Genomic DNA, 72,089 nt, shown 5'->3' with positions numbered 1-72,089 from the left:
CTAGCCATCAACTTTGTAGTAATTTTTTATGACAACCCTAGGAAACTAATACAGATGGCTTCATTGAGGAATTTGAAACTGGAGCAGGGGCAAAAAAAGGGCCAGAAACAAGGAAGCATTCATTCATGACAGAAGTCCAGGGCCACCATGTAACATCCCAGTCTGAGTGGTGGCAGCAGCATTACCATCAACAGGCTGTCCAAGCCCTGCGATTTCACTGCCCTTCTGGTCCCTGGTCATCACGGTCACCGTCCTCACTCTCAGTCTGGTTCTTCAACCTTCCCTTTAACTGTGTGAGTCACCCAATATAATCTATTATCTGGTTTAAGTTAACTAGACTCTATTTCAGTCATCTACAACTAAGATCTGGGGACCTCTATGGCTTTGAACAATTTTCCAAAATAATATTCATTGAGTAAAATTGTGTATATTTTATACTCTTCCATATATATATATATACCAGCTTTTTAGCTCTCAAAACTTGAGGCCATACAAACAACATGTGTCTCAGAAGTACGATGCCCTTCTCAAAATAAAACACATGGTGAGTTTTCCTGTTGTTTAGGGAAAAGCAGAGAAGTGCATTTCTTCACATTGAGATTATGATTGCCACCAGCAAGCCAGGAGTGAGAAGATAAAAGCTGCCACAATAGATATGCAAATAGAGCTGAAATATTTCTTTTGGCAATCACTCAATTTTAAAATTATAAACACAGTAATCTGCAGAAATGTCATATATATTAGGATACTTATTTAACAGTGACTGTTAGTTTAAAAGCTTGTTATATTAGAGAGAAAAATCATGCTTCATACTGTAAAAATCTAGCATTCCAGTAAACTCCAAGAAGTGATACTTCACATTATTGTGGATGATTCATATATTTTAAACATATTTTTATCTTAGCTAGAATTCAGAAACCGATAGTGCTAAGTGCACATTTTCATTATTTTCCTAGTCTAATATTTTAAAATCCATTCTCATTTAAATGAGTTGATGAACTAAATTACCATGAAATATCCAAGAGAGTTATGTACATGATCCAGTTTATAGAATATAAATGAATATATAAAATACGTTTTTATTTATTGTACTGCTTTTATTTTTTTAGTATAGAATTTTCTTTTCTTTCCATATAGTTACAGCTTTGGTAATATATTAAAAGGCCTTTTAATGTATTTCTTTCCATCATACCACTTTTTTATTCCCAAAATTAAGGAACTGGAAACAGAATTTGCTTCCATCCTATCCATTTCTTGTCTGGCACGTGGCTTCTGTTCTCTATAGTTCTACAATTATTTGCATCTACCCTCCCCTGTGCAGTGATCTATAATTAGACTTGATCTGAAATGATGGGGGATGTTAAATTTAGTATTCACAACTGTAGGGTGCGGACTTCTTTTTCTTGTTTTATTCTATGTGTATGATTTTGTCACGGTGAAATGATCTTGTTTTTATCTCACTATGGTGTGGTCACAGAATGATCTCATCTGATGTTGGTGTTTTATGAAATCGTCTGTTTTACGTATGAAACACCTTGGTCCAGCTATAAGTGCCACACAACCGCCAGCTGAGAGCTGCCAGGATTACTTTATCTTTCTTTCTATTTCCTTTTCTTCCATTAGCAACATATTTTGCAAGGGGAAGAATGCTCATATGTGAAGGTTGCCATGGAAATGTCCACCTGTTTTTTACACTTATTGCACTGAGATAATATCTTCCATGAAATGTACATGCCACCTGCTATAGTCGTGGCCATTCTCTATTTCTGGGGTCGAGGGTGGAGGCTCCGACATACAACACCAGGCAATATCACACAAGGGGACGTATTTCTTAGGCATATGTTCTGGATATCTGGGAAGGACTGAGGGGGAAGAAGCATTTTGGAATACGGGGACATTTTGGATATGTATCCATGCATTTTATTGGTGTATTTATTTATTTGCTCATTCACATACTGCTTTTTTATCAGGTGTTAGTTTTGAATTGTATTATTTTGCATATTTTATCGTAGTATTGGTAATTTCTGTTAGGACATTCCAGTAATCGTACCTCTGAATATGAGAGCTCTACCTCAGTTAGGGCACCCCACTAGAGTAAAGGGAACTCCACCGGTAGAAGGCTGTGCTATTCCAGCCCGCTCAATAACTTAGGAAAGAAATCCATGTCACCTCTCTGCCTTTATACTTCTGTCCCCACTAGATAAAAAGTACTGCTTTAGCCAAGGGAGAGCCTGGTGGGGAATTGGCGATGGGCATGTCAATGTTACCTTTTCAGTGATATAAGGAAGTTACATCTAGACTCATTCTCCATCTGCTTGAAACAGGATAATAATGATGCTGCTACTGCATTTAAAAAAAATAAAACAATGAAAATAAAAATGAAAGGCAGATAGAGCACTCAATATAAAGAAAGAAAATCAGATTTACCAGTACAATCATACCTTCTGACATTTAGATAATTCACACCCATTTAAGAAGGATAATTCTTCTAACTGGATCGTTAGACTTAGGTAAACAGTTTACCATTGAATCGTACTGAAGGCATGTTTGAGATTTTTCCCTAAAACTAGACAGATTCCCTAGAAATTATCTAAGAGAACAGTCATTTAAATTGAGAACAGAAAGAATTTAAAAGTGTTGACTCCTGCAATGACAAAATAAGTTGGGTGGATATTGAAGTTTACAAAATCAAAGGCATTGAAGTCAGAGCTGAGAACGAAAGAATAAAGCTAAACAATTAAAAAAAAGGAAAATCAGGGCAATAACACTATTTAACAAACGTTGTTACTGTCGGATTTGGGAAGGGGCTAAGCATAATCATTATGTTTGTGTGTCTAACTTTAAAAGGATTTAAAGCACTTAAGAGAATCTAATATTTGTGACATATGAAAAGCTGTACTTGCGAAAAGTTTAATTTATCAAGTATGCAATCATTTTTAAATGCTTTGGAAAATCTAATTCACCATATACATACATTTTTTAATTTATCAGTTTGTATAAATAATATTTGAATATTAAGAGGTTATGTCTAAATAGTATAACTTTAACATTAGGCAAATCATTAAAAAGAGAAAATATTTCTGTCTATTCAGGAAATTTTTTCAGAAGATGTATTTTTGACATTAAAACTTCTGATTCCTGACCTTGACTGAGGTTCCATTGATTCCAGCATTCCCTTTACTTTATAGCGCCGTAGAAAAATAGAGAACTGCCAGGAATATTCTCTCAGGCACAGGTTGATAAATTTCAGGCCATTTAAAACTCCTTCTCCTAGCTGTTGTCTCCATCATTCCTTGTCTCTCTATTACCATAAACTCTACTCCCTAAAGTGGGCAATTTCTTTACTTTTCTCGGGACTCCATCAGAAGGAAAAAGAACAAAAATTTTCTGAAAACAATTTTTTAAAATTAACCTTTCAAAGAATAAAATAAAACTTTAAAAGAAAAGAGAAGAAATTCATTGGGTAATTACTGAAGGGAAAGTTTAGGAGTTAAGTGTTAGAAAGGGGAAATTCACGACGACTAGGCTAGTGAAGCGTTCAAAAATAGCAGTTGGGATGAGACAGAATTTGTCCTGTGTACACAGCTGGCTAAAACAAAGCCCGCTGCTCTCTGGGTAGGAAAGTGTCTTCATTAGTGCAGTGAGTCTGACATCCTGAGGTTACCTAAAGTCCATGGTCCTTCTCAGCTTCAGTTTATTAGAACCTATTGTGGAGAAACATGTTGTCAGTTTTGATATCTTCTGGGCAAGAACTACTGTAATTGGAAATGTTTACTTTCTGATCCTCAGTCTTTGAAGGGCAGTAAAAGAAAAATAAAGCTGTGTTTCATCAGTTACTTGGGTGTTGTGTATATTAATTTTTAAAGGAAAAAATATCTGAGCTCTGTTTTTCAGACTCAAAAAGATGCGATGTACTTAGAGGGAGAAAAAAAATCAGCTGATTGGAAGCATATGGACATTCATGATGATGATGATGATGATGATGATGATGATGGTTTCTTTGGCACGTGCTGAGTGATAAGCACTGTTCTGAGATTTTTGCATATGTTGACTCATATTTTGTCCTTGGAGCAACCTTTTGAATTGAGTGCTGTTATTTTCTCCATTTTGTAGATAATTAGACGAAACCTAACAATGTTGGGTCGCTCCCCCAGGTGTGTACCGCTGGTGAATGGCAAAGACTATTCATTAAATCTAAGTATATCAAAACAAGAGGACAGCACCTGTATCCAGGGCTATCAGCTTATTAAGAAAAACAAAATCACCAAAATTTTTATAATAATAATGATAATCAGTAGTTTATGTATATGTAACATTAATACTGAAATGAAAATATATTTTAAACTATATTAAAATATAATACCTAGGCTAGCTCTCACACTATCACTCTTAACTGAGCATATTTTCTTTAAACTAGGTCTACTAAATATTTGTTTTATGGGCAAATCATGCCTAGAAATGTTATCATTTGTATAATCAATAAAATTAAAACAATCTTAAAAATATTTAGAGACACAGAAATGTTTCCCTACTTAAGGTAATACCCCTTCACGAGGAAAATCAACAGTATTGAGATCTGCAACTTCCACAGATGAAGAGTAGAGAAAGTAATTTCTTAAGAAAAAGAAGAAAACCCTTTATAAATATATCTATTATCTGGACTGTGTAAAGCAGGTTACTCTGAATTAAATGTGCACAAGAAATTAACACTAAATTGTCATTATTTTCAGAATGAGCTATAATCCTTAATATAACAATGTAAAATTTGGTTGTGGTAATTTAACAAATGGGTTGACTTGTTGATTTCAGGTACAGAAGTTGTTTAGGTAAAAATGATCTTCTTAACTGAAAAAAGCAAATCCAACCTTACTCTCAGTCATCACCATTTCAGCACTTAGAGGGAAAATAGTTTATATCAGTTTGGTGTCTTGCGCGGGGCCATGTGTTCTCTGCTTTCTGAACTGAGACAAGAAGCAGGTGTAGAGGACAGTGTACTGCTCCTTCTGTCTTGATAAATCAGGCTTTTAATAAACAAGAATAATTTAACAAATTTATCCAAAAGACATGAGGGATCTAGGTGAGAGGGACAAGTCCGTGAGGCTGGAGGAGACTCAGCAGAAAAAGTGAGGGGCCTGAATTCCACGAGGGGCGTGTGTTGGCTCTTCCTGCTCATCATAGCCCAGACCCAGTCAAGCCACAAAGGGGAGAAACGGGAGAAAATCTGGCGAATACGCAGCTGAAAGAGGCAATTACAGAAACAGAAAGGGACTGAGAGGGCCTGGTGAAATGAAAGTTGTGCCCTGGAAAGGGAGGGTCGCAATCAGACTTGGGAAAAATTGCTTAAAATAAGGAGTCCACAGAGGAATAGTTGAACTTCGCCCCGTAAATTTAAGGATAAGACCAAGATATTTTTGCCTTTTGCTAGGAGAGCACAGCAGCCCTTCCAGGATTAAAATGATAACGCCTCCCTAGAAATCATGGGATCACATGAGATCACATAAAGTACGCAGATGGTGCTTTCTTACCTAAAAACAGTTGCTAATTCCACAAGTAATGTGAAAACACTCGGGATTACCATGTCCCAATAAATTGTTAAACTAAAATTATTAGAAATTGCTTCGATGAAATTCCAGCCAGTTAAAATAAATTAATGGCCCCTTTTCAGGTTTTTTCTTTAAAAAATAGGGATCTTATAAAACTATGCATCATGTTTAAGGATCATATTGGATCTTATCAACTAGGTAACTCAAATAAAGTGATTCTGTGTTTCTTTTCTGGGTAAACTATGCAATCTCAACTGAATGGGAATTGGGGAGCATAATGAGTTTTAATTGATGCAAAAATGACTATTTCCTATAAACTTTCTATACCAATAGTTGTTAAAATCTGCGTTTATTTTATGTGAAAGTTAAAATGTCTGTGCAGAGACTAGATATATGAAAAAGATTTGTAAATACATTAAAAGATACCTAAACACAATTTAAACAGAAATTGAAACAAAATGTGTGAAGTTAAAATTGTTAGTTAAAATATCTTTTGGGATCTGGTCTTTTTGAAGTTGAGAAAATGGTCTAAAAATGTTGACCTTCAATATTCTTTCCCCTCCACCCTTAAGTATTTTCTGAGTTTAGTAATGGGTTTCTTTTAACACCCAATGCCAGTAAGCATGAATTTTGTAGGGTGATTTTATTTTCAGATTGTACAGGCACCTATGTCTTCATTCAAAATAATTAAATTGAAGTTAATAGGACATTTTTGAATGGCTTGATTCTCTATTACAGATTGTGTGTTTCTATTGTCATTGTCTACAGAAAACATTTCACTGTTTAGATAGTAAAACAAATTTGTAAAATGTGTTGTGTAACAGACAGTTCCTTTAATGTTTTCCTCATCCTTACAATGCTGATGCAGTTGAGCAAGGAAATAGGATTTTAAAGAACCAATTGACTGTACTTTGTGTATTAGTCAGAATTCTCCAGAGAAACAGAACCAACAGGCTGTACATATAGAAAGAGGTTTATTATAAGAAATTTGCTCACACAATTATGGAGACTGAGAAGTCATATGGTCTGCCATCTGTAAGCTAGAGACCCAAGAAAGCCAGTAGTGTGATTCAGTCCAAGTCTGAAGGCCTGAGAACCAGGGGCAGCCAGGACCTTAGAAGATCAATGTCCCAGCTCAAGTAGTCAAGCCGGAGGGAAGAGGGGCATATTCCTCCTTCCTCTGGTTTTTGCTCTATTCAGGCTCTCATCTGATTGGATGGTGCCCACAGAGGACAGCAATCTACTTGACTGAGTTCACCAATGCAAATGCTGATCTCATGCAAAACATTCTCACAGTCACACCCAGAAACAATGTTTAATTTGAGCATCCAGTGGCTAGTCAAGTTGACAGGTAAAATTAACCATCGGACTTTGTGACAATACAAATTCAAATTAGGCAAACCTCACCTTTTATCTTAATGGTGTGGGGTGGGGCACATATCACAGGGGGCAGCTTGGTGGAATTCTAACCAGTCCTCCACTCCCCCAGCCTTCTTTAATGCCAGCTTGCACAAGGACGTCTGTTCACCTCTAACACTTTCCAAAGGTTACCATGCTCTTTTGTGTCTTTACTGTAGTCAAAGAAAGTTTGGAGGACAATTTCCTTCTGCCTGAAAGATGCTTTATTATTATCTCCTAGGTTAAAGACTAGATATTTCACAACTCAGCTAAAGCTTCCTGCCTTGATGAAGCTCTTCCTGAATCCTCCGGATAGAACTAGATGCTCCATTTTCCACGGTTCTGTAACACCTATAAGTACTGGTGATAAAACATCAATTACATCTTATGGTAGCTTTTTATTTCATTTTTATCCCCACCTCCTCCCTCATGGATCTCTCAAAGATGGACTTTTTTTTTCTATTTTTGGATATTTAGCACTTAAAAAAATTATGATGTAGCGAATGTGTTGAATAGAGAAATGAAATTAATCACTAAGTTGGCACAAATGAAAACAGAATCAATCAAACAAAGGTCAATAGAGGTAAACTAGGGGAAATAGGATTGACTTTAACCAAAATGAAATATCTGAAAATCCTCATTTGAGAAAAAAAAAAAAAGGAGTAAAAGGAAACTTTGGCAAAGACGTCAAAGAAGATAAAGTCAGAAACAAAAATCACAGAACATTTATGGACCAGCATAAATAATACTAAATGCGAAAGAGCAGAGGAGGCTTCTGAGAATATAGCATTTGCTATTTGTAATGAAGGCGCTAAATGATCCTGTGTGGTAAACTGAATGGATGCTACTATCTATATTAGATGGATGAGGACAGTTTTGTAAAATGAATTCAACTGCTTCTTAATTGCTAATCAAAACTCAAAAGGATAATTTGAGATAAACCTCATCTTAGTAAGATAGTTTTAAAAGTCACGCAAATTGTAAAGGGTTGCCCTCTGCTACACTAGATCAATGTAGTAGGTCACTGGTGATTGTGAACCAGAGCAACAGACCATCTCCATCTGCTTAATAATGTTTCCCAGGAGACACTTGAGCTGCATTAAACTGAATAAACTACTTTGGGCAAGGGAAATAAGTGGAAGTCCAAAGGGAATTGTTAAAGTTAAAAATAACTAATACTAGAACATCTTCAATATATGAAAAAAAAAGAAAACCTCTCATTTGAGGAAAATTGTCCATAACAATAGACAGGCCCTCCTTGAAGAAGATGAATGACAAGTTCCTTCACACTAACATGCAGCCTCTTTGCTCATGTAATCAGATCCATCAGGTACATGAACAGACGGGCACGCACACACACACACGCACACACAATGTGGAAATATAGAGCCATATAGACCTAAATTGAATTCTGATACTTAGTCCCTGAGCAAACCAGAAAATATTCTTCAGTTTTTTATCGCATCTGTAAAAATGTAACATTGGGAAATATCTTGCATGGTTGTGGTGAAATGAAGTGAAAGACTGTAGGGAAAATGCTTACTAAACACTATGAAGTAATGTAAGTAAAATTTAGAGTAGGAGCCTAGGAAATATGAAAGCACATTAATGGAATTCTCCTGTTGCTGCCATTTTTACTGACCTGTGAGAGGGGCTAATTTGTCTCACTCATCCATGCCTCTCCACTCTTAGAAACCTGAATTGAGAGAAAGAAAAAATACGAAATTTTATAGCAATGATAGATTTTTCAATTTTAAATTCAGTTTATGATGAGGAGATGCTGGCATATTGTAAATATATATATATATATATAAAAGTAGTCATGAACATACATTACATAACATGTAAATTGCTTTCTATGAGTCCACAAACCTCATCTTAATTATTTCATGGACATTTTTGTGACAAGTAGAACATAAAAAGGAATTTATGGAATGAAAAAGGCTGGCATTATTAGTACAATAAAAGCCTCCTTTGATCAGTAAAGTTATTTAGTTTCTGAGAAGATTACAGATGAAAGAAATTTAAAGAATCTGTAAAATATGGTTAAATTTCTGAATGTTTTAATGCTGAGCTATTATTTTCACTTTACTAGACAACAGAGGAAATTTAGATATGATATACATAGCCTTCAACATTCTAATGATCCTGAAATTATTCTCATTGTTTCGATGCCATCTGTCAAACTGGCTGCAGGAAAATGGAGGAATCGCTGAAAGTTTTGTCACTTAGGGAAAACCACTGTGTTTCAAACAAAAAAAAACCAAATAGAAGCAGAAATTCCTTAGTGCATTATTAAGATAATACAAGAGTTTTTTTTATCAGCTGAATTTAATTAGATAAACTATTATAGGCTAATGTCCTAAAAGATCGGGAGAGCCTTTGGAACCAGATATTTGACTTCATTTCTTTGCTGACTGTGCTATTTTCATAATTCAGATTGGATGAAAAAGCAAATTCCCACTATATGCTGTCTACCTGAGAAAGACACAAACAACCTGCAGTTGAAGAGTTGGAACAAGATGTACCATGCAATGGGAGTCTTGGAGCTGGAAGGCCTAAATTAATATCAGGCAAAATAGACTGTAAGACAAGAGATCCTTCTAGAAACAAAGAGATATTTCATAGTTATAAAAGAGCCTAGATACTAGACAAACACATCAATTGTAAATGTCTATACATCTTATAACAGAGTTGCAAAATATATGAAGCTAAAACTGACAAAATCGAAAGGAGATTTATACAATTCTGCAATTATACTCAGAGATTTCAATATACCAATCTCAATCAGGTAGAAAATCAGTAGCTTTATAGAAGACTTGAACAACACCATCATCCACCTTGAACTGGCACTTATAAAACACTCCATCCAGCACCGCCAAATGCACATCGTTGTCAAGGATGCATAGAACAGGCTACAGGAGAGAACACATGCTAGGCCGTCAAACAAATCCCAATGAATAATATAAGGGATGAAATGGAGCAAAGTATATTACCTGATCACAAGGTAATTTAATTAGGAATCAGTAACAGAAAAATTTTAGGAACTCTTCAAATTTTGGAAAGATTTCAAATAATCCATGGGTCAAAGAAAAAATCACAAGGAAAATTAGAAAATATGATAAGTACAACATATTTGACCTTCTGTGATGCAACTAGAGTAGTTGAGGAAAATTTACAGCTTTAGATGCTTATAATGGAGTGGAAGTAGGATTTGAAATTAATAATTTAAGCCCAGAGACATCTTATTAAAGCTCCATAATGTCGAATATAAGGCAAAAATCCTCAAGGCATCTAGGCAAAAGATCAAATAAAGTGAATACAAAGGAACTAGATTAGCATCCGACTTTTGAAAACCAGCATACCTGGCAAGGCAACAATAGAGCAGTATTTACAAAAATTAACCCCCAAAAATTGGAATCAAGTATTTTATATCAAGTCAACTTTCCTTCAGACATCAAAATTATAGAAAAACAGACTTTAATATGTAAGTACTTAGAGAATTCTGCACCCACCAGAGAGCTTCATTCAACCAAATGATAACTGGGAAAAATTAAGCAAAAGAATGATGGCTACCGTTTCTGACCATATCAATGGACACTAAAGAATAATTGAGGGTGAGGATGGATGACTCACATACAAATGTGGTATAGTGAACTAAAGTATAAACAATGCAACTGAAAATGGAAGAAGAAATAAGTAGAGGAAAGCAGAAGAAAATTCATTGGTGTATGGGTAACAGATCAGTTAAAGGATACCAAATAGAATTTATAAAGCATATAGCAAAATGTTCAATGTGTGAACAGGAACTAATGGCATTAAAAAGTTATAAGTACAATGATAACCCCAGAACGACTAGAACAATAGAACCCCAATACAAATGACCTAAATTCGAAATAAGCAAATAAAACAGAATACACATCTCAGAGAAAGAAGCATAGAAAATATCACAAAATACACACAATTATAAAATATTATAATTATCATATGGAATATATAATAATATATATCATATAACATGTATAATATATATTATGTAACAATATTATATGAAATTTTTAATACTATAATCATATAACAATATGACAAGGTTGAGAGCAAACATATAAGTCTGCAGAATAAATGTCAATAGGCTTAATTCACATATTAAAAGATAAAAATTTTCAATGTGGCTTACAAAACAGAAAGTGATTCAGAAAGGCTAAAGAGGAAAAGGATAAAAAAATTCTCCCGGATACGTGAAAACAAAAAGAGAACAGAAGTTGTGATATCAATAAAAATGAAATTCAGGCCCCAAACGATTAAGCATGACAAAAAAAAAAAAAAAAAAAGCCCTTTTAAGATTGAAAACCAGAATCCACAATGAAAATATAGCACTTATCAATGTTCATGTACTAATTAACAAAGCAACCACCTTTATGAATGAAAACTGCAGAAAATGGAAAAAAAAAAAGAAACTCCCAAGTAACAAGATCTGTTTTTCTGTTTGTTTAAGGAACATTAGCCCCGAGCTAACATCCAATCCCTTCTTCCTCTACTTTACACGTGGGATGCCTACCACAGCATGCCTTGCCAAGCGGTGCCAGGTCCACACCTGGGGTCCAAACTGGCAAACCCTGGGCTGCCAAATAAGAATATGCGAACTTAACAGCTGGGCAGCCGGGCCGGCCCCAACAAGTTGTTTTAATACAACATTCTCACTACAAGACAGATCGAGTGGAAAAATTGATAAATAAGGAGACAGAAGATCTAAAAGTGTAATCAGTGAGGTTGGTCTTATTGATTTATTGTATATGAGACACTATACCTGATAATAGAGAATGCATATTCTCATCAAGGGCTTATAAAACATTCAAAGAATAGAGATATGTGCCCCATATGAGATCCAAGACCTGAAAACCTGCCAAATCAAGTCAGCGTGCAGCCAAGAAATGATTATAATAGTTTGAATTAAATAAACTGGTTTTTGCTTTTCCCGTTACACCTTCCTCCCTCTATTCCAATCAGAAACAGCTAAGTGGAGAATGAGGGAGGAATGAAAGAGTAATTCACGCCTACTACTCTCAATGGCAGGTCTTTCAAGTCACAGATTAAACTTTAGCTAGAGGGAGATTAAGGGAGTTAGTTGAAATACTAAACTAAAGTAGATTGAGCTATTATTCTTTACATATTGAGCTACTATTCTTTTCTTTTCTTTCTTCTTTTTTTGGTGAGGAAGATTGGCCCTGAGCTAACATCTGTGGCCAACCTTCCTCTTTTTGCTTGAGGAAGATTGACCCTGAGCTAACATCTGTACCAATCTTCCTCTATTTTGTAAGTGGGATGCCACCACAGCATGACTTGACGATTGGTGTGTAGGTCCACACCTAGGAGCTGAACCCGCAATCCCCAGACTGCTGAAGTAGAGTGTGCAAACTTAACCACTACACCACCAGGCTGGCCTCTGAGCTATTATTCTTAAAAAATACTGGAAATTTACAGAATATGCATGAAGTAAGTTCTAGAAATTTAAGACATAGAAGAGGGAAATTTCTAGTGGCTTGTATGAAGACAGTTATTTGAGGAGAAAAGACAAACTTGATGTGTATATCTCACTGAGTTTAGAATGTTTCATACATTGGTTACACATCAAAGAATTTCAAGTAAGGAAGTAGGAAGGTAATTTTAATTTTAGTGAGAAAATTCTTGCTTGCACGTTGGCAAATGTTGGTAATGTGAGAATTGAGACTGAAACCAAATTAAGAATCTATCACTACAGTACATCCATACTGGAGATGATGGGGTGGTAAACCAAATGATCGTATGAGTGTGGTATGAAAAGAAGACGACAGATATTTAAGAAGTAAAGTTGACTACAAATTGTGAAAATATTCACAATAAGTGAGAAATAAAACAAGTCCCTCCTGATTTAGGTGATGTGGTACGTGGTGGTACAAGGAGCTTTGTGTGTGTTAAGCTCAAGGTAACTGGGTCTCATCTAGGAGGAGATATTAAGTAGTTGAATATACATGTCTGGATGTTGGGGAAGTGTAAGCTGAAAATAAAGGTGAAGGACTCATGATCTCATAGGTCATAATTGAAATGCAGGGGTTGGATTAATTCAAACAGGAAGAGAGTAGGGAAGCAGAAGAGAAGAGGGCCAGGGAGAAAACCCAAGCAGTACTCTGTAAAGGTTCAATGCTTAATAGTAATCTGCTGAATTTTGAATAAGATAACCAAACAATCCTTCATCTTCTAAGATTTCCTCCATGATATCACGTCATCGTACAGTTCACACGTTAACAATTGTTTTGTTTTCTTTGTTTGATAATTATTTTGGCCGCATCTTTTTTGACCTCTGTAGTTACTTTAAATAAGTTTTGCACATTTCCAATGAAATTTATTTCTCAAATAATATTTCTTTGCTTTTATTTTGAACCAGCTCATGCTTTACTTTTTAAAACTATAATTAAATTTTAATTTTTCTATTTTGTTTCCTTCCTCTGTTTATAGAAACTACATCTACAGTTTACTTTGGGATCTAGTAAAATGCACACTAAAACATATTTTGCTGATGGGATTTTGGTTTTTAAATTATGGTTCCTATAACTGAATATCTACCTAGGGTCAGACACTAGGCTGGATGCTGGCACCGATACCTCAACTTGGAAGTAAGCAGAAAATGTATTTTTAAGTGAGCCAAGAGAGTCCTAAACTAGTTTCAATATATTGTTACACAAAGCTTCCATTCAAGTTAACAAATTAGATCGAGGTGCTGTAAGTAATGTAGACAATGGGAAAAAAATCATGGTCAAACTGGACCATCAAGGTAAGTTTTGGAAAGCAAGGAGACAATGTAACAACCAAGCTACTTTTCATTGGACAGTTTATCGGTGGCATGAAAATTCAAATTGAGGAGTGTCTAAATAACTAGTTGAGTCTTTTGTCCTGTGCTTTAAAGAGAAGTCCAGTAGCAAATGTTATACATCTTAGAGAAAACACAAATTTATTAATGCTTAGTTTTTTCTTGAAGTGGAGAGCAATGAGTTACTGTTGTGGGCGGAAGTGTAAAAAATTCAGGAAAGATTTCCAAACAGAGACAAAATTTGTGATAGTTTTTTATAGGTATACATCAGTTTTCCTTGCAGATGTTGAGTATGGCTGGGAGTTACAGAGTAAAAGTGTTCTAGAAAGAAATAACTCCATTCCTACTTGCAGGACTTAACTACGATTCAGAGATGAAGATCTCTTGGGTATTTGAGACTGGGAAATCCTTGGTTAACTTCTGTTAAAATACTTCTCCCAGCAAAGCTCGAGGGAAATTCCTGATGAGGCGCTCTGGTCTGCCCAGACTTTGTGATATCCAGATTCGTTTGTAACGTTAACTACTTTCATGACACCCCAAAGTCATGGACTATCAGAATTTAGAAGGCAGAACACTACCCTCTAGCCTGTTCCTAAACCCCCCCCGTTAATTCAGCTTCTTCTGACAAAGAGGGAGAAATGTAGATGCAAGGCATAGGTATACTTTGCCTTGATTTCCTTTATTTCTTCAAGACCAAATTGCAATATGCATACTCCAGATGGATAGAATATATATTATATACATAAAACGTATAGTATACATTGCTACAGATCAGCCTTTGACTTTAGTTTCCTTTCTGGATATCCTCTGTTTCTAATAATCATCAAGAGAGATAGAAAATGTGAATAAACTACAAGGGAATCAAGTAGTTAAGTGGCACTCAAACACAGAATCCAAAAGAACTGGTAAACGGTAGGAAGACAGACGAGGGAATGAAGCTGGGTCATATCTGAAGAGCTGTGTCTGACAAGCACGGAGCTTGTACTCAATCCTGCAAACTACTAAAAAGTTCTAAGTAGATTTGCATTTTATTAATTTCATTTTGTGGGAAGTATGAAGGATATATTAAGAATGAGGATGAAAGCGATTAACTTTTTGCTTCGTGCAAATTAATCTCTTAAGACTAGGCAATTTAAATATAAGAAAATCGAGATCTTATACGATAAAGAGGAACTTGCATTATTTTTATAAACAGAATAAACTAACATTAATGTGTATCTTGAAATAAAGAACATATAGAATTTTTTGCATGTTAACTTTCACATCACAAGTAAATATTTAAGTCTAGCAAGGTTTATTACTATTTAAGCTTTTAATTAAAAGACAATGTTATTATTCTTAATCAAAATAAATCAAAACGAGCCTTGGAAATCCAAGTGGTATGGCTCACTTGGGCAAATCTTTGCTAAGCAGTCTAAATTGTCCTGAAATTCTATGAAGAAAAACCAGCATACCTCACAATTTATTATTATTAAGCACAGGAATTTACATGGCATAGAAAAGAACTAATAAAACAATGACTGGGGAGTTAACTAGGAGCCCCAGATCATCTACTTGAAGTATCTTTCACTTCAAATGGGCAGTGGCATCATGCTGTGTTTATAACACAACTGAAATATCTGTCAATTTTTTAGCTCTAAACCACCCCATCACTTTTACTTAACAAGAAAAAGCTCACTTTCAAGTGAGCTCTGCTTAAAATTTTGATCCAACTAGGTGCTTTCTATGAGGTGGATTTGTGATTAGATGATTTATGGCCTTCAATTTTCAGCTACATTATCTACAATAGAAATAATTTCAATGGAATATTTTTAACAATGGAATATTTTTAAATGAAGCCAGAAAATGACTGTGTATACTGAATCTGCATAATATTGATTCTCCTAAAACATTCTTCAAAGAGTTACCAAGTTAACACTATCCTGATCATTTGCTGAATTTTACTCTTTTTTAGTGAATAGCAAGGAGAACTTTTCTACCACTGATTTATTCTTCTACTGGAAATCTATCTGTAGGTTAGTGAAAAAAAGTCATGTATTATTAAAAATTGTTTAAATAATTTAGAAAATATTAAAGAATTGTTTCCATAATTAATTGATTCAAGGAAAAGTATTTCTCAGGTCTTTCTCTTCAACACAGAGGAAACATTAGACTTCAGGCATACAGGGTACTTATACCGAGCTAGAATATAGCACAGCCTACTGCTTTGTACCTTTACCTATTACCTATCTTTCATCATCTGAACAGCCACAATAAGAACATTATGCCTCAATCTAACAATGCAAGGTTCACATAATTAAAGTCTTGCTTCTATTCTTTCCTTAAATAGCAGACAGAATCACATGTAATTGCATAATTCTGAGGAAGTTTTTCATATTTAATAGCTCAATCACAACTCCACTGTGACTTCCCCCTTTGGCATTCTGATGTTCTACACAGGTGATGTCCTTGGTGAGCATTCTCACGACACTCAAATTTACGTCCATTCTTTGCTCATTGTCCTTGGTATAATACCACATAACTTATAAAATTATAATTACATAATTTACAACCATTTTTAATACACCTTGTATTAGGATTGTATAGAAAAACAAAAATGTGATTAATATGTATTATGATATACACCTAAACATGGCAATTAGGCAAAGCTTCCCATTTCTCACTCTGTGACTGGTCATATGCTGGCTTTGATATTTACAACTTGCTTCTCCACAAACCATGTCATGCTCTCTTTGCCCTCACCCAGTACTTCAACTTATTTTGGTTATTTACCTGGACATGTGACCTGTTGTTTTATCCATGAAGGATCTGTGCGATTAGTGTGTCCTGCCTGAACTGAGTTGCTATAGACTTATGTTAAGTTTTACTTTTGGACATAGGACTACTCAAGAGTCACTCAGACAATTCTCTGATTTCAGATGTTTCCCTCACTGTGTAGTACTAGTACTCTGCATTCCCTAGATAAACTGGAGTAGTCAACCCAGCCAGTAAGACTTTCATTGTCTATTGGTTCATTGGCATAAAGAGCCCACAGTAGCATGATAACTGTCTCAACTTCAAGTAGGTGGAAGGTCATTAGCTCTCTTGGTGGTTCCTTGGGCACTAAGACACCCAATCCAGCAAAGCCAAAGGTGCTGGAATGGAACACCAATTTTTTTTAAGTGTGTTAGGGGAAATAGCAAGAAAAAACACTCTCATATTGATTGCTTGCTTCCTAGCCATATATTGATCACCTGTTCTGAGTACATATTGCAACATGTAGGAAAGTACCTCAGCCCCACAGTGTTGTCACATAGCAAGTGCTATGATTTGATTTTGAATAAGCCATCTTACCTTCTATTAGGAGAGATGCTTCAAGGCAATGAAATACAAAATAAAATCAGTGAATCCCAAGGGTATAAGTTCATTCATTCCTCACGTTTTTGCTGTGAAAATTGTTCCTAGGTAGAAGCAATGTTTTGTGGAATATCATAAGAATGACTAATTTATATGTTCACAGGTGACGCTGGCAGAAGCAAATTAATATAAAGAGTAAGTGCTCATTCCAGTGAAGAAGAAAATCATTGCTTCTGCCGCCAGGGATCCATTATAATCAGCATGCCACCAAGTGCTTGGTTATTCCTCTTCTGGGAATAGTGCCAATTTGAGACCTCAGCATTTGTTATCCCTGTTGTCAAGCTGGGAGCTCTGCAGGGGTCATAGCCCGAACAGCCTCAGTGGGGTTGGGTTCATTTCCTTGACTACATACGTAACTTCCATCCTGCAGCCATAACTTCTTTCTTCATTAGCCCACTGAACTTCACTGGGGAGCTGGCAAAAGCTGACTGACATTCATAAATCAAATTGATCTATTTATTTAGATTGTTCTATACAGGTGATGTCCTTTGTGAGCATTCTCATGACACTCAAATGTATGCACATCCTGTGCTCATTGTCCTGGGATAATACTGCACATCTTTATAACACTTAATTCATAATATCTCTTTACCTTTCTAGGTAACCTCCCTTCTGCCATACCTCAAGATCTTTTTTTTAAAAAAATTATTTATTTTATTGAGGAAGATTAGCCCTGAGCTGACATCTGCCGCCAATCCTCCTCTTTTAGCTGAGGCAGACTGGCCCTGAGCTAACAGCCATGCCCATCTTCCTCTACTTTATATGTGGGATGCCTGCTACAGCATGGCTTGACAAGCAGTGCATAGGTCCGCACCCAGGATCCGAACTGGTGAACACAGGGCTGCCGAAGCGGAATTTGCAAATTTAACTGCTGCACCACCAGCCTGGCCCCCAAGCTCTTTTCATTAGAAGAGTTTTAACCCTCAATGGCTCTTCATTTTTGCATGCAAATTTTTTAATTCCTTGGAAAACCTCAGGATTATCATCTCTTCTTTAAGAGCTATAATAGCAAATCTTTAGTGTTATTTATTTGTGTTCATTCTCAGATACTGGATGTCTGATACAATTGTCAAGTGTACCCAGTTTTGTTAGCTTTGAGCTCCTACACTATCTTTCTTATCTCCTTACAGCCCACTCACCTTTATACTTACTTCTTTTGAGGTAAACTGTCTTCAAATTTTACAAATTTTTATTTGTGATCTGATTTTTTTGGGTCTATGGCAAACACATAAAATTAACATACATAGGTTTTCCCTTTGGTAAAGTTATTAATTCCATTTACTTATTTTTAAATATTAATCAACCCTTCTACATAATTTTGATATATTATCTCTTATATACACTACTAGATTTGACTTGCTTGTATTTTGTTTGGGATTTTGTATCTATACTTATGAATATAATAGCGCTGAAATTATCCTTTTTGCAGTATAATTTCCTGCTTTTACCACTATGATTATGCTGACCTCATAGAATGAAATATTTCTTTGTCTACTGTCAAAAGAAATAAAAACTAAAAAAGACTACTTCCTTTAAATGTTATAGAACTTGTTTGTAAAATTATCTGGGATTTTTAAACTTGAGAGATAATATATTTAATCACTGTTTTAATTACTTTAATAGTTACAGTACTATTGAATTTTTAAATTTTTTCTGGAGTCATTTCTCTTGAAAATATATGTATATATTCTTGAAGTGTTTTGTTGCTTAGGTTTCAATTTTCAATTTGTTTGTTTAGCTATTCCTAGTACTATCTTAATGTTGTATTTTCTATTTTATCCACATTTATGTTCTCATTTTCATTTATACATTGTTTGTGTCTTCTCTTTTCTCTTGATTCATCATCAGTCTTCCCAAATGTCTATCTCTTTTGTTAATATTTTCAAAGAACAAATATTTGGTTTTGCTGACATTCTCCACTGACATATTTTTTTTAAAATCTCATTAACTTCTGCTTTCATTATGTGGGATTTCTCTGTTGTACATTTTTTAATTTGAAAAGAAGAGCACTTAAGTTATTACTTGTGAGTACTAATTTTTCCTGATATGCTAATTTAAGGGTAGAAATTGCTCTTGACGCACTGCTTTTGCTGTATCTCATAAATTTTATATATAATGTTTTCATCATCATTCAGTTCTTTTTACAATGCAGTTTAAATTTTATTTTATATAAATGCGATTTTAAAATTTGTATTTTATTTTTCAACTTTCCCTGTGTACTTAAAAACGTGTATTTTCTATTTGATGAATGGAGATTTCTGGATAAGTTATTTAGATTAATCCTTTTAACTATGTCTTTCAGATATTTATTTTCCTTGATTTTCATTTTCATCATCAATTTGATCACCAGTGATTAAAAGAATGTGTAAAATACACAAATTATAATTTTTAACACATAGGTCTGTCAATAAAACTGTTTAAAATTGCTATGATTTCTAATGAACATCTATATCTTTTATGATATTTCATGTCTTAAAATCTATATTTTATTTGTTATCCATCTCGCTACTCCATAAGTAGTACTGCCTCTCCAGTGGAGGCATTTATTTTTCGGTCAGAAATCAAGGGTAAGGGGCTTGTAATTTCAATTGCATCGGGAGTAGCCCTGAGCAAGGCTGGCTTGTGGCCTTAGTTTTAGTTCAACTCTGGTTTTTCATGTCTTGAGAATGAGATTTGTCCCAGGTATTACTGGTTCCTCCTATTAGAAGAACGTTGGACTAGGAGATTTAACGAAATGTCTCTACACTCCTAAGAAAAGACTGATGTTCCTGTAGCCACGGTAAGAAGTAACCACCAGTTTGAAATTCCTTTAATTAATTAACGGCAGCATCTCCCCGGTACAGTCTTTTCACCAGTACAGTTCCGTTATGACAGCCTGCCAACCAGGGACAGGCCCAGACCGCTGCACGTCAGCCCGTGAGCAAAAGTCTCACTTCAGAGGCCAAGTTTCTGAAATTCAGCCATTCAGCAACAGCCACAATCCAGGGACATTTCCATAGCCAAGGGTTAACCAATCTGTGAAACAGTCTATCCCCAAAAACCCTCAAGTCCCCAAACTCCTCCTTCCCTACGTCCCCGCTTTGCTGTGTTCAAACTTCATAGCACATCCTTGCTTAGGTAAGAATGAATTCTCCTTTTGTTTCATATGTCTCTTCCTACAACATCTGTTAATGTCTTTTCTTCCAACATTTCTCCTAAACGTCTCGAGAATAATATGATCTCTTTGCAGACCAGCCACCAGCCTCCTGAGCTGCTATGCACTTTGCAGAAGCCCTTTGAGGAAGTTTTCATGTATAAGACCTTTTCTACAGATGAGACTTCTATCAAGATACAGGAGCATCACCATACGGCTATTAATAGCTCCCTTTTTACTTGTTACTTCATCATAAGCCTTCTACGTGTGACAGACCTAATCCTCTGTCCACTCATGCCCAGATTTGGCAAGCTGGTTGCTTGGAGGAAAGCGAACATTAATCTCTGCTCCTCTAAGAGGGGCTCTTGCCTTTACAGGATTTAATTCACTTACGCTTCTTTGCCTCCTTAGATATAAAATGGTTTATCCATTTTGTCTAGCAATTACTGCAGGAGCAGTGGTCTGTATCTTAACTGTAGAGGTATCTTTGTCTTTTAACTGGTGAGGCTGGAGCATTTAACTTTTCAAAATCATTGCTAGTTTGGACCTCTTTTCCATAATAAAATTTATTATTTCAGTTTCATCTATTTTTATTGTCTTTTAAACAAATCTTTATATTTTTAAATGACATATCTCCTCTCTAATAAAAACATAATTTTAGCCTGTCCTCAGGTCTCTTGTTCTGCCACTAGAGTTCCATCCTTACCTAGACTTCATCTAAATATTAAATGGACTTTCACTCTGGGTCATTGTAGCTATATTTTCCCCTTTTTCTTTCATCTTAGGTTTTCTTGTAAAGACAATAACCATTTACCAAGGCATTGTCATCTTTATTTCGTACACATCTTACAGCATTTTCTGTCTTTGCCCTCTTCCTTAAGCATGTCTTCCAAAACAATTTTCAATGGGTTATGTTTGTGGCAAATTTCTGGAGACTTTTATGCTATATAATATTTTTAATATGCCCTTGTATTGGAACGACAGTTTGACTGAATACTCAATACCAAAGCCTATGATTTTTGTTTTTTTTCCTTAAAACTTTCTGACAACTTTTCTACTCCCCTCTAGTATAGGACTTGCTCCTTCCTCATTACTCAGCATCAGAGTACCTCCTGTTTTACATGTAGAAAAAGACCTGCACCACAATGCTTTGTAGGAATTATACAGTATGGAAAAATAAATTGGCAATGTATACATTTTACTTTTTTGTCATTTTATTTGCAAGGCTAAAAATAGTAATAGTAATTATTATTCTCATGATTAGTTATGAAATGGCTAAACTGTTAAACTTTTAGTGCAATAATATACATTTTCTAGAGTGCAGGTTTTGTATGAAATTCACAAATTTGTGATTCAGAAGTGCCCTAATGCAAACACATTTTAAAGCCTGTGGCTATGTTTTGGTAGGACTTGATCATATGAACTTCTTCTGACATTGCTTTTTTTCAATTTTATTAGCCATAAGATATCTATTTTTGTTAACTGTAGCGTGTTTCCAAACCAGTCACAGACACCAAAAGGGAACAGGAAAACAAAACAAAACAAAAAACCTCTATCATTCTAATAAAAGATAGGAAAGGAAGAGAAAATTGAAACATCAGAAAGCAGGATATAAAAAGAGCATACAGACATTGCAGAGATAAGCTAAAAATTAGTTGGTTACTTTAATTATAAATAAATCATTTTTTCCAATTAAAAGATGTCAATTATCAGAGATGTAGCGTTTGAGAAAGTAACACATAAAACATACGTGTAAGAGGGGAATGAATCTCAAGTGATGGAATAAAAATATCAGGCAAATAATCAACTGAAAGTTCTTACAGCTGTATTTCATAAACCATATAAAAATTAAGGAAGCTATTTGATGCTGAGTAGTGAATATGGCTATAGAAACAACAGAGAAACATGACATTGTGACTTCAGGAAGGTCAATTTCATGTCATTTCTTGGAAATGATATATGCGTGTAGGATTGTAAACGTGGGCTCTCAGCCACGCTGTCCATGTTAGATCCCACATCCATCGCTTTGGCAAGACACTTAAACTCTCTGGTACTCAATTTTCTTTTTGGTTAAATATATGTGTATTTACATTAGAATATATATATATATATATATTTGAATGTAAAAAAGTCATCAGTAAATATTAGCACTTATTATTTATTTATTGTATTAGTGAAGGTCAAACACGAGATAAAAACCAAGTAGCACATTGAACAGAGATAGTTTAATAGGAATTATCGCCTCTAACAGGGAAGAAACCACACCCGTGTAAAGTGAACATGAGTGGCTGCCGCCGTGGTGAGGAAGAGTGCCAAGGAGGAACACACTTTGAAACAAGCTTCCTGCCCAGCGCTGGGATTCAGACTTCATTGAGAAGTTGTTGCAGCCCTCTGGGTGGCAATGTAATCGTGTGGGTTTCCAGGCTAGAGTTGGTCCCCAATTGTTGGGTAGTCCCGGGTTCAGGCTAGCCAGGGCTGGTGAGTGGACATGCAGTGTTAGCGAGCCCGGAGCCCACACGCCAGCCAGGTGGTTTGGGGCCTCGATGCACAGTGTCTGCATGGGATGATGTAGGAGTGCAGGCTGGCTGACGCTGGTAGGCAGTGTGAAGTGAGAGTTAGGGTGTTGAGAGCCTGCTTATTCCAACTTGAAGCTTAAGATACATATTATCTGTCTCAAAGGTTTGTGGGACAGTAGAACCCAAAGAGATAACTTCTAATTTCCCCATGGTTCAAACTCTGTTTGGGTGAATATAATTCCAACTCCCTAGCCAGAATTGTGGCTAGAATCTTTCCTCGTAGGAACTGTTAGGAATCACTTCCTCACCCTCTATTTGTTGTCTATGGAAAGTTATTGTTTATAGCTTGATACTCTACATTGCCAGAGATCACAGACTTTGCTGACACCTTTGATATTAGAGTTTAATGGTGGAAACTCACTTTTCAATTGTGTTGTCAAAAATAACCTGTTATAAATGTGCCATAAAGATCTATCATATTTCATCCTAAATGGTAAAACTCTTGACATAAGATGCTATGCTGTAAGACTCTGCCAATGTCTTCCCTGACAGCACCTTTAGAATATAAGTGACAAATGCTATTGTGGCTATGTGATCAAGAGGATAATGTGTGCTCCTTCTGTCTTCTTCAAAAATGAGGTGTTGTACTATGGTCTAAAAAGAGAGGGAAAATAACAAGACACATTGATACTCTGTGTTTATGATTCCCGCATTCTTGAAATCATTAATGATAATAGTACTATTAGATTCTCCTTGGAATCAGTCACTTAAGGCAAATCTTGAGAAAGTCAAACACTGTGACCCTTCCAGATGAACTAAAAAGTTCCACATACCTTAGTCAAGAGTCGAAAGCTCAACCTGAAAGATGAGGTGACTAGGGATTTAAGACATCTGGATTAATTTTGCTTTGAACATATGACTTTGAATTAGTTGCCCAACTACTCTGAGAACTAATTTTCTCATCTTTAAATTGAGTTTGATGATTTCTAAAGGCTGCAAAATGTAAATTTTAATAACCCAATGAAGCATTTTATATAAATATTAGTAGGAAGGAGAAATCAATTAGGAGATTTAAGAAATAAAATTCACTACCAGGAGTATAAGTTCAATATCTTTTATTTCCTTGAAAGTTATACTGAAACATTATCAAGATTTAGGTATAAAGGCATAGGTCCTTTTAACTATGCTAAACCAATTAGTACAACAGAAACTAAGTTAAGCTGAATTGCTGACAGCGAAGTTGAGAAGAGAAAAGAGAAAAACTTAATATTCAGGTCATTTAGTGACTTCAAGGTCAACTGCCTATCAATTTTTGACAATGCTGGGAGCAGTGGTTGTCATCTTCTAGAGTCATTCTGGTCTTTGTTGAAAAATATTCAGAACCGTTAAATGCATTCACATTTCAATAATAACTATTATTGATTAATATAGTGATTAAGTTTATAAAGTATATTCACAGTTTATTTTTGTGTTTTGTTTACTATTTGCACATTCTGGTCTTTCTGACTGCTTTTTCCATTTTATAAGTAAGTTAATGAGTATTATGCTCATTTAACAAAAATAGATAATGAGCACAAAGACGTTAAGTAACTTGAGCAAATTTATGCAATTAAGTGGCTAGAAAAAGACACACTACAGCATGAGATATTAGGAGTTCAGGCCTTGAGGTGAGATAATCAGGGTCTGAGCCCTGACTCTGCAATAAACTATAAAATAATGAGGAAGTTACTTAAATTTCAGTCCCAGAATTCTCATCTGAAAAGATGGGTATAAAAAAAGAACCTATGTTATAAGGTTGTTGTGGGGATTAAGTTAGAGATTGGGTTGGAGTGCCATTTGAAGTGATAACAAATATTTGGATATACTTCTACTCATATTCTTTAAAAATTCCTGTTTATGTATTGACCTGTGCAACAAAGTTTCGGAGGTACTCCACCATGCTTCAAGGACACAGTCTGCTTTGCGGTGGAAGAGGGGTCTTGGGTAAGTCTAGACGGGACAAGGAGCACAGAAGCTTATCTGGTGCTCTTGAAGGTGTTTTCCTCCAGCTAGATGAATCCACTGCAGAGGAAGGAACAAAGATCGCTTAATGTGTACCATTAGCTATATGACGTGGACAAGTCACTAACTTCTTCGAACCTCGGATTTTTGTAATTTAATGAGATAATAATGCTTGCTTTGTGTTAGCATTATGAATATTAAAGGAAATAATGTATTTGCTAGCTCTTCAAAAATGTAAGGGACTGTAATTTGTGTTGATGATAACCGTACAGTGAAAATAAGATAAGTATTGAATTGATTTAATCAGATGTTCTCCTAGATATTTATAACATGCTGTTTTTATACAACTGAGCTTACGTTTATAGTAATTTAGTTATAGCATATAGCCAAATCAATTCAAGTAATCCCAATAGCTTAAATAAATGTCACGTAAATTTATCTATTTACTAGCAATACTTAAGTCAATTTACAAGTGTATTATAAATTAATGATTTATCTTATAACCCTGTTTATTTCCTTCTTTATATTTATCCAAATCTATAACTATCTGGTCTCTTAATTTGTGTACTTATCTATAGTTATGAAATTAAAATCTTATGAGGGCAGAGACCTTGTTTTTCTTTTTTCCTTTTGGTTTGGTTAAATCTGTGTGTGAAACACTATAGGCATTCAGTATTTATTCAAGGAAAGAAAGAAAAAGAGAGAGAAGGAGAAAGAGAGAGAAAACAAGGTGATGCTGGCGTTAAAATGATATTTTAGAAAAAGATTTTAAGACCAAAAAAAGGTAATAGTATAATGCTAGATGGGTAAGTAAAACACAACCCTATGCACAAACATATAATGGCCCCATTTTGCCAAATAAATAGGTGCTACAAAATTGAAGTTTAATACAAAAATCATTAGGATTTATTTTGTCACTTATTCTGCAGAAGTGACTAAATTATATATTTCTTTTTACTTTTGCAGATATCTAAAATTTCTATAATTGGAAAAGTTTAACTTTATAAATAAAAATTTGAAGCAATCTAACTTTGTGTTACTATAAAGCTAGTTTTACTTAAAATTCACCTGTTTGATGTCATCTAATAGAGATTCTGATCATCACAGTTCCTACTTTTTAAATTAATACACACAATATTAAAAAAAAATTAACAGTAGAAGTAAAATAACTGGCATTCAGGAGCCTTTTGTTTTTGTTTGCTCGTTTGATTTTCTTCTTTCCTTTTTTATTGTTCAGTGAGGCAGCGTAGCACAGCGTTTAAGAGCCCAGATTCTAGAGCTGGATTTCTTGGATTTGTAAAGAAGTCCTGTCACTTCCTAGTAATCCAGTTACGGGAATTATTTTACCTTTCCATGCTTTCATTTTCTCTAGTGTCCTCGCAGTGTTGTTCCGAGCACACATGTTACTAATAGACGTAAAGTGCTCAGAGCTGCACCCATCCCATAATGAGTGCCAAGCAAGTGAAGCCAGACCGACAATAATTCTTTTGCAAGGGACTGAATATGTCTAAATCTCAACAAAATGTGTTTTTCTCCTGTCATTTCTACTTTCTATTTAAATATTTCTCAATTCAAAAGTGTGTATCTACTGTCCACTATATACAATTAAACTGCAAGTGTCTATAAGAAATCCAGCATGTCAGACTATAACTTGCTCTTCCTCAATGTTATTCTAGTTCACCAGGTTCTACTAAAAATGCCAAACTTCTTCAAGATATTTAAATCTTTTCAAAAACTCGATAAAAATACTATCTCATTTATTTTTAATATATATTTTCTTATATACTATTCAAGTTGAAGTTGACATGATATACTTTCATAGTCACATGCATTCTATGTTGTTGTTATTGCTTTCAGAAATATCCCCCAACCCAATTGGGAGATGTCCTCTCATATGAATTTGGCAATTTTGTTGGTATTTCATATTTTCTCCAAAGAGAGTGAATATGTTTTTCATCTCTCTCCCATTACACAGTGTCTGCAGTAGTGTGGTAATACATATCTTTCATTTTACTTGGTACTATAGTTACTTGTTTATAAAAATTTCTCCTCCACTAGATTATATGTTACTATAGGAACTGCATCATATTCACATTTTCATTTAGCACCATAATTAAAACTTTGTTTTACACATAGTTTTGGTGTTCCACTAACGTTGTTGAATAAATGAATGGCTAAATGAACATGAGATTATAAATACTAACTCTCAATCCAAGGATTAGAGTTGATCCTACTAATGATTCAAAATACATCAATTGCTCAATTTCCTAGATCATCTGTAAGTATGACCTTTAGACTTTCTGGCAGTAGTGATAGAGATTAGGTTTATCAAGTTAATGCAAACAAAGACAATGGGAAAGATTAGACAAAAAATGAAGAAATGGGAAATTTAACAATGTTAAGAGAAATAACTGTGACATTAAGGTTGCTAAAACGACCTCTCCTGTGGGCATGAATTTAGAGTGTAGCACAGACGTCATCCAGTAATTAAACACAGTTGCTAATTTAAAACTGACAACACAAAAGTAATTTATTGTGAATAATAAAAAGACTTTCTCTATCATGGTTATTTACATCATAATGAGCCAATTATTCTTTGCTATATAAATTTACTGAACCTCAATGGCAAGCCAACAGAGAGGACATTTAAAATTATAGTCAGTGAAGCTAGCATGATATTTTCCCTTTGCAATTTTTCACAATATATTTTGTAAATTATTAAGATTTTTACACAATCATAATAATATTAATGGTTCACAATTACATTTTATAACATTAATGAAAAGCCATACATAAAATGTATATAGTGAAATATTAGAGTGTAGTCATTAAGATATGGACTCTGAAGTAATTCTACATAGTTTTATAACTTAGCTTGTGTAAGTTGTGCAACTAATTTTTCTGTAACTTGGAAATTAACATATTATTTTTGTGCTTTAGGTTTTTTTACCTATAAAGTGGTAAAATAGTTTCAGATCTCTGCTGGAACCTTTGTGAGGACTAAAATCTATAACCTGCAAAGTTTTTACCACAATGTCTGATATTGAATAAATAGCAATTATTATTATTAAAGTGATTATTATTATATAAACTCATCTATTCACTCAAAAAAAATAAACGAAAAACATAAGGATATACACTTTCAAGCTGATAATATGGAATTATATCTTTATTCCTCCATTTCCAATAGATCGCAATAAAAATACAAGAAATAAACAAATATATAAAATTTAAAAAGAACAGATAACAAAGAAGGAAAGATAACTTCAAGAAACCAGAAACTTTCAGAAATTCTCCTAAGTATTGAAGACAAAGGAATCAAGTAGGAAAACATCATAATTGCTGAGCACTCAACAAAGAAGAAAAAAAGAGTACACCTTAGAACGAAGTGAAGGGACATTTTAACAAAACAAAAGAAAGTCCCGTGGACCCAGCGCTTCAGGGGCTGGGAGCACAGGTGGATCACGAGACAAGAGTGAGTAGTCATTAAGTGATTTTCTTTTGGAATGTATTTTGGGGTCCTACACATGGGGTGTCATGGTAACAGGTCACTAGTCCCTGTTTTACTTATTTTTTATCCATCACTATGTGGTATTAAGCATATGTAAAGAACTAGATAGAAGAAAGTCAACAGTTAAATGATTTTTTTCTCACCACAAACATGGCAAATGATTCAAGTTTCAATTATATGGACTGGAGTAAGATCCGATAATAGCATCTATTTTTCTACATATCTCCTTCTTTAGATTTTATTGGTAACTGAGTTCTAAGCAGATACCCACATCACAGCAATATCTCTACACTCTAAAAAAGATAGAATGATAGAAGCAGGATTTGTTTTAAGAATGTATTCTTGAAGATCATGCTCAATGTGGCTGCGTCTTTGCTTCTCTAACAATTCCAAATGCAAGCACAGAACGAACTATTAGCCTGGCCCTTTCTTCCCATTGTTCCCAGGACAATATGCACCTGTAACAAGGTGTCGCATTCCGTGAGTGTGCTGAGTGGATGCCTGCTATGGAAGAAAAGAAAGAGAGTGTTTGCAGAGAGGAGAGGCTTGCCAGAAAAATGGAATTACTGCCTACATAATTGTTGGTGGAATCTTAGTGATTATACGTCAGTCTTGTATAGTGTTTCTTAATTCCAGACTCTATTGGTGATCTTTTGAGATTCAATAGAAATAATATGCTTCAATCAATATTATTAAAACAAATAATAACATAGAGGAAAAGATTTCTAATTTGTACACTTGTTTTGAATTCACACGTATGAACTACTATTACAGAGAATTGCTTTTACCTTTGTAACTGTCTATAAATTGTAATCTTTATATTAAATGCCTATAAATATACTTTGAAAGAACACCATATACATCAATGTTTAAATGTGATGATTTTGCTAGCTCCTTCCTTATTAACCTGCCTTATCTACACTGGATTAGTGACATCATTACTCAAAGGGAATGCATTGTAAATAAAATACTCTTGTGTTTTGTTTTCATAATACTCAGAGAAATTGGTCTCATGGAGGTCTGTTGATGGGAATGGAAGATCCAATTTTAAAGCAATTTCAGCAAGCTCAGATAATTATTTTTTTAACCTTTATTGAAAATGAAACCAGTGATCTGGTATTATCAAAGCTCATCTTCAAACTTTCACTAGTAGTTAGGTCCAACAATATTTCCTTAAAGCTATAGTTAAATTTGAATCATCTTTTGAAGAACAGAAGAAATAGATACTGGATTTATGAAGTTTCTAGGCATGGCTTTTTTAATTGAAAATATTACTAATTTAATTATAGATTCACCTTCAGGTTTAAGAACCTATACAGAGATATACACTGCACACTTTAACCAGTTTTTCCCAATGGTAACATCTTCATAATTATCACAACCAGGATACTGACATTGGTATAATCCTCTGATCTTATTCAGATTCTTCCCGTTTACTTGTACACACATGTGTGTTTTGTGTGCATGTATGTTTAGTTCTGTACAATTTTGTCGTGTGTAATTTTGTGTATCCACCATCACAGTGAAGACACAAGAAGTACCATCATCGCAAAGTTCCATACAGTTTCTCTTTTGTAATTATACTCACGTAACCCTCCTTAATCCCTGGCAACCACTAAATTGCCCTCCATATCTAAAACTTGGTCGCTTACAGAATGTTATATATATATAGAATCATGAAGTATCAACATATTGGGATAGATTTTTTTTTTCCCACCCAGTATAATTCCATGGCAATGCAGCCAAGTTGTTATATATATCAATAGCTTATTCCTTTTTATTGCTGGGTAGTATTCCAAGGGTGTATGTATCACAGTTGTTTAACTATTCACCCGTTGAAGGTTATTTGTTTCCAATTTGGGGCTATTACGAAAGTGACAGGATGAATAATGTTCCCTACCCTCAAGATGTTCATTCAACTCAATTCCTGGAAACTGTGAATGTTATCTTATATGGCAAAAACTCGGAAGGTACGATCAAATTAAGCATTTTGAGCTGGAGCGATCATCCTGGATCATCTAGTTGTGACATAAATGCAATCACAAGTGTCCTTATAAGAGAGAGACTATGAGAAATGATGGCACACAGAGAAGAAGGGTTCCCACAGTATTACCACAGAGGGAGGCAGAGGTGGTGATCTGGATGCAAGACAAGGCATGTTGCCTGCCTGGTGGAAGCTGGAAGAGGAAGGAGCAGATTCTCTTCTCGCGAGGCTCTGGAGGGAGTGTGATCCTGTTGGCACCTTGATTTTGGCCAAATGTTACCAAGATAGAACTTCTAGCTTCTGGAACTGTGACAAAATATATATTTGCTGTTTACAGCTACCAGATATGTACACATTTGTTACAGCAGCAACAAGAAACTAATATAATAAATCAATTTGTTATAAGCATTCCTATATAGGATTTTTTGTGAACATGATTTTTTTTTTAGGAAGATTGGCCCTGAGCTAACATCTGTGCCCATCTTCCTCTATTTTATATGTGGGATGCCTGCCACAGCATGGCTTGATAAGCGGTGTGTAGGTCTGTGCCCCTGATCTAAACTGGCAAATCCTGGGCTGCTGAAATGGAGCTCACGAACTCAACCACTATGCCACCGGGCCGGCCCTATGAACATAAATTTCATTTTACCTGGGACAAACACCCAGGAATATAATTTCTAGGTTATTTGGAAATTGCATATTTAATTTTATAAGAAACTGCCAAAGTTTTCCAAATGGCTATGCCATTAGGAATTTTACATTCTCATCAGCAATGTCTGTGTGATCCAGTTTCTCTGCATCCTTGCCAGTATGTAAGGTTATCACTATGTTTAGCTTTTAACCTTTGCGATAAGTGTCTAGTGATATCTCATTATACTTTCCGTTTGCGTTTTCCTAACTGGTGGTGATATTGAGGCATGTTTTCAAGTGCTTATTGATCGTCTGCAGACCTTCTTCACTGAAACGTCTATGTTGTTTGCCCGTTTTCTAATTAGACCATTTATGTACTGTTAAGTTTTGAGAGTTCTTTGGACATTCGAGATAGAGATCCTTTTTCAAATATATGGCTAACAAATATTTTCTCCTAGTCTGCAGCTTGTTTCTTCATTTTCTTCATGGTGAATTTCATAGAGCATAGTTTTCATTTTGATATAGTCTGGCATATCAATTTTTCTTTTTATTGATATATCATTTTGTTATCAAATCTACAAAGTCTTTTCTTAATCTTTCCTCTATTGAATTGCTTTCTTACCTTTGTCAAAAATCAGTTGGTCATGTACATGTGGGTCTATTTCTGGATACACAACTTATGTGTCTATATCTGTGCCCATACCACACTACCTTGATTATCTTAAGTATAGAATAACCACTAATATCAGGTTGAGTGGATTTTTCTACCTCACTTCTTTTTCAAGATTGTTCTAAGTATTCTACTGCTTGTTCCTTTCCATATCAAATTTTAGAATAAGTTTGTCTATATATGCAAAAATCCATTCTGGGATTTTGATAGCAATTGCACTAAACCTATAGATAATTTTTACTACGTTGAATCTTCCATTCCATGAACACAATATATCTCTTAATTTTTTAGGATTTGTTTTATTCCTTTCATCAGCGTATTGTAATTTTTAGTGCATAGATCCTATACATGCTTTGTTAAGTTTTTACTTAAGTATTGGTTTATCAGTTATAATAAATGTATCCCACTAAAGCAAGATATTAATAACAGAGGAAAGAAAAAGAGGCGGATGGAGGAGGATGCAGAAGGTATATTGGAAGTCTGTGTTTTTGCTCTTCAATTTTTCTGTAAACCTGAAACTGCTCTAAGAAATAAAACATGTTAGTTAAAAATATGAGGAATGGAATGTCAGCATGAATATAATTAGGTATCCAAAATCAGACAGTGGCACAAAAGAAAAGAGTAATAACAATCATCACCATTATCATCATCATAGTATTTCATTTCTGCAAGGATACTTGTTTGGAGCCAGTGAATAATGATATCAGATTAGTAACAAGAAGACATATGATCTTGGATGTCTACGTGCAGGCAATTATCACATGTGTGTGGGTAAAGGGAATAGACTGTTAGGCATAGAATAAATCTTACCCACATCCACTTTGCAAGAGAACAGTAACTCAAAAGAATAAAATTGTGCACATATATTTGGAGAAAGGAAGAGAGAATTTTTTCTTTTCCTGAGGAAGACTCACCTTGAGGTAACATGTGTTGCCAGTCTTCCTCTTTTTGTATGTGAGCCACCACCACAGCACAGCCACTTCAGACAAATGGTATGGGTCTGTGCCTGGGAACCAACCCTGAGCTGCTGAAGCGGAGCATGCCAAACTTAATCGCTAGCCCACCTGGGCTGGTGCAAGAGTGAATTTTTAAGGTAATGTTTCACACAAAATGATTTAGGTAAAATTAAGCAATTGAAGCTTAAATTTATGTCTAAATATTTGTTGATTACAAGCGTCAAAGTTTAATAAAATTTCCAAATTTTTTTAAAATAGGAAATACATATAGTAAATGTAAACAGTAATACAATTTGAAACTTAAGCTCTAGAATGTTTTTTTTTAAAAAAATCCTTCAATGTTAGTTTAAGAGAAGAACATACTACACTGAGACAGTTCTAATCTCTTTCTGGGGGATTATGAAAGAGAAAATTTAATAATTTACTTTTTCATATTGGTTAAAAAAATGTTAAAATGTGTTTGTTATAGATGTAAAATAAACCACTACTGGAAAGCCAATAAGATATATATTTTTAAACCAATGGAGAAAACAAACTCGACAAAATAAAGTGCAGTTTTCCAAGTTTTTCAGCAAACATGAAGGCTAATGTCCTTCCATCTTTTCATCCTACTCCTAGATAACCTGTTCAATTCAGCTTCCTCTTTTCTGTTAAAATCAACTGCTACACCTGTATTTGCTGTTACCCCCAAATTCTTGCTCCCTCTCAGGTTTGTTTGCCTTTGTGTAATTATAGATTTTAAAAGCCATCTAACTGTGATATTTACTCTCATTTTATACATCAAAGTTAAAACCCCACATAAGAATTAAATGGGCTAGATATGAAAATTATTGACACTATACTGTAGTAAATAGCTATAAATTCTCTTTAGTGAATAATATTTGGTAATATTTTTATCTATACACATGGATTAGCCAGAATGAATAGTGTTTTTACATAATTTTGGAGGAAAAGATAAACTTTGGTGGTAACCCCTTAACCAAGACCACTTCACTTGGTTGCAGTCAATGAACAGTAACTCTCCTAAGTGTCAAGCCTGTTGACTATGACAGGAGTGGTGGTCCTTGGAGGTGTACAGTATACAACCTACAGAGAGAGAGGTCAAGGCCCTGTTCTAGGTCACAAGTTCCCTACTGGTGTTTAATCCATAATAAACTCTTAACGGGAAGAAAATTTTAAATGAGAAAGTATTAGATTGAGTAAGAAATATATCTCTCATAAATATGGTTAGTAAAATTGCAGACTGGTTATTTAATTCTCCCAAGTTATTGAAATCATTTTTCTTTATGGGACTTTTATGCAATGTGCTGCAAGTATTACACAATAAAGGGAACATATGAACTAAACAAAATATAAAATTGGAATCAAACATAATATTATAAGCATGATACAGTACACAAATCTCATTGTTAAAATAATAATGGTAAAACTAACAACGAAAATAATAATAGTGCATTATATAATAAAAATAATGCCTACATTTAGTGTGTACTTCTTATCTACTAGGCAGAGTTTTAAGGAATTTGCACACACATCTATATGTATTCATTTAATCCTCATAACAACCTCATGGAGATTTGTCTTTAACTCACTAGTCACATACCTAGTGACAGTAAATGCTACAGCAAAAATTCATAAAACTATATTTTAAAGCATCTTCTAAACTGTTAGTACAGACTAGAAGTTAGTTGCTTTATGACAATTATTGCACTCTGTATTTCACAATTTTTTTTAGCTATCTTGTTAAAATTCAGAGACCCTTATATAAATTGCAAGAAGATTAAAATCACTCAAATAGCACACATGGAGAGCACGAAACATCTCTATGTATTGATCAATTTTTCTTATTTCAATGATTGAAAAAGTAAAATAAATTACCATTGGACGCTGAATAAATCTGTATTTATCAATTGACTCTGTTAATGATAATATGCACATTTGGTACACTAAGTCTCACCATATAGACGTAGTCTCTGCAATTATACCATCCATATGATCGAAATTGTTTCATAACAAGTTCTGAGATAATTGAGTATTAGCATTGAATAAAGGTTGTTTGCATGGGGAGAAATTCACTTTGGCAGTTACTGTGATATTCTTCTCCAATTAGGCTAGTCAAATACACAGACTCAAGGAGAAATATTAAGTTGTGAGATTGTCAGAAGTTAGTGGATTTTGGTGGAAAAATCCCTATTTATTCAATGCTTCTTTGTATTTTTAAAACTAGGAAAACACATTATTATATCCTTAAACCCATTGCTACTCAGTGTAATACAGTACCTGCCTCAAATCTGAAATATCTAAGTATAGCTCCTATAACAAAATCAATCTTCTCCATGTAATTCTTACCAAGTCTTTTATTTCATGCACCCCATTTCCAATTTCCCTTCTTGCTTCATTTTTACCTGATTTTCAAAGCCCTGTGGATAATCAAATCACTAAACACCATTCATTCATTGTTCTTCCGGGGATCAGAGCTGTCACTGGCTTACATACTTTCTTGCTCAGCGTTCATTTTGATTCATGCCTTAGAATGTCAGAGCCTAAAAGGGCAATTCCACTTTTACTTTTGAGAGGCAGTATCAATATCAACTTATAATCGAGTAGGTAGTATTTGATATAGTTCTCCTCCAGCAGGCAATAATCTTTTACCCCAAGGTTCTCTGTATTATATTGAACAAGAGAACGCTGACTCAGAGGATTTGTTTTGTTTTGTTTTGTTTTGTTTTTACCCCTGCTACCACTTTAACTTGGCTTGAGAAAAAGAGTTTTACAAGTTGAAATTCCCCTACTAGCCAGAAATACAGACTTTTTTCAAAAAAACATACTTTTTAGTGCTTTAAAAGTAATTGAGCTTAATTTTTAAACTGCTTTATTTTTAAAGTCATAGCAAGATAAGTGGTAACGGTTACAGTGTAATGGGCTGAATGTGTGTGTCCCCTAAAATGTATATGTTGAAACTTAATCCATAATAGGATAGGATTTGGAGGTGGGGCCTTTGGGAGGTGATTAGGTCACGAGGGTGGGGCCCTCATGAATAAGATTGGTGAAAGAGGTCCTAGAGAGCTCCCTTGTTTCTTCTGCCACATGAGGACACAGTGAGATCTCACCAGACAGAGTCTGCTGGGTCTTGATCTTGGACTTCCCAGCCTCCCAAACTGTGAGAAATGTATTTCTATTGTTTATAAGCCAACTAATCTATGGTATTCCGTTACAGCAGCCCAAATAGACCAAGACGTATAGAATAATTGAAACTAAATTAGAAGGAATAATATATATTCACATCTAATATTGCCTAGCTACTTACAAATTATTTGATTAGCTTTCCTTGATTACTGCAGGCCAAATTTTATTGCCACATTTAAATATCAAGTAAAAAAAGTATATCATTCTAGATAAACAAACTTCTTAACTCTCATAACAACTCTGTCTTACAAAGATAAGCCAGTATTTGGTGTATGACAATTAAATTAGTATAATCTCCACTCAGAAATCCTGAAAAATATATTACTCCAAATTGGCAAAAGTTCCTCAGCTTCTCTGCGACTCACTCAAACACTTCTCCTCAAGTTTAATGCATATATTTCCATATGTAGTGGTAAAGCGAGGCTAAAATTTTGAGAGAAAAAATTGTCAAAAATAGAGTCAATACGTCCAGTTCCACAGTAAGTAGCTTGGAAGTCATCACTCTGTTCTAACAACCAGTAAAAAGCTAAATAAACTGAAAAATCCACAACTCTTCTTGGATCCATAAGATTGAAAGGACACAGGGCAAATGCCTGCTGCCAAGATTGGAGAGAAAGACAGGAACATTCTGGAAATCACAGCTTACTGGAGCAGATACTCATGAGTAAAAACCACTGCTGGCACCATTGCTGGGCAGGAAAACCTGAACGACACTGACAAATAGCTGGAAGCTCAGTGCGTACAAGTCTGAGAGTTAAAAACTCCATGGGAGACCAGTCTTAGAGGGGGCTCCACCATATTGTGATGTTTGCCTCCAGGAGCTCAACCAGGTTCACAGGTAATCATCTGAGAAAAGTCCCTTTGGGCTTTGGCAGGGAGAGGGAAAAAGGACTCATGTTTTGAAATATGTTAGAGTACTCTATTCTTAACAAGGCCTGCCCTCAGGGGAAACTAGTTAACCAGGGCCCAGCCTGCTGTTGTATTATGAGACCTAATGGTCCTAGGGGAAGGGAAATACCCAACTCCAGTCAGCTCTCACCTTCCACGTAAGGGAAGGAAAAAACTCAACTTCAGCCAACCCTAGCCATACTGTTTCACCTAAAGGGAGACAAAAACAGAGAAACACTTGTGAAGTGTCCAGAGGCATAGGCTCACAAGAAAAATGAGAACTAATCATAAAGCTATAGAATGCTTTTCCTGCCCCCATATCTCACCACCACATTACTAAAGGCCAATTTATAGTACCTCCTTTTAACCAGTATATCACATTTGGCTATCAAGAAAAAATTGCAAGGCATACCAAAAGGTAAAAAACACAATCTGAAGCAAGCATCAGACCCAGATATGGCAGGGATGCTGGAATTATCAGACTAGAAATTTAAAATAAATACAATTAATACACTAAGGGCTTTAATGGATAAAGTAGACAGCATCCAAGATGGGCATTGTAAGCAGAGAGATGGAAATCCTAAGAAAGAACCAAAAAGAAATGCTAGTGAAGTGATCAAAAAACACTTTAACAGAAATATAGAATGCCTTTGAAGGGCTATTAGTAGACAGGAACAGATGAGGAAAGAATCTCTGAGCTAGAAGATATACCAATAGCTTCCTTAAAAACTGCAAAACAAAAAGAACAAGTTTAAGAAAAAAACTCAGAATATCCAAGGACTTTGGGACAACTACAAAAGGTGTAACATATGCATTATGGGAATTGCTGAAGAATAAGAAAGGAAGAATAGAAGAAATATTTGAAACAATAGTGACTGAGAATTTCTCCAAATTGATGTCAAACACTGAACCACAAAGCTGTGAAGTTCAGAGAACACCAGGATAAATGCCCAAAAGAAAGGTACATATACTGAGTCATGTAATGTTTAAACTACAGAAACTCAAAGGTAAAGGAAAAAATCCTGAAAGAAGCAAGAGGGAAAAAATATCTTACTTGTAAAGGAACAAAGATAAGAATTAGGTTTAATTTCTCCTCAGAAACCATGTAAGCAAGAACAGAAAAAAGTGAAATATTTAGTGTTGAGAGAAAAAATACACCAACTTAGAATTCTGTACCCTGTAAAATTATCCTTCAAAATGAAGGAGAAATACTCTCAAACAAAAATTGAGAGACTTTGTTGCTAGTAGAAAAGTTAAAAGAAAAAGTTTTTGGAGACAAAGAAAGTAATATAGGTCAGAAACTTGGACCTACATAAAGTAAGGAAGAGCATCAAAAAAGGAAAAAAATTGTAACCAATGTGATAAAAAAGGAGAGAAATGAAATCATGTAAAATACTGAATTAAAACCACAAAAGGCAGAAAAAGAGTGGAAGATAAAAATAAGAACAAAGAACAAGGCAACAAATATAAAATAGTAACAAATATTGTAGATATTAATTCACCTATATCAATAATCCCTTTGAATATCAATGGTCTAAATACACAAATTAAAACACAGAGATTGTAAGAATGGATCAAAAAACGAGACCCAACTATTTGTTATCTATGAGAAAGCCACTTTAGGTATAAAGGCACATATAGATTACCAGTAAATGGATGGAGAAAAATATACCATTCTAATACTAATCAAAAGAAACTACAAGTAGCTATATTAATTTAAGACAAAGCAGACGTCAAAGAAAGGAAAGTTATAAGCAATAAAGAAGTACATTGCACAATGATAAAGGGTCACTTCTCTAAGAGACATAACAATCCTTAATGTGTGTGCACCTAACAACAGAGCATCAAACTACATGAAGCAGAGCGTATAGAGTTGCACAGAGAAATAGATGAATCCACACACAGTTGGAGACTTCAACACCGCCTTATCAGAAATGTACAGATCCAGCATGAAGAAATCAGTAAGGACATAGACGACTTCAACAATACCATCAATCAACTGGATGTAATTGATATCTATAGATTATCTCATCTAACAACAGCAGAATGCACATTTTTCTCAGGCTCACATGGAACATTCACCAAAATAGATCAATTTATAGTCATAAAACACACCTTAACAAATTTAATAGGACTGAAACCATGCAAAGTCTGCTCTTAGACAACAATGGAACTAAACTGGAAATCAATGACAGAAAGATAGCTGGAAAATCCCAAAACACATGGAGATTAAACAATTTACTTTTAAATAACACATGGGTCAAAAAAACCCCAGAGAAATTAAAAACTGTTTTGAACTGAATGAAAATAAAAACACAATTTATCAAAAGTTGTGGGATGCAGCAAAAGCAGTGTTTAAGGGAAATATATAGCATTGAACAAATATATTAGAAAAGAAAAATCTAAAATCAAACATCTAAACTTTCACCTTAGGAAACTAAAAAAGGAAGAGTAAACAAAAGAGTAAATCCAAAGTAAACAGAAGAAAAGAAAAAATAAGAATTAGAGTGGGGGCTGGCATGGTGATGCAGCAGTTAGGTGCACATGTTCCACTTTAGCAGCCCGGGGTTGGCTGGTTCAGATCCCGGGTGCGGACATGGCACCACTTGGCAAGCCATGCTGTGGCAGGTGTCCCACATATAAAGTGGAGGAAGATGGGCATGGATGTTAGCTCAGGGCCAGTCTTCCTCAGCAAAAAGAGGAGGATTGGCAGCAAATGTTAGCTCAGGGCTGATCTTCCTAAAAAATAAAAAGAATTAGAGTGAAAACCAATGAAGCTGAAAACAAGAAATCAATAGAGAAAATCAATCTAAAGCTGGTTCTTTGAAAAGATTTATAAAATTGATAAACCTCCAATCAGGACAACTAAGAAAAGGAAAGAAGATACAAGTTACTAATATCTGAAATAAAAGAGGGGACATCACTACAAATCCCACAGACATTAAAATGATAATAAGTGAATACTGTAAGTAACTTGATGCCCATACATTTGATAACTTACATGGAATTTACTAATTCTTGAAAGACACAGTCTCCCAAAGTCACACAAGAAGAAACTGACAATCTGATTAGGCCTATATTTATCAAAGAAATTGAATCAATAATTAGTAACCTTCAAAATAGAAAGCACCAGGCCCATTTCAGGTCACTGGTAAATTCTACCAAACGTTCAAGGAAGGAATCATGCTAATTCTCAACAATCTCTTTCAGAGACAGAAGCAGAGGGAATACTTCCTAATTCATTCTATGAGACCAGCATTACCCTAATACCAAAACTAGACAAAGATATTACAAGAAAAGAAAACCACAGGAGAATATCTCTCATGAACATAGATGCCAAAATCCTTGACAAAATATTAGTATATAGAATCCAACAATGTATAAAAAGAGCTATACACCAAGATTAAGTGGAATCTTTTGCAGTTATGCAAGGCTGGTTCAACATTTGAAAATCAATTTATGTAACGTGCCACATCAACAAGATAAAAATCACATGATCATATTAATAGAAGCAGAAAAACATTTAGTAAAATCCAACACCCATTCATAATAAGAACTCTAAGCAAACTAGGAATACAGGGGAAATTCCTCAACTTGAAGAAGATTTACAAATTCCTACAGCTAACATCATAGTTAACAGTGAAAACTTGAAGCTTTCCCACTAAGATCAGGTACAAGGTAAGTACGTCCTCTCTCAATCTTGCTTTTCAATATCATACTGGAAGTTCTAGCTAATGCAAGAAGACAAGAAAAAGACATTAAAGGTATACAGATTGGGAAGGAAAAAGTTTAAATTTACTTTGTTGCAGTTGGCATGATTATCTATGTAGAAAATTCTTAAGAATTGACAAAAATTTTGGAACTAACAAGTAATTATAGCAATAAGTTTTCAGAATATAAGGTTATTATACAAAACATATATTGTGGTACTATAATATACAGAATTCCATTGCTTTCCTATGTACAGCAATGAACACGTGCAAATTGAAATTAAAAATGCAATACCATTTACATTAGCATCCAATAAAGTGAAATAGTGAGGTATAAATCTAACAAAATATGTATAAAGACATATGAGGAAAACTTTGATGAATAAAGTAAAAAAGAAGTAAATAAATGGAGAGATATTCTATGCTCAATGGATGTTTTCATAAAATGTAAGGTCTGTGAATAGATATTTTTTTTTGTATATGGATGTCCAGTTGTTCCAGCACAATTTATTGAAAATAGTATCTATTCTCTTCTCCTTTGGATTACTTTTCTTCCTTTATTAAAGATTATTGCCTATATTTGTGTGAGTCTAGTTTTGGGCTATCTGTCTTGTTCAACTAGCCAATGTGTCTAATTTCTCACCAATACCATGTTGGCTTGATTACAGCAGTTTTAGAGTAAGTCTTGAAATCAGATAATGTGAGACCTCTGAGTTTTCGCTTCTTCATTGCTTTGTTTGTATTCTAGGTATTTAGCCTTTCTGTATAAACTTAAGAAGCAGTTTGTCAACACTTACAAAATAATTTGCCAGAATCTTCATTAGGATTGCATTGAATTTAACTTGGGAAGAATCAAAAGCCAGCAATGTAGCATCTTTAGATCTTTTTTTCTCTCTCCCCCTCTGCTTCTGTCATCCCGTTGCCTTCTGCCTCTCTGATCTTCCTCCCTCTTATAAGAGCACCTGTGATTACATCAGCTCCACCTAGAGAATCATATCTGCAAAGTCCCTTTGCCATATAAGGTAACATTCACATGCTCTGGCTTTTAATTCAGGGGCATCTTGGAGCATTATTTAGCTCACTGCATCAGCTAATAATAAAATTTCAGAACTATTATCCATGAGTCTGTGGCTTGCATTGCCAAAGGTTAGCAGAAACTGAATTCAAAGAGTAAAAGGATTTAAAATGTGCCTATTTCTCTAACAGTAAGCTGTAGTCCATAAAATAGGAAAAATCATTAATCTTCCGAAAAGTTAAAGGTGACTTCCAAGTATTTAAAGTCATCAATAATATGTTTAAGGATCTATTGTATCTATTGTGAACTAAAACCAGGTTTAACACACATGACACCAATAAATTGCCACTTTATTACAAGGAAAATAATGATTATATTCTTGAGGAAAAATTTAAAAGCATATTTCATTAGTTAGATGTGCTAATATACTTTCAATTATATGATTTAATTATCAGTGGGGTTTCAACATAAGAAAGAAGTTTGCAGAATTGAAAGATAAAGCCTATTTGTTTCACTTTAACCTTCACATACTGAAAAAGAAAATACTAGAAGCTCCCCATGGAAAACATAATTACTTTGATAAACAAGCTTTATTGAAAATATTTGGAGGAATTTTTCTTCAGGGTACATTGCAATTGAAGTGCAATTTAATGAAACTAATTAAAACTCTGTTTGAGGCCCCTAACCTGATTCACTGACTTATTTTTTGGTCCACTGCCATATCTAATAGAATGTAAAACAGAATCAATTTGTCTGTCTACAAAATTAGTTGAAAAATACTGTTTATTTGCTTTGTTTAAAAGACAAATACAATAGGTTTCAAGATGTGTATAAGCATTAAAACTTAAAAAGTTAGAAGTCCCCTAGCTGCTGTAAACAAAATTACATTCTAGAATTGTTTGTATAGTTAATTTATTTTTCTATGTTATAGGTTGAAGTATTCCTTTTTGTGTGTGAGGAAGTATGGCCTGAGCTAACATCCGTTGCCAATCTTCCTCTTTTTGCATGAGGAAGATTGTCACTGAGCTAACATTTGTGCCAATCTTCCTCTGTTTTATGTGGGATGCCTCCACAGCGCAGCTTAATGAGCCATGCTGGGTCCATGCCAGGATCCGAACCTGCGAACCCTGGGCTGCCAAAATGGAGTGCATGACCTTAACCACTATGCAACCAGGCCAGCCATGCAAAGTAGTTTTTTTTTACATTTGTTGCTTTCATCAGGTAAGATGAGCAATGTAACAGCAATACAGAGATATCTAACAGATGGGCATAATATCTGGCCTCAGTAAATGTCTCATTTCTCCCATTTTTTCCTCAATGTAGTCAATAGACTGTTTCATCAAGGTTGAGCCCTCTCAATCCTTTGTTCTGCTTTCTCCTGTTTCCCAATGTTGAGCCAATTCAGTGTGACCTATAACTAGAAAAACAACTGTTCTTGTGCTCATGGATTGGAAGAATTAATATTGTTAAAATGTCCACACTACCCAAAGCAATCCACAGATTCAATGCAATTTCTCTCAAAATTCCAATGGCATTTTTCAAAGAAATAGAACAAACCATCCTAAACATTGTATGGTACTGCAAAAGACCCCAAATAACCAAAGCAATCTTGAGAAAAAATAGCAAAGCAGGAGTCATCATGCTCCTTGATTTCAAAGTATATTACAAAGCTATAATAAAAACGTATGGGATTAACATAGAAACAGACACATAGGGGCTGGCCTGGTGGCTCAGAGATTAGGTTTGCACATTCCTCTTTGGCAGCCTGGGGTTCACTGGTTTGGATCCCAGGTGTGGACCTAGCACCACTTATCAAGCTGTGCTGTGGCAGGTGTCCCACATATAAAGTAGAGGAAGATGGGCATGGATCTTAGCTCAGGGCCAGTCTTCCTCAGCAAAAAGAGGAGAATTGGCAGCAGATGTTAGCTCAGGGCTTATCTTCCTCAAAAAAAAAAAAAAAAAAAGACACATAGAACAATGAAACAGAATAGAGAGCCCAGAAATAAACTCACACATATATGGTCAATTAATCTATGACAAAGGAGCCAAAAATATACAATGGGAAAATGACAGTCTCTTCAGTAACTAATGTTGAGAAAACTGGACAGCCACATGCTGGTGAATGAAACCGGACCACCATCTTACACCATACACAAAAATTAACTCAAGATGGGTTAAAGACTTGAATGTAAAACTGAACCCAAAAACTTCTAGAAGAAAACATCAGAGATAAGCTTCTTGACATCAGTCTTGGCAATGAGTTTTTGGATTTGACACCAAAAGCAAAGGCAACAAAAGCAAAAATAAAAAAATGGGTTTACATCAAACTAAAAAGCTTTTGCACAGCAAAGGAACTCATCAACAGAATGAAAAGGCAACCTACCAAATGGGAGAAAATATTTGCAAATTATATATCTGATAAGGGATTAATATGCAAAATACACAAAGAAATCATAGAACTCAACAGCAAAAAGACAAATAATCCAATTAAAACTTGGACAAAGGATCAAAATGGACATTTTTCCAAAGAAGACATACAAAAGGCTAATAGGTACATGAAAAGATATTTAACATCACTAATCATCAGAGAAATGTAAATTAAAACTACAGTGAGATATGATCTCACACCTGTTAGAATGGCTATTATCAAAAAGATAAGAAATAACAAATCTTGACCAGAATGCACAGAAAAGGGAACGCTTGTGCACTATTGGTGGGAATGTAAACTGGTGCAGCCATAATGGAAGAGTATGGAGCTTCCTCAAAAAATGAAAAATAGAACTACCCTAAGCTCCAACCATTTCACTTCTGGGTATTTTTCCAAAGAAAATGAAAACATGAACTCGAAAAGACATATGCATCCCTAGGTTTATTGCAGCATTATTTACAATAGCCAAGATATGGAAACAAAGCGTCCATCAATGGATGAATGGATAAAGAAAATGTGATATATACACACACAGATATACAAACAATGGAATATTATTCAACCACAAAAAAGAAGGAAATTTTGCCATTTGTGACAATATGGATGGACCTTGAGGGCATTATGTTAAGTGAAACAAGTCAGACAGAGAAAGACAAATAGCTTACGCTCTCATTTATATGTGGAGTTTAAAAAAACCAAAAAGCCCAAGCTCATAAATACAGAGAACAGATGGGTACTGCCAGAGGTGGGAGTTTGGGAGTAGGTGAAATGGATGAAGGGGGTCAAAAGGCACAAGTTATAAAATAAATGTCATGGGCATATAATATACAGCATGGTGACTATTGTTAATAATACCGTATTGCATATTTGAAAATTGCTGAAAGAGTAGATCTTAAAATTTCTCATCACGAGAAAAAAAATTTGTAACAATGTATACTAACAGATGTTCACTAGACTTATTCTGGAGATCATTTCTCAATATATGCAAACATCAAATCATTATGTTGTACACCTGAGAATAATATATCAATTATACTTCAATAAAAAAATTGTCAAAAGGTTAGCACTGCTATTTATTCTAAAAGTATTTCTTAAAGACAAAGAAAGAAATTGATATTTAAAAACAATTTTGAATTAAATTAATCAAATTTATTAATATTCCATTGGTAGTATATTTGAATTTATTTCCAAAAAATAAGAATAAGCACCATATGTCATGAAGAAAATTAAGCAGCAAGTAGCCTATAATTATATTATGCAATCCAGCTATGTTCATTACTAAATATATGAATTTGAAATACTTGCCTAATCAAAAAGTTCTAAACTCATTGAAATACTAATTTTGGAAAGGAGTAACTGAGGGTATGTAGTTAGCTCTTTTATACATCATATGCAAAGCGTGTGAGATACTAGTAAGTTTAATTACTATTTCACTTATTTAACAGATATTTATGTAGTACCTACAACTTTTCAGATATTATTCTAAACATTGCCACTACAAAAGAGGAAAAACAATACAAAGCTTTTGCTTTCTTGGAACTTGTATAATCTACTTGCTAGAGAGACAAATATGCACATAAAGGCCTACCATGTCAGAAATGATATGAGCAATAAAGAAATATAAAAGAGGGGAAAGAAAAAAAGTGATATTTGGGTATTTTACGTAAGATTTCTGTAATAAAGTGAAAATAAACCATATCTGAAATATATAAGGATGTGAACTATATAGTTATCTGGGAAAAGAGCACTTCTAGCTTAGATAACAACACCTACACAAACTTTGAGACGGGACACATGCTTTCTATCGTTGAGGAACAGCAAGAAAGTCAATGTGTGTGGAGTGGAGTAAACAAGCTATGAGGGAGAAATAACAGAGGTAGCTGGGACACAGATCAAGAATTGCTTTATAGGGCATAATAAGTTTCAATCTGAGTAAGATGAGAAGCCATTCATAGAAGGGTTTTACCTGGAAAGGGAGAGAATTTTGTGTGGTAGAGTAAGGAGGCATGGCTGAATCACACTTAAACAGCTATTAAATGAGAGATAGCGGTGACTTCCTCTGTGTGGTGATAGAGCAGGTGGGAAAAATCCTCAGACTTGGCACATTTCAGAAGCAGAGACTACAAAACGTTGATGGATTGACTAGGTGAAGTAAGAGAAAGAGAGGGCTCAAGAACACCGCAAAGTGTTCGTGACCTGAGCGATGATGGCGTGGAGGAATCACGTACTGAAACGGAAAGACTGACAGAGAAGGAGGGCTGAAGGACAGAAATCGAAAGTTCTCTTTTGGATAACTTAAATTTGACATGCCAGTGCTGTGCTGGATCACTCTTGTATTGACTTGAAAGAAATTATTGTTAATTTTCAGGATTTTATGCAATCCAGTTGTTAACAGTGTCATTATTAAAGATTAAATTATACACATTTACAATTTAAAAAGTTATATTCAAAACAAGCATAACATTCAAAACTCATCAGTTTCCAGTTATTTTAATTCATTTTACTTTTACCAGTGCTATTAAGGTTTACGTCTATTTTATCTGTATGGTGGAAATATTACATAATGATGTACTACCATGTGTGTCACTTTCCAACCCCATTCATTGGCATTGTGTTGGGCTTCAAACAGCTTGAAATAGATGATGGCAGAAGTAATTATTATGCTATAGAACTTTTCAATTGCTACAAATGAGGACTTGATTGTTTATTTCCTAGAAATAATAAATCATAGGAAAATAACAATAATGCAGATTAAGCTTAAATGTGCATCATGCCGGGCCAGCCCTGGTGGCCCAATAGCTAAGTTCAACGTGCTCTGCTTTGGCAGCTTGTTTGGTTCCCTGGTGCCAACCTACACTACTCCTGTTAGCAGCCATGCTGTGGTGGCAGCCCACATAAAGAAAAAAGAAAAAAAGAGGAAGATTGGCAACAGATGTTACCTCAGGGTGAATCTTCCTCAGCAAAAAAGAAAAAAAAAAAAAAAAAGGACATCATGCCTATAGCTATTACATTATGAGTAGCACAAAAATATGAGAAATTATTTTTCCAATATTCCCTACTATTTTTGAATTTAGCAAAGAAGTCACTCACCCCACTGATGACATGTCTTCAGTGTTATATTTTCATCTTTTTTTTTAACACAAATGAAAATTCCAGTCAACATTTATGTCAGAACTGCACTTGTTCATCAGTGATTGACTTCTTTACTGAATCAGAAAGTAATTGAACATTTATTCACAGTCTGATTTTACCAAATCATGGTTAATTGCAATTAGAAGTTGGCTATAGACAAAAGGATTCTGCTCAATGAACATATTCTGTGAGAAGCAACTGGCAATATGGAATCTATGATAAAGGGTATTCTATATTTTACTATTGTTATTAAATTTTGTGCTATAAATACTTTATATCAGCCAAATTTATAATGAACGTTTGTATGTACATACCTCCATGCCTTTTTTTCAGAGACCTGGTTGTTAGGTATCGAAGGGAAAATTTTGAGTAGGAAGTTATCCAGAATCATCTTACCTGAGCATATTCCATGTTGTGCCAACTGTCTGTGTCACTGTGGATGAATTGTCATAATGTGCAGTAGGCATATTTCCAGAAACCTTTCCTACACAGGGACCACTAACAGTAATTTATCTCTACAAGCAAATGATTGTGAACCACAAAAATATATCTCATAAATTTCAGGCCAAATGTCTCCCCACTTCAACTTTCCATTATCTGGATCCCAAAAATCCTCACTGACACATGACATTTTGGGGAGTAAGATAGAGGGCAAATTAGAATTCAAAAGTTGGTCTAACTTCTTGCTGTTAATTTATCTTTAATAAATTATTCAAAAATGTAATGCTATGTGAATATATAATTAGTGGGGGTGGGGGAAGGCTGGTAGTATAAATCTGGGAGTCTGAAGGCCTGAGAACCAAGAGCTCCATTGTCCCAGGGCAGGAGAACATGGACGTCCCAGCTCAAAAAGAGAAGCACAGCCTTTATGTCCTATTCTGGCCCTTAACAGATTGGACGATGCCCAACCATACTGGGGAGGGGGAGTGCGGCGATCTTCTCTACTCAGGCTATCTATTAAAATGCTGAGCTTTTCCAGAAATGCCTCACACACAAACCCAGAAATAATATTTCACCAGATAGCTGGGCATCCCTTAGCTCAGGAAGTTGACAGATAAATTGACCATCACACACATTTACAATATAATTTTTAAAAATTGGAATCTATGTTAAAAATAATCTTAAGTCCTTTATTTGGAATCTAAAATAAAGTAGATCAATGATTTCTTTACTGATGATTGGTTTTCCCATTTAAGGAAATGGTAGGGAGTTTTTATCATGTTTAGATTTAGTCTTAAATCCACATTTTGTAAATGGCCATTTCTTAGAAGTTCAGAGAATTCATGCAGGATGTTCACCGTTTCCTCTTCTGCATTATTACTGAACTGAATTGCTACTTCATGAGAATGTCCAGGATCTTATCATTTACACAAAGCTGATAAGAAAAATTAAAACCTACCCCAAAAAACTTCCCTGTATTTGCATTGCTATTAAAATATTAGGTCGTTTGGTTGAATTTCACAATCACAAAACTTAGTTGTGCAAATGTTACTTTAAGTCTTAAGAATGATTTCTTTTTTAATTAAGATTATGATAGTTAACAACCTTGTGAAATTACAGTTGTATATTATTATTAGTCATGTTGTAGGTACATCACTTCACCCTTAGTGCCCTCCCCCCCACCTTTCCCCTGGTAACCACTGATCAGTTCTTTTTCTCTATATGTTAACTACCACCTATGAGTGGAGTCATACAGAGTTCGCCTTTCTCTGTCTGGCTTATTTCACTCAACATAATACCCTCAAGGTCTATCCATGTTGTTGTGAATGGGACGACTTTGTCCTTTTTGATGGCTGAGTAGTATTCTATTGTGTATATTTACCATATCTTCTTTATCCAATCATCAGTTGCTGGGCACTTAGGTTGGTTCCATGACTTGGCTGTGTGAATAATGCTGTGATGAACATAGGGGTGCATGGGACTTTTGGAATTGCTGATTTCGGGTTCTTTGGATAGATACACAGTAGTGGGATGGCTGGGCCATAAGGTATTTCTATTTTTAACTTTTTGAGAAATCTCCATACTGTTTTCCATAGTGGCTGCACCAGCTGCATTCCCACCAACAGTGTATGAGGGTTCCTTTTTCTCCACAGCCTCTCCAACATTTGTCACTCTTGGTTTTGGATATTTTTGCCATTCTAACAGGTGTAAGGTGATATCTTAGTGTAGTTTTTATTTGCATTTCCCTGATGATTAGTGATGATGAGCATCTTTTCATGTGTCTCTTGGCCGTCCCTATATCTTCTTTCGAGAAATGTCTGTTCGTGTCCCCTGCCCATTTTTTGATTGGGTTGTTTGATTTTTTGTTGTTGAGCTGCGTGAGTCTTAAGAACCATTTCTTAATTCTCAGCGCCATCATTCCTAATACTAAAAAAAGTTAATCATCTTTCTTCCAAGAAAACTCAGCTTTATTCAGACTTTTTAAAATGTTTGAATAAATATACATTCAAATTCAAAATTTTGTCTTTCCATTAAAAAATATCCTTTTTTTTTGTGAAGGAGGGGTGGCTTCTTTTGGCTACGCTATAAATTTATTAAATAAGCAGATGCAGTCCTTCTCCCTATGCAATCTTCCAGAATTTGACAAACAATCATCACAAAATATTTTTATTATACGTCTCCATCTAGACGTTGACTAAATTGAATGTTTTCAAAGGAAAATTTACTAAACGACTTTTTTCTATATATTTTTAGAATTTGATTTAAAAATGAAGAAATGGTAATGCCATTTTGTAATGTATAATCATCAATAACAGAGTGCTTATATTTCAATTTGAATCCCATGAAATTTTAATGGTATATGTGAATTCAGATCTCTTTTTTACAGAAATGCTGAAATTTAAAAAATTAATAAATTCATCCTGATGTGATGTGAGATATGTCATATTGATAGAAAATATCAATATAAGTAACTAAGGAATAGTGATATTTAATATAATTAAAGATCGTCATAACTCTGTGTAATATAATAATTTAAATTTTGCAGTCTAAAATAATAATTTTATTCCTAAACATGAGTTTTTGAAATGTAGTTATCAAAATAAAATTTAGCGTACTAAAAGTATTAATATTTCATCATTCCTACTAGATATCTTAATGTGAATGTGCAACTAAAAATTCATTTCCAGATTTTAATGAACTGAGAAAATCCAACCAATCTAAATGTGATAAGTTATTTAAGTAGATTATAAAAAAATAGAGACTGAAGCCTTTATGTTATGTACAACTCATAGTAGATAATCAAAAAAAATGATCAATTTATTTCTTTTGATCCATTTCTATTAATGCAACAAAGCAAGAAACCTCAATATTTTAGATCCTAGGATTCATTATAAATGTATAAGGCATCCGTTATGCTCTTATGTAAGTCATGCTCCAACATGACTTTAAAGATTATTATTAAAAATGTAGTCTGCTTTAGCTTTAAAGCCTGTATATTGGCAGAAGACATCATGCTTGTATAGTAAGTACAAATTTTCAAATTTGTTGCTTGTTCAACATCACCAATATTGACATAATAGAAGTCAAAAAATAAAGACACAGATGGTCCATGGCTGGCTGCTCTGCCAAACCTCTTTGTCAATGTGGAAGAATCACTTCAATCTGCTATGCTTTCATTTTGCTTAATGTGTAGAAATCCTAACAGACTAAAAGAAAAGAACTCTACAATGAGATTGAAAAGTGATTGTGACAAAAGTCAATGTTTTCTCAACTTTTACTAAATATTGTACATATAAACACAAATCTATTAATATATTTACTAGTAAATATATATATATACATTTATGTTGTTCTCTATAAATTGTCTTTTATCAGGTTCATTTGATTAAATTCTACTTTCTTCTCTTAAACGCCATTGTCTCCACAAAGCATTCCTCAGCTCTCCTACATGAAGTAACCCCCTTTTTTCAACCACTGAAGCAACTACTGAATATTTATTATGGTATTTAGAATTTTATTCCTTATAAATGGATTAATCAAGGGTAAATTTACTGTATAAACCACTCAAGTTCTTCTGTGGTGGATAATGGAGAACAATGGGAGACACACAGGTGAAATATTGGGAGAGACAGAAGAGGGGGAAATGCCAGAGTCAGTGAGTAAGAAACAAAAGAGAAGAACAAAGGAGTAGGAGGGGAAAGAAACAAAAACAGAAAGAAAAGTGAGTAAGAATCTAGTAGGAGAGGAAGAAGAAGCCATTTCAGGATGAAGTAATGGATAAGTAAGATATGCTAATTTGTATCAGAAAAAGGACAAAAAGTTAAGGAGAGATTTTAACAATAATTTAGCTAAGAAAATATGAGATTCTTACCATGTAAGATTTAAAAAAAGACACTTCATATGGGAACATATAAATGGCCAGTAAAAAATGAGAAATATCTGTGTCACTAGAATCAAAAGAATCAAAACAAGATTTGGGAAGAGGGAACACAAGAGGACACCCTTGTACTCCATATATGATCACCCTGCTCACTATAGACCTGTGACCTCCAACAGCACAAGTAAAATTGGAGGCAAACATGGTGAATCCTATAAGACACGGACAGAGTTGAAGTATTGATTGTACTGTGGTGGTAAAACCATCCCTCCATAAGCCTTCAGATTTAACACAGCAGAATTTAAGGGAGTAGGACTCTGCTCCTGAGAAAACGCAACCCATCTTATTTCCGCAGAGCACTGACAGCTCCCACCACTGCTGCACCATTCGTTTCATGTTGTTCACCACAGAAACAGGACTTCCTGAGAATCCCTCATACACACACTCTAGTTACTGCATGGCTTTCTACATTGCTATTTGTGACTCCATTTCTCACTTTTTTCCATTTTCTAAAATCTTTCACTACATACTGACGGACATAGTGGTGATGCAGATGTCTTGTTTGCTCCACAATGCTGCTATGACACCATCCTTCTCTATCTATCATGCCCAGTACCAATCTCTTGTCAGCAGACTGTACCACCATCTACTTATTCTCTTGGTCAATTGTGATCACAGTGACTCTGAATCATTTCTTGAATATTTTAGGCCTTGACTGACTATCACTTGTTTCTAACATCATTTCTGTTAAAATTCTTAGTAATTTAAACTTTCGCATAGATGACTCTAAATACCCTGGCATTTATTTCTTGATTTTCTATCCACCAATGATCTTCCCTCACACATTTTTAGGCACATTCTCCCAAGACTCCATACCCTAGAATGTAATATTACCAATAATTGTAATCTTTCTGTATTCTTCACCTTCTAATACCCCAGCTTACTCCCTATTGAACTCCAACACTTAGAATCATTTAAACCCACTGGAAATTACAATTCATTGCTATTTGCAATCATATGCTCAAAATTGCTCGCTGTCCTTCATGTCCTCAACTCCTTCCTTAAGCAGCTGAAATTCCTGGTATGTCATTACTAATTGCGTGCACCCACAACTGCTTTATCTCTCCCTGGATTTCCCATTTTGGCTGGAAAAAATCACTACCTCTGTTTAACCTATCTCTGTGTTTTTGCTTGTGCTTAAATCTATGCAGCTACATTAACCTGATAAGAAATTTCTGAAGAGAATTATAAAAATAACATTAGGCCTCACCTTAACTTCATGATTAACAATATCAAATGGAATCTCATTGATTCGAAATAATCATACTATATTTTATTAGTCTTATTTATTATCTTACTCTTCTAGACAAATATTTCATACATTTCCTTTATCTACAAACCTCTAACACCAACTTCTGAGTCCTCACTCTCAGTTGACCTGAGAAATAGAAGGCTCTACAAAGTTTCCACCAGCATGTCTACTTGTTTACTTATATCTGAGCCCCTAACTCTACCTTCTCTACTGTTACTGTTGATTACTGTCTGCCCTCCACTTCAGCATTATTCTTTCTTATCTACTCAAAGAAATTCTTCCAGTAATCCTTCTTTCTGCCCTGTATCATCAAGTCTGCCCTCTACCAGATCATGACCATCAGTATAAAATCATGCCATATCACTTGATCTTATCTCCCTTTAGTTACTACTCTGTTTTCCTCTCTTCCAAGCAATAATTATTGAAAGAGTTATCTCTACTCTATGTTTTTTCTATCATTTCTTCAAAATCAGTATGTCAAATTTCTAATACAAAAAGTTAATAAAAAACTATCAAGTTATAAAATATCCATACTTGAGAAAAATATTGAGAGGAATATGCACATATCACAAATGTCAATGGTTTGAGTCTTTCTTGGAAGGTCACTTCGTCCTTAATCTGAAACTTAATAGTTATTAAATGACTTTAGCCTGCTTATATGTCAATTATGCCTACATTAGATAGTGTCTAACAGATACTGTGAGGCATCTTAGTAAAAATCAAGCACTGGTCATAACATGTTTGGTCATTTTGTACTCAGAATAAACAGTGAAAGTTTTTCTAATCCCTATGTTTTCCTAAATGGTGGCACATAATTGTTTTTTGTATTCCATATAAATTATATATTTTCATATGTTTTTCATCAATCATCTCTTCTTTCTTCTTCATTTACTCACTGTTAACCTTAGTGTAGTATTTTTTACACAATTTTAGTATTTTCTAATACAATTTTAGATTACCCATAAATTGGTGGTTTAAAGTTGGACACATAAGATTATAAATATAGAAATAAATTATAATCATATCTTATCCACCATTTTTGGGATGATTGGAAATTTTGAGATGATATGTTTTATTCCATCAACCAGTATTGGTTGCCATTCTGAGAGAGACTTTTCACAGAATAAGTGCCTGGCAAATGTCTTTGGATGAATTAAAATAGGATACAATTCTTGGCAGTATTTTTACAGAAGTATTTGGTGATACAAAAGATTACTACTTAAATTAATAGAAAAGAGACAATGGTAAATTGGAAGATTTACAATTGAAAGGAAAGTTTTGGGTTATCTGAGGAATACTTAATAATAAACTGTTGGTAAAATAAATGAAATAACTTCAACTGAGGATAAATTTTTTTCTCTGTGCTCTATTGAAAATTATGATGTTGAAGCATATTATCCAAAACACGTGTCAACGCAAAATAACCACTAACCATTCTATAAATAAGAGAGATAGGTGAGTTTTACTTAAGCCAAACTGAGGATTATAACCTGGGAAGGCCTTTTCCAGAAAGGAAGAAAGCATTCCAAAGAAGCACGGTTTTCAGTATAGTCTTATACCTTTAAGAACATACATTAAACATGCCCAAGATACATATTCATCAAAGTTTCAAAGAGGTATTCAGTTGCAAATTAGCAGGTCAACATGACCCTGAAGTTGGGAAAGTTACCAATAGGGCTCAGGAGGGAAAGTATGCAGTGTTATTTTAAGAAATCTTTAATGGTTAAAGCAGATGTACAATGTATATTTGATAGGCCATAAGTCAGGCTTCTTTAGTTCAAGCCGAATCAGTTTTGAACTGGAATAGTTACCCCATATACCTCAATATGTGAAAATGTCTTGTTACATGAACATTCAAATATTTCTTTTAGAAAGCACACATTTTTCCCATGCACTTTCTGAAGGGGGTGAGAATATTACTATTTTCAAAACGTTTTCTTATTATTAGAATAGAAAGAGGAAGGAGTAAATAGAACAAAACTGGAAATGGCTTCTATTTCCCAGTCCTTCTTTGGAAGACACTATTTCAAGGCAGGAAAGGTAAGAACTTGCTTTTCATCTTTACATTGTAATTGAAACTGGTAACACACCAAAGCAGCAAAGTATTGGCAACAGCATCCTTCTACAGTGGTACCTTTCTGCAGTGAAAGCACTTTGCACCTGCGTAGACAAAAGCAGTATTTTTCATTGTCTAAAATGTCATAATGTATAATGATAATAGTGATGTTTCCATGAATGAACTTCTGTACTATTTCAAAAAGGTGTGACGTATTGAGTTCTAGTTCGATAAATTGCACTCCTTGTCCAATTTTGTGAAATACTGAATGCATTAGCTATGAGAGAAAGGACCTCTGAGTTACTAATAATGTGAATTAAAACAGGACTTTAGGCAGCATTGTATGCATCTAAAATTTTTATTATTTTCTTTCTTTCTATGGAACAGGTCTCATGGAAGGTTAATCCTTAGTTTAAAAGGCTATGGTGTAATATTTCAGTATACTCATGTCTTACTAAAAACCTCAATCACAATCATTTTTATTCTGTGTCATTTTAATATCTATCCCTATATGTAAAACTTAGGTTTAAATCTTCAAATTTTGGATAAGCCTGGGGCATTATGCATACATTATGCCAACTAAACATTACTATATTTCACCTAGATTTATCAACATAGGATTTTGACTGACTTTTTAATGCTAAATAATTCAATTTTGAGACTGTTTATTATAATATTATTTTTGCTTGTATTGTCAATGTAGCTGAGCACAAATCAAAATAACAAGACTATGTTTTCGTATCCATGTATCCTTCTTCTGGAATAAAATTCCCAATTTCAAATAACAAAATTATTGGTCTCATGGCATTTGTATTCACAGAAGATATACTTCAGACTTGATGAACGTACTGATAGTTGCAGGATTTAAAATGTAATAATATGAGAAAAGCGGGAGTTGATGCACTGTTCACATTTTGAGGAAAGAAATGATATTGATATAGTCATCACAGTTGTAATATAGTTGAGCATTTGCTTGTGTTACACTCACAACTGCACACATACAAAATTAACTATACAAAGCTTTGGGGATTCAAGGATGCAAGCTACATAGCTAATATTTTATATGGTGTTTTCACAAAACATATTTAAAATGTTCAAGCACTAGTAATTTTGGGAACTTAGTTTACAAAATCAAATTCAGTTAAATTAACTTTCCCAGTTTAAATTTCTGTAAATTAGTGCCATTTGTTTCTGTATAATATAATATTGTTAGAGGAGAAGTAGGTAGCCTTTAGATTTGTTGAAGCTATTTGCAGTAAAATCCTTAACTTTCCTTTTATCAAAATTCCTATTACCTGGCAAAGAAGAATAAGGACCCATACTTTGAAACAATCTACTGGAAAAAGTGGTTTGAATGAATAACTACCCAGGTGACAAATTAATCCTCGATATAGGTCACATCACCTAGGCTGATTCCATATTTAATACTTTTTTACTATGTTTATTTTTAAATTGTTTTGGCTGTGTACCGTTTATCATTGTAGAGCCATATTTTAATACAAATTTTTGCACACTTATTGAAAAGAAAAAATGTTGGAATGGAAAAGAAAGATAGAAAGGTTAAGCAAACTTGATATTGACGTTAAGTATGATATTATAGCTCCCAGGTTAAATCTTATCTTAGGAAATTTTATCAACATTATCGAACCATCCACATTGTCTATTTTTATTTACGTGAAAAATTAATGCTTCTCCATGTTGGCTTAGATTTTTTAAATTATCTATGAATTTTAAATATCACTGATGTCAATGGATAGATATTAAACTTATCTGTGAATGTCTAAGAGAAAATATAATTTCCAAATCAATAATATCGTATTCTAAAAAATGAAGTACATTTGACCTTCAGCAGAAAGTCTCCAAAGTGACACGATACTAAGTGTTAAAGAGAAAAACACAAGACCACAATGGCATCACTTGCTTAGTGCTCGTAATACCAAACCTAGATTTAATGCCTAACCTAATTGCAGTTTTAACCTCTCCCAGAAGGTAATTTTAATTAACCAGTCTGGAATTTTCTGGCCAGTAACAATGAGGTAACTTGTCCTGTGAGCCCTCACCATCCCCCACAGGAAGAGGAGGTATCTACATGATAAAACCCTTGTATTTCCTTCCCACCTAAAAAGAAGATGTCCTGGCCTAAAAATAATCCTCTCTTTTCTTTAGATAATAGCTTCTTTACCCCACCTTCTTTCTTATAAAAACCTTCCATTTAGTACAACTCCTCAGAGAATCTCTCTGCTTGTTGAATGAGATGTTGCCTGACTCATTAATTACCTAATAGAGCCAATTAGGTCTTCAAATTTGCTTAGTTGAATTTTGTTTTTTAATACAAGGAAACAAAAAAGAACATGAACATACAGCAGCATTCCAGTTACTATGTTTTACAAAAGCATCGTCTCTCCCACGAAGACCATAATGTTGACCACTGTGATGGTAGTTAACAAAATATATCCCTCAAATACGGCTATCAGCCATCCAGAAAGAACAGAATACAAAACACTTGTATCAAAGACCAGATGAAATTTCACCAAACCACAGTTTTCTTTTCTGATGGATATTAAGCATTTTCTTTTCACCTTATTAGCAGGATTTCACAAATTGATTTTGGAGGTCTCAATGCACGTTAAGAGTAACGCTCAGTAAATGATAAATTGTTGTAGAGCCAAACTAATAATCTAGTATTTTGATCCACTTCTGTTAACAAAGCTATTTTTTTTCTCACTCACTACTGATTAGCCTGTGATTTCAAATATGTACAACATTTTAACTCTCTCCTTCCTTGGAATTTTTTCTCTTAAATTTTTAGTCAGTTTCCTTTTTCTAGGATGTTGTTGGGCAAAATAATAAAAGCTTTATTGACTTAACAAGCAAACACCTTTGCTGCCTTTATTAAAAATCCTAATTCATTTACGTACTTAGTATGACAGGAGATATCTTCTAAAATGCTGCAAAAACACGGAAACGTTCTAACATTATACTTTGTTTCACAATTTTGAACATGGCTAAATCTATAACATGCTTTAGAAATTAAGTATATTTCACACAGGTTCTCATCATGCCCCTATAATATGAAAGCAATGAGTAGAAAATTATAGAGTGTAAACATTTCATGATCCAGATGTTTTCAAATTAGCTTTACTCAAAGATAATCAAATGTTTACCAAACATATAACAAAACATGCCTTCAGGATGACTCTATAAATGAAGTAATTAGCCAACATCAACTGGATTAAGGGCAGTGTCAATGAAAATAATCCATAACCAATCTATAAACGATAATTTGGGTGAGTTTATTCTGAGCTAAAATGTGAGGACCATGGCCTGGGGCCTTTCTTCCCAGAGGAATAAAGGGCACCAAAGAAGTGGGGTGTACAGAGTGGTTATAAACCCCCAAAGAGGATGTTTCACATATGATTGAAATGTCCCTTTTACAGTAGTCGTGAGACTGGTCTGTCGGCACAGCAATTGATGGACACAGCAGGTAAGTCTGCTGTCTCGGTGGACACAGCAGGGTGGCAGGTCTGTTGTCTTGAGCTGGGTGGTCACAGGTGAGCTGGGTGGTCAAAGGTGAGTGCAGCAATCAGTTCCTAGCCTAGGGAAAGATGCTTATCCCTAAGGAAATGCCAATGTGGGGGGAAGCTGTACCTTTATCTTAAGGGCCTTCGTTCTTGCCTTAGTAAATGTTTAAAGCAGATATTCAATGCATGCTCAATGGTCACGTCAGGCCCTTTTGGAAAAACAAAGTCAGGCTGAATTGGGTTTACACCAAATGGCTTCCTCATATACTCCAATATATCCTATTGCTTGCCATTTCTATTTGTCAGCAGCAACAAGACTTCCTGCATGTTGGTACACAGCTAGAAGAAATTGATTTGTATATTGTACACAACTATTTTTAGACACATACTGGTTATTTACAAGGAAAGGAAAGAAAGAAGGATAAAGGAGGAGGAAAAGATAGGAAGAAAATAACCCAAAAGAGTTATCTTAGTTTTGGTAATAACATTTTAGAAATAAAATGAAGCTTGAGATAGCCTTCCAAAAGATGATTTTAACTTCAGAGGGTTTTTTAGGAGTGGTAAATCCTATCCAGAAGAAGCGATATCCTAAAATCAGGTACTGGAAGTGAATAATCGCAATGAAGTCCTGCTCTTTAAGTAAATGTGTTTTATGTTCCTTTAAAAACAAAACAAAACAAAATCACAAGAAAACAACAACGTCACTGCTGCTGTAACTCTCATCTCCATTGAAGTTTTAACAGGAAACAATTGCCACAATTGTTACTTAAGCGTTGTATCACAGGAATAAATCAGTAAGCATAATCATTAAGCCTTTAAGGAAACAGGAGTTATGTAGAAAATTAGTTTTAGTAAGGAGAAGAATTTAAGAATACAAAGTGCTTTGCAGGGTTGGGTATTATAAAAATGAGGCATCATGAAAGTTGAAGGTGCAGGAAAGTTGCTTACATTTGGAGTGAGCAGAGAAGGATATTTACGTGTGAAAATGAAGAAAAGAAGGCCTTCAAGTGTAATCATCCTTAGAAACACATCAGAGACAAAAATAACCGAAGTTTTTTAAGTTCTACCAAGACTACTTTGAAGAATACCACAACAATTCGTCTTAGCCTTTTCCTTGATAAACATTTCACCAACTCAACACTCTTAAATTTCTCATTTGCTGCCCCAATATATGTGAGTCATAGACGTGGCAGAGACACTGTTTCAAAAGAACTAATCATCTCAATCTATTAGTCACATCACTTTCTTCCACTAATGCAGGCTTTTTTCTTGAAATTATTTCACCTATTTTTTCTCCTTTTGTCCTTGCTTACAGTTAAATCTAGACCATGTTTTCTTTCCTCAAATTTATGATGTGTATCATATTTGTTCTTTTATTCAGGTATTCACTGGTTTGGTTTTCGTATACAGTAGGTGCTCAATAACTATTTCATCCATCCAATGAACATCATAGTACCTACGACGGGCTAGACTAGGGTACTATGTGCTGATACTATTGCAATGAACAAACACAGTGCGTGAACTATGGAGCCAATGTAATGTTGGATCAAGGCGTTTACCTTATTAATATGAGTCTTTTTGTTGGTTTATTTATCATTACTATTTTCAAATTTTATTTTTATTTCTCTATTATTTGGTTTATTGTAATTGGTTCCTCATTCATATTCTACCTAAATGATCTCATATGTTATAATTAATATCACTTTAGGAAATGTTTTCTTTTGTTTATTTTTGCAGATATTGTCCAGTCATTTTTCAGCTTTATTATCGTCCTTTATAAATCTACAGAAACTATGTTTCAGACACAATATTCTACTCATTGTTTTTATTATTTATTATTTGCTGTTTCCCTGCATTTCCTCAGCTTGTTTCCTGCATATTCAACTCTCTATCATAAAAATACAATAAAATTGTAAAAAATAATAATATTTTAAAAACAGTACCAGTGGTTCCAGTCTATGATCTTTTTCACTTTTTGATTTTTCCTTTGACTCTGGCTATAATTCTCTCAAGTTTTTTTACTACTAATTTATTCTCATTGTATTTTAATGTGTTATATTCTACTAAAAGATAGTAAACCTCGGGATGAAAATATTGTGATCACACATACACACATGCAGATGCATATACACACAGACACTCATGTATTTAATTCTTGGTGATCAATAAGGTTCATTGATTTAAATTAAAGTACAATCTACTAATTATTCATGACACAGTGCACAGGGCAGATGCTCTTTAATAAGTTTCATAACCCTATTGTATTTGACACTTGTCTTTTATTGTTCTTATAAATTTTTCCATAATCATATAACTTAACATACATATATAATGATCCTATGCATAACAGTTTTTTTTCCCTAGAAAGCACAAAAACATGATCAAGTGGAGAAATGATTTCTTTTTGCACTTAGTTCCTTGAGTGTCATTCCCTTGGAGATTAGCATCAAATGATTCCTCCTAAAATGCAAGTGTTAGGACTGATTATTGGAATCCTTTGAACTTTCAAGACCTAGTTCAAAAATCATCCTCTCTAGAAAATTTGTGAGGTTATTCCTAATGAGCAGTAAAATCTCCAACATCCAAAAGGCCATAGAATATTTTAAAAATAAACATATTTTTAAATATGTTTTTATGTCATTTACATCATAGCTGATTGTATATTGTCTTAAGCTTTAATTCAGATGGCTCCTCTAAGAGACCTTGTGCAGGTCTGGCTGCAAGCCTGCCCTCTGTGTTTCTTTAGAATTGAGAGCCAAATGCTAATAAAAACTCACTGCATCAAATGGAAAATATCTGTTAATGAGTATGTCTCTCTAACAGACGTAATCACTTGAAGAATGTTTTATTAAACTATCCACACCCCACACATACCAAGGAGTTTGGCACAGAGCAGACAAATAAATAAATGTTTGCTGACTGAAGTGATCCTTGAATTATATTCTACCTAATTTCTGACTTCCGGGTCTGAGTTAGGTTAAGAAGACATCATAAAATCTCTTAATTTGTCTTATGTTTTCAGTCATAATAGAAATGTGTACACTACTAACAACATATTATACAATTAATTTTTTACACTAGACTGTCAACTACTTAAAGATAGAGATTGTTTCTTCTTTTAAAGTGCCTGACACATGTTGATACCAAATAAGCATTTCTTGAATGAAGCTAAGTACACATTGAAGAGGTGATTGAACTGTCTCTTATAACGTAGGCACTGTAGGCACCTTTACAGCAATGTTGTTCATCTTTGTGTTTTCCATGCAAAGCATGAGAACAACAATTCACATAAAAATAATACATTAATTCTGTGATTACGTGTCGTCATAAGGGCGAAGCAATTTCCAAAAAATCAGGATTTGGGGGTAAAGGGCAGGAAATGAAAGTTTAAGGAAACTCAATATCTGGGCTGGGAGTAGTCAAGATTTCCACTTCAGAGAAAAAGCAAGTGAAGCAAGAGAAGAAATTCTGAAATAAAGACAAAAAAATAAAATTTTTATGTCCTGTAAATCTACGACTTCTCTTAAATAGCTTTATTTATAATCCACACATATTTATACAGATCATTTATTACTTTATTCATAATAGGAAAATATGTTTCATATCCTTAAACCCATATCCCTTCCTTGATAATTTTCACAAAATAAAAGCTCAAATTCATTTGTTTTGAAAACAGACAGAGTGGGACTCAAGTCAGTTAGCCATTTAGCAACAGCAAGACAACCACAAACAAGGATCTGCTTGCTTCCTGATATGTAAGCACCTGTGTGCTTGAACATGTTGCCTGTATTGAATACTGACTACAATCAATTGGTGGGAGGTTTTGATAAATCATCAACTATAAATTTGATAATGTTTCTTACTTTGCCCAAAATAAATCTGATTCCACTCTTAGTGGTATCCTATTGTATTTTCCAATCTAATAAAACAGCAACATAAAATGAGACATTGATATCTATATAATGGTAGGAGGAAGACTATTCATACTGAATGTACTTGAAAGTTTGAGGGAATCAGGGCTGTCTTTTTAAAATGACCCTATGTCTGGCAGCAAATCCATAAAACTGACATTTTTGTGTCCGTATTATGGCTTCTTGACCTTTAAATTCCAACATTAGCACATGTGGATCAATAAATCTTAGTAATGTCCTCAATTAAAATTGCTATGTCCTTATTATACTTACAAGAGAACTACCACAGTTTGCTGTAAAAGCAGTCTGAATGAATGGAAGCATTTTGCCTTATGCATAATGAGGTCATCTGTGCCAAAAGTTATTGGAAGTCAGGTTAATAACTCAAACCAAGATAGAAAACAGATACCCAATACAAAGATGCAAACTTGATGGGATTCCAGACTACTGCCTTTGCCAAGATATACAGGGAAATTTTATTTAGTTTTTCACAGAGTTAATAATAAATATGCAATCATCAAACATATAATGCATATATTTATGACATAATAAACTCACACTTCTTTTTTGCATTCCTCTAATGTGAGTCCATTCATTCAACAAATACATAATTAATTCCTACTATTTGACCAGGACCATATTAGGACAGTGGGGATAAAGATGAGTAAATCAGTCTCACTACGGTAAGAAATTCATGGAATCCTAAATGAACCATTTTATAAACTAACCATTATAATACAATATGGTATGAGTTGTATAGAGATATATTTCAAGTTCCTGTGGGATCACAGAGGGGGCAGTGATTTTGTCAGTTTTATAGGTCTAAGGAGGTTGCATAAAGGAAATCAAACAGAGAAGACACTTGAAAATAAATAATATTTCAAGTAACTCAAGATGGAAGGAGTACGGAGAAGATACACTGTGCAAATTTCATATCAGAATGGGATATTTGCCTTGGAAACTGCAAGTGGTATTCAGAGTTATGAAAACTGGCAGAATAGCAGGCTGAATAGACAGACTGGAATATACACGGCTTTGATGTTTGTCTGCTGGGTAATATCTTGTAATATTGACAGATTTTTATAGCAAACTATCTGTAGAGTCTGAAGAGTATGGACTTTGAAATCAAACAGACTAGAAACTCTGCCTACCATTAAAAGAAACATGACCAAGTGATTAAAAGTAAGGGCTTTCGGGGCTGGCCCGGTGGTGCAGCAGTTAAGTTCATACGTTCTGATTCTCGGCGGCCCAGGGTTTGCCGGTTCAGATCCCGGGTGCAGACATGGTACCACTTGGTGAAAGCCATGCTGTGGTAGGCATCCCACGTATAAAGTAGAGGAAGATGGGCATGGATGTTAGCTCAGGGCCAGTCTTCCTCAGCAAAAAGAGGAGGATTGGCGGTAGTTAGCTCAGGGCTAATCTTCCTCTGAAAAAAAAAAAAAAAATCAAGGGCTTTCCAGCCCAAATTCCTGGGTTCCAATCTGGGCCCTACCATTTCCTGGAAGTGTGGTGTTGCATAAGTTAATTAGGCATATAGGTGCCTGCTGAACATACACAATTTCTTCTTCCCCATCTATCAAGCAGAGATGGTGAGAAGAGCACTGTGGGTGATAGGGTTATTGTTCCCCCAGAATTCACTCCCTCTTCTCTGTGAGAAGGAAACCAACTCTTGCCTACAGCCAGGGAACCTTCAGGGTCAATGGGATATGAACAAATGTGATGTTATGAACAAATGTGATGTTTATCATATCCAAGCAGAAGCTTGAGGGGCCATTGCTTATTTCCAGCTGCTGTGTTTCCCCCTGTCCTGAGAACAGTAGCTCGTCTTTCTACTAAAATCTGGAAAAAAGACTTGTAGTTCAAAGGCAGAGCCACTGCCATGCCACAACCAACGGGTATCCTGAGGGGAAAAGACTGACTCCTGAAGTCAAGAAAAACTTACGCCTTTGGGTAAGAAGGAGCTCTTAATGGTATTAGAGTCTATCACCTTACATTTTACACGTTATCTCTGATCATAACTGTTGCCCTTAGACGAACTGACTTGTAGCCTCAGTGGTCATTTTGTTTTCACTGTGGCTGTCATATTTATCACATCTGCTCAGACTCATCTTCAATAATTCATCTATTTTTTCCTGGCTAAACTTTCTGTTTCTGCTTTTAGAATTACTAGAAACACTTTTTGTCTTCCTCCTAATATTTAGGCAAGAAAAGCAGAGATTTTGGAAAGTGTCTGAGAAATGTTATTTATATGTGATAATAGATCCCAGGCAAAAACAGTGCTGTTTGTTTTTTTTTAAAGATTGGCACCTGAGCTAACATCTGTTGCCAATCTTCTTTTTCTTTTTCTTCTCCCTAAATCCCCCAGTACATAGTTGTATATTCTAGCTGTGGGTGCCTCTGGTTGTGCTATGTGGGACACTCCCTCAGCATGGCCTGGTGAGCGTGCCATGTCCCCATCCAGGATCCAAACTGGCGAAACCCTGGGCCACCGAAGTGGAGCGCGCTAACTTAACTACTTGGCCACGGGGGCGGCCCTTTATAAATGAAATCTTAATGAATAAATAAAATGGTATGTTATTTGGAAGTTTATGCATGCTTCTAAGTCACATAAAATGAATTAATATGTTAATATGAACTATCTCAGAAAGTCAAAGTATAATCACCTGAAAAAAAAATAAGAATATAATCACCAACTATTTTAACCATATTATAATATGCACATAAGAAAGCACCGCATATTTTAGTTGAAAATATATAGTTAGAGATAAGATTTGCATATTAAACCATGTTATTATGCTTATGCAAATCAAATACCATTTAAAACTTCTTCAGTATAATGAGGAGCCTAATGTTGCTTTGCTTGTTAAATCTATACTTAAATAATGAAATTCACATCACATTTTTTGACTCCTTTTCAAATTCTTTGATGTCTAGAATACAGTTCACTTTCTTATGAAAATCAAACGACTTCCTTGCCTGATATCATGTGCTGAGTACTGAGACCCTTACTCATTCCCGAGCAGCTGTGCAAATTGAAACTTCAAGGATTTGACTCAGGAGAAACGTCACCCAACGATCTATCTATAGATAATGAAATGGACTCTTAAAACATATCTGCATCTTATTTTGCCAAAATGGTGTCTTCATCAGCAAAGTCTTGCAGCACAATTGCAAATTCTGGGGTCAAATTATAAAGGATTGTATCTGTTCAATTTATGTCGAATCATAAAGTTATTGGGGTTTTCCCAGAATTCTCTGGCACAATCTGAAAATTGCAAAGCTAACAGAAGTAAATGTAAGAATCAATTTTCAAATGTATGGGAAATACATTAGCAAGGATCTTAAATTTTCTTGAAACAAGCATAAGACATATGACTTGATTTAGTGTAAAATAATTCATCAAGCTCAGTGCCTGTAGTCCACATTATTATTTGAGGATATCACTGTTAAAATGTTGCAATATGCATTTCACAAAATATATTTAAACATTATCTCTAATAATATGAAAAATGTGAAGAAGAGCCTTAAATTTTTATTCCTCGACTAAAAGGAATGGTGTTAATTTACTATATCTCATTTTCCTTTTTCGATTCTAAAGGCCTTTTATAGCATCCAAAGATAATATGCCATTATGTATGGCATCAAAAATGACAAACTGCCGTCCATGCTACTGTGTTTTTTAAACAATACTAAGAGCATTGAGTTGTTTAAGAAATCAGTTTGGCCCTCATGAGTTACTAACTCAGTTATTGGAAACACTGTACAGTGGGAAACGTATTGGGAATAGGGTGACCCTTGCTTCTTTGCTTTCTTAGAATTATTAGGAATTCCATGGCAACAACTTTTCATGTGTATGAACACATGAACCTATTGTTAGTAGACAATTATAAATTACTTAAATATGGTTATAAATAAGAATGATGGTTTTTGCTTCTCAATAACTAAAACTAAAAATTCTTCATTTTCAGAAATCTATATCAAGCTATCATGACAGAAAAGATCACCCATCTATTAACATCTGGATAATGTCCAAAACAGCTCCACAAATTGGTTTGCCAGCAATGACTTCCCAAAGTAATCTGACTGAATTGAAGGAGAGAATTAAAATGAAGGAAGGAAGAGGTGAACTATCTGTGTTTAATCTCTAGTTTCATCAGAAATCGATTAACTAGCTGACTTTGGGTCCAAAAGAATTAATTATACTCAGTCTCTAGTATAATTAACAACACTATGGCCATCTCCCAAAATATTCATTAAACAGTCAGGAACAATATGAAATTCAAATTAAAATTGAAAAAGAGATTAAATAGAAGTAGTCATCTCTAAAAAGAATCATACTACATCTGAGATGAAATCATTTGAGCAATACAAAATATGGAAATACATTTTGTGTTATATTTAATTATCATTAATTCCAGCACTGCAAGCTGGCAGCTATTTTAGGCTCATTACAAGAACTAAAATGGGCTAGAATGTTAAAATGAATCTTTCCTCATTGGAATAATGGGAATATGCTTCAAAGTTAAAGAAAGTTTAAAAATAAAGTTCAGAGTTTCAGTTAATTCCTTATATTTTCAATTAAAATATGAATTACATGTAAACTCCTGATAATACATTGATTACAGTACAGTAGCAAAAAAGAATCCAGCAGCATTTTCTTTATCATAAAGAAATTTAAAAGTGTATACACTTGTGGTTTTTTAAAAACAATTTTTCCTTTTGTGTTTAGTAGATTGAAGCTGTTTCATGGTATAAAATGCCTATTGTTTAGTTGATGACAAGTTTGAAGTATACATCCAAACTTCTGGAGAAAACATTATTAGTATATTATGTAAAATTGGAGACTATTACAATATTTTGGCCTTACTGTTTATGATTCCCCTATCTGGCTGCAGGCATACTATTTTTTTTCACATAAATACTGTGACCATAAGCACGATGCATGGTTATATATACACGAAACCATATGTGCATTAAGTAGCAAGACACTTCAGTCACAACCAGAGCTGTTCAGAATAGTTTGCAGTTAAAACGTAGAATTTCAATGCATAGAAAAATGCTTACTAGTATAAATAATTTTAAAATTTGATATAATATGTTAATCTCTGCTACCAGGAATCAGGTTTCAACTGTCCAAGTTGTTATCATGTCACTGACTATTCAATTCATTACCGAAAAAATATATATTATATATTTTACCTGAAAAATATACTTCATATACAAGCTGTGATGATTTTCTCATGAACAAAACACTTTAAAATGTATTGTTTTACTTTTCTGAAAAAATTACATCACTTTCTCCTCAAAGGCATAACCAAAGTTAGGTTCTGCAGTTTGAAAGTTGCAGTTTTGAAATATATGTGTGTGTATCTTAAATGCATGTAATTTGTATAAACCTTGTAAAAACTTTTTAAATGTCCATTAATTCCATTCTTAAATTCAATATATGTATAAAGGATGCTCAAATAAAGAGATTACATTTTTAAAAACTGGGAGAACAAAATCCTAAAATGACTTTTTTTTTTACAGTTGAGGCCAACTGGAATCTGGCTGAGAAAGGATGACGGATATGGTGCAATTAGTCCATGTAGTTGGTATTATTTACATAGAGTGAAACCATAGTTAAGTTCTTCAAGTAGAAATGTAGGAAGAAGAATACAAATATAAAAGCACTTCCATGGTCCTTGGATACACCCGTGTCCTAAACACTGTCAGTAAACTTTGGAGTTTATAGAGCAAACCTCCAGGGTGTCTGTTCCCTGAGAAATAAAGAAAAAACTTAAGCTATTCTTCAGGTCACCAGGAACAAACATAGTTCAAAGTTTAATTTTATATAAAGAGGAAATAATCTGAAATAAATTTAGTTGAAAAATATCACAGAAAAACTTGAGAGTTTCAAAATTAGGAGTTTTAAAGCAAAGTATAACACAACAAAATCTAGGAGAAAAAATGAAGTTTTTTATTTTTTATTGAGTTCATAATAGTTTACATCATTGTGAAATTTCAGTTGTGCATTATTTCTTGTCTGTCACCACATAAGTGCTCCCCTTCACCCCCTGTGCCCACCCCCTACACCCTCCTTCCCCTGGCAACCAAGGAATTGTTTTCTTAGTCCATGTGTTTGTTTATCTTCCACATTTGAGTGAAATCATACGATGTTTGTCTTTCTCAGTCTGGCTTATTTCGCTTAGCATAGTACCCTCCAGGTCTATCCATGTTGGTGCAAATGGGATGAATTTGTCTTTTTTTATGCCTGGGTAGTATTCCATCATTTATACATACCACATCTTCTTTATCCAATCATCAGTCGATGGGCACTTGTATTGTTTCCATGTCTTGGCTATTGTGAATAGTGCTGCTATGAACATAGGAGTGCGTATGTTACTTTGGATTGTTGATTTCAAGTTGTTTGGATAGATACACAGTAGTGGGATAACTGGGTCATATGGTATTTCTGTTTTCAGTTTTTTGAGGAATCTCCATACTGTTTTCCATAGTGGCTGCACCAGTTTGCATTCCCATCAGCAGGATATGAGGGTTCCCTTTTCTTCACACCCTCTCCAACATTTGTTATTTTTAGTCTTAGTGATTATAGCCATTTTAACAGGAGTAAGGTGGTCTCTTGGTGCAGTTTTGATTTGTGTTTCCCTGATGATTAGTGATGTTGAACATCTTTTCATGAGTTTATTGACCATCTGTATATCTTCTTGGGAAAAGGGTCTGTTCATATCCTCTTTCTATTTTTTGACTGGGCTGTTTGTTTTTTTGTTGTTCAGTTGTGTAAGTTCCTTATATATTATCAAGATTAACCCCTTGTCGGATATATTATTTGCAAATATTTTCTCCCAATTGGTGGTTGTCTTTTTGTTTTGATTCTAGTTTCTTTTGCCTTGCAGAAGCTCTTTAGTCTGATGAAGTCCCACTTGTTTACTTTTTTCTTTTGTTTCCCTTGTCTGAGAAGACATGGTATTGGAAAAGATCCTCTTATGTTTGATGTCAAAGAATGTACTATCTATATTATCTTCGAGGAGTTTTATGGTTTCAGAACTTAACTTCAAGTCTTTGATCCATTTTGAGAGTATTTTTGTGTATGGCATGAGATAATGGTTTACTTTCATCCTTTTGCATATGGCTATCCAGTTTTCCCAACATCATTTATTAAAGAGACTATATTTTCCCATTGTATGTTCTTGCACCTTTGTTGAAGATTAGCTGCCCATAGAAGTGTGGTTTTATTTCTGGGTTTTCAGTTCTGGTCCATCGATCTGTGTGTCTGTTTATGTACCAGTACTGTGCTGTTTTGATCACTATGGCTTTGTAGTACATTTTGAAGTCAGGGATTGTGATTCCTCTAGCTTTGTTCTTTTTTCTCAGGATTACTTTAGCCATTCGGGGTCTTTGGTTGCCCCCATACGAATTTTAGGGTTCTTTGTTCTATTTCCATGAAGAATGTCATTGGGATTCTGATTGGGATTGCATTGAATCTGTAGATTGCTTTGGGTAGTATGGACATTTTAACTATGTTTATTCTTCCAATCCATGTGAGTGGAATCTCTTTCCATATCTTTACATCACCATCTATTTCTTTCAAAGTCTCATAGTTTTCATTGTATAAGTCCTTCACCTCCTTGGTTAAATTTATTCCTAGATATTTTATTCTTTTTGTTGCGATTGTAAATGGAATTGTATTCTTGAGTTCTTTATCTGTAAGTTCATTATTAGAGTATAGAAATGCAACTGATTTTTGCAAGTTGGCTTTGTACCCTGAAACTTTCTTGTAGTTGTTAATTATTTCTAATAGTTTTCTGATGGATTCTTTAGCATTTTCTACATATAAGATGATGTCATCTGCAAACAGTGAGTTTCACTCCCTGTTTGGATTTCTTTTATTCCTTTCTCTTGCCTAATTGCTCTGGCCAAAACCTCCAGTACTATGTTGAATAAGAGTGGTGATAATGGGCATCCGTGTCTTGTTCCTGTTCTCAGAGGGATGGCATTCAGTTTTTCCTCATTGGGTATGATGTTGGCTGTGGGCCTGTCAAATATGGCCTTTATTATCTTGAGGTAATTTCCTTCTATCTCCATTTTCTTAAGAGTTTTTATAATAAACTGCTATTGGATCTTGTCAAATGCTTTCTCTGCATCTATTGAGATGATCATGTGGTTTTCATTCCTCATTTTGTTAATGTGGTGTATCACGTTGATTGACTTGCGGATGTTGAACCATCCCTGTGTCCCTGGTATAAATCCCACTTGATATGATGCATGATCTTTTTGATGTATTGCTGTATTCGGGTTGTGAATATTTTGTTGAGGATTTTTACATCTATGTTCATCAGCAATATTGGCCTGTAGTTTTCCTTTTTTGTGTTGTTCTTGTCAGGCTTTGGTATCAGAGTGATGTTGACCTCATAGAATGTGTTAGGAAGCATTCCATCTTCCCTAACTTTTTGGACTAGCATGAGAAGGATAGGAATTAAATCCTCTCTGAAAATGTGGTAGAATTCTCCAAGGAAGTCTTCTGGTCCTGGGCTTTTATTTGTTTGGGATGCTTTTGACTACCGTTTCAATCTCTTTACTTGTGCTTCGTCTATACAGTTTATCTATTTCTTCTTGATTCAGCTTTGGGAGGTTGTAAGAGTCTGAGAATTATTCCATTTCCTCTAGATTGCCCATTTTCTTGGCATATAACTTTCCATAGTATTCTCTTATAATCTTTGGATTTCTGTGGTGTCTGTTGTTATTTCCTCACTTTCATTTCTAATTTTATTTATCTGAGCTTTCTCTCTTCTTTTCATTGTAAGTCTGGCTAATGGTTTGTCAATTTTTTTTATCTTCTCAAAGAACCAGCTGTTTGTTTTATTGATTCTTTCTTCTGCCTTTTTTGTTTCAATAGCATTTATTTCTGCTCTGATTTTTATTATTTCTCTCCTTCTGCTGACTTTGGGCTTTGTTTATTCTCACTTTTCTAGTTCAGTGAGGTATAGTTTAACATTGCTTATTTGGAATTTTTCTTTGTTAAGGTGAGCCTGTATTGCAATGAATTTCCCTGTTAATATGGCTTTTGCTGCATCTCATATGAGTTGGTATGGTATGTTTTCATTTTCATTAGTCTCCAGATGTTTTTTGTTTTCCCCTTTAATTTCTTTAATGATCCATTGGTTTTGAATAGCATATTGTTTATTCTCCACATCTTTGTCCCTTTCTCAGCCTTTTTCTTGTAATTAATTTCTAGCTTCATTACATTGTGATTGGAAAATGTGCTTGTTATCATCTCAATCTTCTTAAATTTATTGAGGCTTTCCTTGTTTCCCAACATATAGCCTATCCTTGAGAATGTTCCATGCTCACCTGACAAGAATATGTATTGTACTGTTTTTGGATAGAGTGTTCTATATATGTCTATTAAGTCCAACTGGTCTAGCTTTTCATTTAATTCCACTGTTTCCTTGCTGATTTTCTCTCTGGATGATCTATCCGTTGATGTGAGTGGAGTTTTGAGGTCCCCTACTATTACTGTGTTATTGTTAATATCTCCTTTAGGTTTGTTAATAATTGCTTTATGTATTTTGGTGCTCTTGTGTTGGGTGCATAGATATTTGTAAGTCCTATGTCTTCTTGATGAAATGTCCTTTTGATCATTATAGACTGCCCCTCTATGCCTCTCCTTACTTATCATATCTTGAAGTTTACTTTGTCTGATATAAGTATTGTGACGCCTGCTTTCTTTTTTTTGCTGCTAGCTTGGAGTATCATCTTCCATCCCTTCATTCTGAGCCTGTGTTTGTTGGAGCAGTGATGTGTTTCCTGGAGGCAGCATATTGTTGGATCTTGTTCTTTAATCCATCTCACCACTCGGTGTCTTTTTATTGGAGAATTCAATCCATTTACGTTTAGGGTAATTATTGAGACATGAGGGTTTAATGCTGCCATTTTATCACTTATTTTCTGGTTCTTCTGCATTTCCTTTGTTTCTAGTCTGTGTATGTTGGCCTACCAATTGAGTTTTGTTGTTTTTTATGTTGCATTT

Source organism: Equus caballus, chromosome 8, assembly GCF_041296265.1.
Source record: "Equus caballus isolate H_3958 breed thoroughbred chromosome 8, TB-T2T, whole genome shotgun sequence".
NCBI classification, from domain to species: Eukaryota; Metazoa; Chordata; class Mammalia; order Perissodactyla; family Equidae; genus Equus; species Equus caballus.
The sequence above is the reverse complement of the archived record's forward strand: the minus strand, read 5'-3'. Positions refer to the sequence as shown.